The 64,668-nt window shown below is 32.1% G+C and overlaps 8 protein-coding genes across 8 annotated transcripts; 5 read left to right on the top strand and 3 right to left on the bottom strand.

The window, feature by feature from the left end:
• Positions 1 to 6,230: 6,230 nt before the first annotated feature.
• LOC8269500 (clavaminate synthase-like protein At3g21360) lies at positions 6,231 to 7,905 on the bottom strand. The gene is made up of 3 exons (XM_002524345.3): positions 7,472 to 7,905; positions 6,884 to 7,137; positions 6,231 to 6,775 (listed from the first exon to the last, which is right to left on the bottom strand). Exons 1-3 carry the CDS (start codon positions 7,835 to 7,837, stop codon positions 6,430 to 6,432), a joined length of 966 nt encoding a protein of 321 aa, XP_002524391.1. The 5' UTR covers positions 7,838 to 7,905; the 3' UTR covers positions 6,231 to 6,429.
• An 8,722-nt stretch (positions 7,906 to 16,627) lies between these two features.
• LOC107261663 (probable transmembrane ascorbate ferrireductase 4) lies at positions 16,628 to 19,066 on the top strand. The gene is made up of 4 exons (XM_048372527.1): positions 16,628 to 16,983; positions 17,072 to 17,123; positions 17,257 to 17,453; positions 18,599 to 19,066. Exons 1-4 carry the CDS (start codon positions 16,834 to 16,836, stop codon positions 18,926 to 18,928), a joined length of 729 nt encoding a protein of 242 aa, XP_048228484.1. The 5' UTR covers positions 16,628 to 16,833; the 3' UTR covers positions 18,929 to 19,066.
• Positions 19,067 to 19,961: 895 nt separating this feature from the next.
• LOC8269501 (transmembrane ascorbate ferrireductase 2-like) lies at positions 19,962 to 22,728 on the top strand. Its single transcript, XM_015722503.3, has 4 exons — positions 19,962 to 20,230; positions 20,320 to 20,368; positions 20,924 to 21,123; positions 21,939 to 22,728. The coding sequence occupies exons 1-4, from the start codon at positions 20,024 to 20,026 to the stop codon at positions 22,263 to 22,265; spliced, it is 783 nt and encodes a 260-aa protein (XP_015577989.1). The 5' UTR covers positions 19,962 to 20,023; the 3' UTR covers positions 22,266 to 22,728.
• A 444-nt stretch (positions 22,729 to 23,172) lies between these two features.
• On the top strand, positions 23,173 to 28,444 carry LOC8269502. Its single transcript, XM_002524347.4, has 11 exons — positions 23,173 to 23,677; positions 23,787 to 23,870; positions 23,958 to 24,080; positions 24,397 to 24,485; positions 25,007 to 25,095; positions 25,203 to 25,303; positions 25,391 to 25,490; positions 25,613 to 25,688; positions 25,817 to 25,931; positions 26,458 to 26,989; positions 27,915 to 28,444. Exons 1-11 carry the CDS (start codon positions 23,383 to 23,385, stop codon positions 28,006 to 28,008), a joined length of 1,698 nt encoding a protein of 565 aa, XP_002524393.2. The 5' UTR covers positions 23,173 to 23,382; the 3' UTR covers positions 28,009 to 28,444.
• A 2,251-nt stretch (positions 28,445 to 30,695) lies between these two features.
• LOC8269503 (protein CHUP1, chloroplastic) lies at positions 30,696 to 35,796 on the top strand. The gene is made up of 9 exons (XM_002524348.4): positions 30,696 to 31,210; positions 31,374 to 31,465; positions 31,612 to 32,364; positions 32,839 to 34,209; positions 34,336 to 34,467; positions 34,578 to 34,759; positions 34,923 to 35,034; positions 35,239 to 35,382; positions 35,577 to 35,796. The coding sequence occupies exons 1-9, from the start codon at positions 31,102 to 31,104 to the stop codon at positions 35,676 to 35,678; spliced, it is 2,997 nt and encodes a 998-aa protein (XP_002524394.2). The 5' UTR covers positions 30,696 to 31,101; the 3' UTR covers positions 35,679 to 35,796.
• Positions 35,797 to 36,060: 264 nt separating this feature from the next.
• Positions 36,061 to 39,297, bottom strand: LOC8269504 (uncharacterized protein At1g26090, chloroplastic). Its single transcript, XM_048373049.1, has 7 exons — positions 38,849 to 39,297; positions 38,263 to 38,406; positions 38,092 to 38,166; positions 37,793 to 37,986; positions 37,530 to 37,701; positions 37,035 to 37,454; positions 36,061 to 36,493 (listed from the first exon to the last, which is right to left on the bottom strand). The coding sequence occupies exons 1-7, from the start codon at positions 39,107 to 39,109 to the stop codon at positions 36,362 to 36,364; spliced, it is 1,398 nt and encodes a 465-aa protein (XP_048229006.1). The 5' UTR covers positions 39,110 to 39,297; the 3' UTR covers positions 36,061 to 36,361.
• Positions 39,298 to 42,530: 3,233 nt separating this feature from the next.
• On the bottom strand, positions 42,531 to 43,337 carry LOC8269506. Its single transcript, XM_002524351.4, has one exon. It carries the CDS (start codon positions 43,155 to 43,157, stop codon positions 42,711 to 42,713), a length of 447 nt encoding a protein of 148 aa, XP_002524397.2. The 5' UTR covers positions 43,158 to 43,337; the 3' UTR covers positions 42,531 to 42,710.
• Positions 43,338 to 54,988: 11,651 nt separating this feature from the next.
• Positions 54,989 to 58,011, top strand: LOC8269508 (probable splicing factor YJU2B). Its single transcript, XM_002524353.4, has 5 exons — positions 54,989 to 55,147; positions 55,486 to 55,628; positions 56,469 to 56,577; positions 56,987 to 57,146; positions 57,258 to 58,011. The coding sequence occupies exons 1-5, from the start codon at positions 55,145 to 55,147 to the stop codon at positions 57,773 to 57,775; spliced, it is 933 nt and encodes a 310-aa protein (XP_002524399.1). The 5' UTR covers positions 54,989 to 55,144; the 3' UTR covers positions 57,776 to 58,011.
• The last annotated feature ends 6,657 nt before the right edge of the window (positions 58,012 to 64,668 follow it).

The following is a 64,668-nucleotide window of genomic DNA, read 5'->3' as shown; positions in this document are numbered from 1 at the left end:
GAGATACAAAAACAAGTGGATGAGTTGCTAGCTAAGGGGTATGTGAGAGAAAGTCTTAGTCCTTGCTCGGTTCCTGTCATTCTTGTGCCAAAGAAGGATGGAACATGGAGGATGTGTGTGGATTGCAGAGCCATCAATAAGATCATTGTGAAGTATCGTCATCCTATTCCTAGATTAGATGATATGCTTGATGAGTTATATTGTTCTTGTTTATTCACTAAACTTGATTTGAAATCTGGTTATTATCAAATTCGAATGAGTGTGGATGATGAGTGGAAAACAACATTTAGGACTAAATATGGGTTGTATGAGTGGCTTGTTATGCCATTTGGTCTTACTAATACACCAAGCACATTCATGAGATTGATGAACCATGTGTTGCTTGAGTACTTGGGTAAATTTATAGTTGTTTATTTTGATGATATTCTGATTTACTCCAAGTGCTTGGCTGATCATGTTATTCATGTACATGTTGTATTAGACATTCTTAGGCGTGAAGAATTGTATGCTAACCTTAAGAAGTGTAGTTTTTGCATGGATAAGGTTAACTTTCTTGGCTTTGTGGTGTCTAGTCAAGGTATTGAGGTTGATGAGGAAAAAGTGAGAGCTATTAAAGATTGGTTGAGACCTAAGAATGCTAGTGAAGTAAGGAGCTTTCATGGGCTTGCTGGTTTCTATAGGAGGTTCATTAGAGATTTCAGCACCATAGCTGCACCTTTGAATGAGTTAGTTAAGAAAAATGTTGGATTTGTTTGGGGTGATGCACAAGAGCATCCATTTAATGAACTTAAGGATAAATTATGTACTGCACCTCTGCTTGTTTTGCCTAACTTTGATAAAACTTTTGAAATTGAATGTGATGCTAGTGGCATAGGAATTAGAGCTGTTTTGATGCAGGATCAAAGACCACTAACGTATTTTAGTAAAAAGTTAAGTGGAGCAGCCTTGAAGTATTCAACATATGATAAGGAGTTATATGCTTTGGTTCAAGCTTTGCATACATGGTAACATTATTTGTGGCCTAAAGAGTTTGTGATACATACTAACCATGAAAGTTTAAAGCATTTGAAGGGTCAAGATAAGCTGAATCGTAGGCATGCCAAATGGGTGGAATTCATAGAAATATTTCCATATGTGATTAGTTTCAAGCAAGGTAAAGAGAATGTGGTTGCTGATGCATTGTCAAGAAGGTATACTTTAATTAATTCTCTTAGTGCCAAATTGTTGGGTTTTGAGCATATTATGGAGTTATATCTTAATGATGATGATTTTAGTGATATACATATCTTGTGGTAATGGGGCTGTTTCAAATGATTTTTACTTGTTTGATGGTTTCTTATTTAAGAAAAATAGATTATGTATTCCTAAAAGTTCTATGAGAGAATTGTTAATTAAGGAAGCACATGAAGGAGGCTTGATGGGTCATTTTGGGGTAAATAAAACCTATGATATGCTGATAGAACATTTCTTTTGGCTTGGTATGAAACATGATGTGCATAAGGTTTGTGAGCATTGTATAACATGTAGAGAGGCTAAGTTTTGGTTGAAACCGCATGGTTTATATACATCATTACCTGTTCCTATTGAACCTTGGACTGATTTATCTATGGATTTTGTGCTTGGATTGCCTAAAACTAGAAAGGACCATGATAGTATCTTTGTTGTAGTTGATAGATTTAGTAAGATGGCTTATTTTATACCATGTCATAAAACTGATGATGCTAAATTGATTGCTAATTTGTTCTTCAAAGAAGTTGTGCATTTGCATGGCATACCTAATAGCATTGTTAGTGATAGAGATGTTAAATTCTTGAGTCATTTTTTGGCATATTTTATGGGGAAAGTTAGGAACTAAGTTGTTATTCTCAACTACTTGTCATTCACAAACTGATGGCCAAACTGAAGTAGTTAATCGGACTTTGATTACTTTGCTTAGGGCAATTATAGAAAAGAATATTAGGATGTGGGAGGATTGTTTATCTTTTGTGGAGTTTGCTTACAATAAGGATGTTCATAGCACTACTAATTGTTCTCCATTTGAAATTGTTTATGGTTTTAATCCACTTACTCCTATTGATTTATTACCATTGCCACCTAACAAATTTGTGAGTATTGATGGTAATTCAAAGGCAGATTTGGTGAAGATGTTACATGAGCAGGTTAAGGAAAGGATTGAAAAGCAAAATGCTAAAGTAGCTTCACGAGTGAATAAAGGAAGGAAGCCAATGATTTTTCAACCTGGCGATTAGGTTTGGGTACATTTTTGCAAAGAAAGGTTCCACACCAGAGGAAATCTAAGTTGAACCCAAGGGGGATGGTCCTTTTCAAATACTTGAAAGAATTAACGACAACGCATACAAAGTGGATTTGCCAGGTGAGTACAATGTAAGTGCTTCATTTAATGTGGTTGATTTGAGTCCTTTTGATGTAGGTGATGCTTTTGATTCGAGGACGAATCCTTTTGAGGAGAGAAAAAATGTTATGGAACAACCTATACACTAAAAGGATGACCATGACCAAGGAAGCAAGGATAAAATTGAGGAGATTGTCAATCCAATTATTCTGCCTCAAGGACCTATAACAATATCACGAGCCAAGAAGATTCAACAAACATTAATTAGTCATCTGTAATATTTGGTGAATTTGGCTTGTAATGGGCTGTAAGGAATCCAAGGCTTGGAGACAAGATCAAATAAAGTTATTTACAACTTAATTCAAGTTCAACTTCAAAATGGGCCTACTTAAGTTTGTTTTTAGTTTTTAGCCTTCTTAATTGAGTGGAATTAAATGTTTGTATTTTTATCATAATGGGCTATTTAAACATGTCAATTTAGAAGCCCATTAGTTTTATTGCTTTGATAATGGGTTGTCCAAACTTGTTTATGTTAAAGCCCATAAGTTGAGTTTGTTTATTTTAGGGTATGAGTTTTTCAGGTCTTGTAAAGACTATATAAAGGCCAAGAACGAATTTCACTGGGGATTTTGATAAATTACAACCAAAGAGCTGTTTGCTTTTGTCTTTGTGTTCTTGAGTTGAATACATGCTAAAGGAACATTCAAGTAGGCTGATCACCTTCTTGTGGAGTGTTTCAAATATGGAATTTAGAAAGCAAGTTTTCTTTATTCTAGATTTTTGATTATCTTTCTAAGCAATCTGAATTCTAGCCTTCTTAGGAGTTGAGATTGAATTGTTATTGGGGTTTTCAAGTTAATGTTGTGGGAGTCCATAATAATCAAAGGGGTTCTCAAACTTATTCTTGGAGGTTCTGTATTAGAGGTGGAAGTCGAGCGGTTTACGTTGAATTTTGAGGTTTAGTACCAACGGTTACTGTTGAGTTAGCTTAGAGGAGGAAAACAATTTGATTACAATGTCTCTCAATTTTTTAGCTCAAATTAAAGGTAATTAGTTAATTGCTGACTAGAACAAAGTAAAGGAGTCAGCAATATATGTAGCAACAGATCTGTGGTATTTTATAAATCTGGCAGCCACATCGGTAAATAAGTGCCAGATTCCTCATTGGTACTAGCGGAAGAAACAGAAATAATAGGAGTGGTACCAAAAAGAAACAAATTGAAGGTTTAGTAACAATTGAATATAAGTGCAAAAATTTGGTACCAGCGGAGCATTTAACCCTGTCTAAAGTGGCTTATACAATCTAGTTCTACAAAAAGAAGGCATATCACAGATAACATTGTAGTGGTTCAAGAATTAGGGAAGAAGACAGTGAAATCGATTCAGTTGTTATCAAACTAGACTTTGCTAAAGCTTATAACAGGTTACATGGGACTTTATTTTGGAGAATTGTGGATTTGAGGCCGCAGTACTGTTCTGTTTGGCTAGTCAGAATGGGGAGATGTCTGATCTTTTTAACTCCTTGTCGAGGGATTCGTCAAGGCAACCCTATTTCCCCATAGATTTTTGTTTTATGCTTGGAAAGGCTATCTCAGGCAATTGACTTGGAAATTAGGAAAGGAAGTTGGTCTCCTATTAAGCTCGAGGAAATGTCTTCCTATTAGCAAGCTGAAGTATTGATAAAGTTTTGAACCCTCTTTGTAGGGCCTCAGGTTAGATTATGAGTATTGACAAATCCTCCATTTGTTGGTCAAGTATGCTCTGTTCCTGATGCTTTCCTACTGTATTATGCCAATTGTTGCATTGCTGAAACTTTGGAGGAAGTTCTTATTGGGCTCTACTTCAGATTGTCAGAAAGTTAACCTTGTGCCTTGGAGTCAGGTTCGTCAGCCGTAAGTCTTTGGGAGTTGGGGCTTCATGATTGCAGTTCAGTCGTGTGATCTCTGGTGCAAATTACTCGGGCCAAATATGAGTGTGATTGTGCTTTTGGTGACAAGTCAATTTAGATAACTTGCTTTCCTCCATGGCGTGGAATATTTAAAGCGTGCAATGATCTTCATCGAGGTACTAGTTGGTCAATCATTGTATTTTTTGGCATGATATTTGGAACGGCATTCTTACTGATATGGTATTATTCGAGTGAGGCGCTGAATCTAAAGTTTGTGATTATGTTTGCGGTGAATGGTGAGTGGAATTGGTGTGCTTTGAGTAATTGGGTTGGTGATGATGTCATTGCTCATATTAGTGCCATTGAAATTCCAAGTGATGCAAATGGGGAAGACATTCCCTTTTGGATCCACTCTCCCAGTGGTAATCTTTCAGTCAAGTAAGCTTATGAGGACGTTTTTAAAGATTCATGGAAGCTTCAAGAAAATAAGTTTGGATGTTGATTGGCGTTGGAAGGGGCCTGAGAAGATTAAATTCTTTCTTTTCTTTGGGTTTGTTTGCCTGATAGAATTTTTGACTGATACAGAGAGAAAACGTCATCACTTGGTGGAATCTGATGCTTGGCGAGGGATGTATACAACATGTTGAGAGTTTTGTTCATGCTTTTTACTGTTATATTTATATAGTAAACAGTATTCTATATACAATAAAACAATTTGAAAAAAATTCAAATTCTTTTATTAGATTAAGTATTTCAGTGGGAGTTAATTTTTACTCTTGCAACTATTTTTAGATCCGAAAATAAATTAAGACTATTAATTAATGCATGTCATATTTACATTATTTTAAGAAAATAGAACTTTTAAATTTGCAATTATTAAAAAGTTATTTTTTATGATTAAACAACAGTAAATAAATCACCATAGTTTGAAAATAGTTATTATGAGTTACTCTATACTTTTACTCTCTTTTTTTTACAAAAACTTGACTTACTAATGTTATTATTATTTCTATTGTAGAATCAACTTAATAGATATAATTTAATAAGATTTTTAATATTTAATATTAATTAATATAACAGAAAACTAACTATTTTTAAATATATTTTTTAATTTTTTTAAAACTTTAAAATTTTATTAGTATATTAAAATTATTTCAAAAATATTTATTAACTAAGTTTAGTATTATATGAGTTAATATTACCAATATAATTGATAATACTATTTTTTAGGATTAAAAATTTATTATATAATTAAAAAATTAATTTATTATTGAATATAATATTAAAAATATAATTTTAGATGTTATTTTCTAGAATTAATATGCTATTTCTTAAAATAGAATTAGTATTATTATATGATTATGAAACTATTTATTAGTTACTATAATAATATAATATTAAAATATAATTAATATTTTATTCTTAGGATTATAGTTAGTATTTAATTAGGAATATAACTTTTTAATCAATAAATTAATAAAAAATTATAAAATTATATATAAACTTGAATTTCATATCTCAAAAATAAGTACGCATGTCAAAATAAATAAGTGCACATATCAAAACAAAAATTCTATGTGTCAATCCACATGTCAAAAAAATTTTAGGTTTAAGAAATTAATATATATATATATATATATATATTAGTCTCTAGTTTTTTGAGAAAAAAGTTATAGAGTGATTCTATTATTTAGAAAAAATTACAATAAGAGATAATAGATTTAATTTCTTTATTTTTATTTTTAATTTAATATACTTATTTTTAGATTATTCCTATTATATAGGTTTTCATATTAAGTTATATTCTATAACTTGAATGTATATTGTTTCTCACTTTTAGTTTTATTAAAATACTCTGTAATACATATGAGGTATCTATAATTTGAGGTCATCATTTCCTTAGTGACTTGCCCCAGGGAGCCATATTTTGTAATGCCTTTATCACGAACGAACCCAAAACATGCAAAATTCTTGAAAGAATTCGTAGAATTGATACAATGTTGCTATTTTATTAGAAGTATTTGAAGAATACTCTTACCAGCATCACAATAACCATACATGTCTAATTTCCAACGGAAGAGTACAAGTACACAGGAGTGGAAGTTATATATTTCCTCTGCTTCCACAATTTATTCTACGTAAAGGAAGAAATAAGGCAGGATTGGAGTGATATAATATTTGACAGGAATTACTTGCATGTGGCAACAAGCACTTTTCTTGGTGGCAAAGAAGGCCTTCTACCATGAAGCAGAGCCAAGTTATCAAGGAATAGAACATCACCTGTCTCCCACTTGAACTGTATGCTTTCTTCTTCAATGATCTGTTCACATCTCTTTACAACATGTTCTGGTATTTCTGTTCCATCTGCCATCGTGGCTGAGCTCAGCTCCTTCCCATGCATCCCGACTACTGTGTTGAACCACATTCTTCTTCCTTTTCTTCCATCAAACACCCTTGTTAATGGCCGTGGACCTAGTCTTGTCTTCACCCCTCCATCAGCCATCCACTCCATATCCATTCCTAGAGCTTTTGCCCTGTAACAATTTTTCTTTTTAAGTCCTTTTGTTTGTTGGTCTAGAATTTGATTGGTAATTATGCAATGCAAATAATTAATCGAGCTGTATGAAGATGTGCAAATATACCTTCTCTCAGCCTCTGCAGGGTCTGATGTTCCAAAAGCATCCTCCCAGCCTCTGCCCCTCATGGATCCTGTATTATTATTGCTAGGAGCTGAAAATGTGTATTTTAGCCCTTTTGCCTCCATTTCTTCCACTTCTTTTGGGAACTCTTCTAGCATCCTTTCTGTAACTTTGAAGCTTGGAACAAATGGTGTCTGTCCTCCCTCTGGTGGTGGTATCTCACAGAAAAGCACTACTTTCAAGGGACTTTCTTTTATCTGTCAAAACTTGTGCAATCAGAAAAATGCCTCAAGCATAGGCTGACCCCAAGATTAAGAACAACATCATTGAAGCAAGAGTAAATATTTATTTGCCAATGAAAGCTAACCCTTGAATTTGATCAGAATTTGCCATGTGACATTAAGATTAAAACCATTAGGTGGATCGACATGTTTGAATGGGAGCTTGTGAACTTAAAGCTACCAATTTCAAGTCCACAGAATGAATATCAAAAAGAATTTCACAGATTGAATATCAAACAAAAATTCAAAGAAGTTAACTATTATTATCATATAACATTCATAAACCTTTCTTGAAACTTTCATGACTTACCAAAACCATTTCATGGTGGTAGTAAATGAATTCTGACAGGGGACCTTCATTTGCAGTCCACACTCGCTTATATATATGCGTCCTCGGTGCAGGCCCTACATAACGAATATCATCCCAATCAAAAGCTTCAATAATATCATTAAAATCCTCAGCTTTTTTCACGTCAAATCCTCGAAGCAGGACAGCACTATTCTTGATTATCATCTGTTCGAACCAATCCTTGTTAGTCTTTAGAGCCAAAACGAGTGATTCCAAGCCATTTTTGTCAGGTTCTGATGGTTGTAGCACCAGCGGCATGGTCTCACCATCCACCACCTTTTCTCCTTCGCATTTGCCTACCTTGAAGTACTTGCAACTGAATTCCATTTTTTTTTCCTCTCTTGTTCTCTGTTTCTTGTTTCTTTATTTGTTGTTCTTGATTGAGATTTCTTTACTTCAGTTGTGGCTAGTGCTATATATAGTGGCATGATGGGGTTGTATTCATCGCTTCATGACATAAAGAATCACGGCCAGTTGGAAGTTCCTTCGATGTCTTTTAGTTGATACAGTGTACATTTGCCTCAACACTTGTTAATTAATTTATAACATAATCGATTTAATTATCATTTTCATTCCAAACAAACCATTTGAAAACTTGGAGTATCAAGTGGTATCATATGGGTTCTATTCTTTGGCAGGCAATTCTTGTTTCATTTGTTTTTTTTTGGATTCATTAATACCAGAGAGTGCGATGTGGCATTTCCAAGAGAACCAAGCTAACAGGCTCTTGCTTGCTTTGTCTATGACTATCTATCACCTGTTACATTGGAAAGAAAACAAATGAAAATTTCTTGAAATTTGATTTAATACACTGTTCAATGAAAATTAATTTTCTCTAATCCTCAGATTTTTGATAACCAAAATCCAAAATTAAAGACTAGTGTTTGCTTATATACAAATTAGAATATGCTGAATTATATTTTAAAAGAACTAGTTAGTGAAATCTAGGAAAAGCATCAAGAATCAATAAGTTAACAAGGTGAAGAGCATTACTAAAAAGCCAAAAGCATATCTTTACCCAATTTGGAACTGCATGCCGTCCTTCCACATTAATTATATCAAACTCTTACGTAAATCATAATTATTAGTAAGACACAGTATACATAATTATTAGTTCAACTTATGTTCTATCCTAAAGAGGACGAAAACTTAATGGGTACTTTCCATTGTTTGTAGCTTTATTATTTTTTTAATAAACTTTTAGGAGAATCGCACCCCAAAAACTAAACTATCAAAGTAGGAGAGTCCAAGTCTGTACATATATGATGTCACCACCATGCTGCTTGTTTACCACAGACAGGTACAGTGGGTATTTCTAATATTAATTTTTATGAATTTATAGAAGAACGACACCTCAAAAGGTAAATCCATGTAAATATACTTTCAACATGGGATCCAAATTTAACATGTTTGCCAACTAGAATATTTATCAATATTCATTTTTGCTAATATGGTATTTATTTTTTATAATATAACAATTTTAACTGATCTAGCATTGATATGCATAATTATATAATGTTATGGTAGTAGAATGAACAGCATACACCAATTTATTAAGAAAAATAAAAACTTACTCAAATTATACTCCTTGTCAATCGTACTGGATTCTTCTTATTTTTATTTTTCTTGTTTTAGTTATATATTCATGAGATCGAATCAAGCAATGACAATTTTCAGTTTCTTAACCATGCAATGAAATGCTTTCCTGGATGAAGTCCATTAAACCATGGATAGCATAAACATCAAAATTGGGTTGGATTTGAACGGGCATAATAGACAAATTTTGAAACTACTTGCATTTGGCAAGAAGGATTTTCCTACAAGGCAAAGAAGGTCTTCTTCCATTTTACAAGTTATCAAGGAAAATGACATCAACATTTTCTTCCCATTTAAATTGGAGGCCTCTCCTTTTCCAATGATATGTACACATCTCTTCATAAAGTTTTCTTTCGGTATTTCTGTTCCATCCGCCGCTATTGCCGAGCTCATTTGCGGTCCATAAGTTAGTATCGGTGTGAATAACATATTCAGAAGTTTTAATTACTCGAATTAGATTATTAATATATTTCATAATAGTAATTGTTGAAGACAGTAAACAGAAGGATCAAAGAAAAGGAGCCTCAAATACTGCACATGCAAAAAAGCCTGTACATGGCTACTCATTACAAGAAAATGGAGCAACCATCCCTGTGACAGGGAGAGGTCACTTCAACCTTCCCTAAGCAGATAGAGACGTTGGATATAGTTTACAAGGCAACCATTGTATATATTAGGCTACTGTTGCATCTTATGTATATATAAACTCAAACCACAAATTCTAATCTCAGAATTCTAATAAGAAAAACTTCTTTATAGATTACAGAAATTTAACATGGTATCAGAATAGGTTTCAAACCTGCGAAGTATCAATCAAGTAAAACAAAAATCAACCCCACAAATTTTTCAGAATTTCTTTCAGAAATTCATCATTGTCTCAAAATGAGAACAAATTAACCAGTGTAATTTTGAAAAGTAATCAAAATTACTTCGAATAGTCGAAATTTGTTTACATCGGTCTCAGTGGCAGGAGAAAACTAGAATTCATCACAGGGACCAAACCCAGACCTAACCAGAAAGGCCAGAGGCCTCGACATAAGAAAAAGCAGAAAAGATAGAAGAATGGCCAACAAGAGACCATATGGTCATGTTGATGCTAACCAACACAATGGAGCCCCAAATATCCAGGCTATACATGCTGTTAGAATAATCACAGGCCATTTGGACAAAAATGAAAGGGCTATACGGGCATCAATAAAATTTTACACACATATTCAATCTCAAGCAAGAACTTGCACAAATCACACAAAGGACAAAAAATGGCTCAGAATATGCCACAGAAGTCCTAACCCGATGGGAAGAACTCCAAAATTATCTTCCCCCGACAATTGACCCACAAGAAATCTAGAAGAGAGCAGAACAAAATCTAGTATATACTTACCTAGGAGGATTGGACTCAAGCTACGAGAGCTTGAGGTCACAAATCCTCCTATCGACCGAGCTCCCAAAAATTAATGTGATGATAGCGAACATCCAACGAGAAGAGACTCGCAGAAGCCTAATGAATGTCTCTCTCTCTCGACGCTGCCGTAAACCGCGCTTGCTCTACTCGACGTCTCCCTACTCACGATACAGCCCGGCCAAAGGGAGAACCAAGCAGCATCGAACGATGTGACCACTGTAAAAAATAGGGTCACCATCGTGATGCTTGCTGGCATCTTCACCCCCAGCTAAGGCCTAATCGAGGTTGGGAGAGAGGAGGGGTGAAGCGAGGAGACGGGGGATTTAGGTTTGGCGGAGCGGCTGGAAGAGAAGAAAAAGAAAACCCTAATGACAAGGGTGAAAGAGAGGCAATTTATGCGGGGTCCGAAAATCATATATCGACCTGACCCGAATACTAGACCCGACTCGGATCCAAAGTCCACATGGTGACCCGACCCGGACATCCGACCCGACCCGGCTCCAGCTCAACTGACTCGACCCGACCCGGCCGACTCGGATCCAACCTGGCAGTTTTCATCATGCAACTCACTCAATTGCTGTCCCAAATTCAAGCATTGGTTCAGCAACAGTCCAACGGGTCAGGTTCGGTATCACCTTCTTCTTTGAAAATTGCTAACATTTGTCAAAAGCAAAATAACTGGATTATTGATTCTGGAGCCATCGATCACATGTCTTGGAATCCAATGAATTTGCAGAATCTTGCACTCATTGCTGATTCCCAACATGTGATAGTCGCTAATGGAAATAAGGTCACTTTTTACAGCCAAAGCACTGCCACACTACTTAATAAACAATTACATAATGTGTTACTACTACCTGATTTTAAATCCAATTTACTGTCTGTTGGTAAGTTAACTCGTGATTTAAATTGTAATATTATTTTCTCACAATTCACAGTGCAATTTCAGGATTGAGTAACAGGGAAGACGATTGGTGAAGGGCGACTAGAAAAAGGACTGTATTACCTTAATGACCCAACTAGCCAATGCCTCATGGCCTCTCCCACTATCAATCAAGGCATGTTGATGCATTGGAGGTTTGGGCATCTATCTGATTCTGTCTTGAATAAACTATTTTATTATAAATTAAATTCTAGTTGTTGTGATGTGTGTAAATTTTTAAAACATACTCGATTGTCTTTTCCTTTATCTTCCATTGTTTCTACCAAACCTTTTGAATTAATCCACTCTAATGTTTGGGGCCCTGCCCCTGTTGAATCTTATAATCATTACAAATATTTCGTTACATTTATTGATGACTATTCCCGCACTATTTGGGTTTTCTTGCTTAAGGAAAAAAATGAGGTTTTCACTTACTTTCAAGAATTTTTCCATTTTGTTCAAAATTAGAACGATGCAAACATTAAAACCTTCCGGTCAGACAATGGTATTGAGTATATCAACAAACATTTCACTGACTTTTTTAAACAAAAGGGTATTCTACATCAAACTACGTGCATTAACACCCCCGAACGAAACAAGATTTCTGAAAGGAAAAATTGTCATCTTCTTGAAGTCACTAAGACTTTGCTTTTCCAAAATCATGTCCCTAATATCTATTGGTCCGATGCCATTCTTACTGCCACATATCTGATCAATCGATTGCCAAGTGTCACCTTACAGAATCTAAGTACATTAGAAATTCTGAAAAGATGAAAAATAGAATTAGGACTCATCAGAGGTTTTGGATGCATTTGTTACGTTCATATCAAACGTCATCACAAGTTTGACAAAAGTTCAGTTAAAACCGTATTCTTAGAATACTCTTCACAAAAAAAGGAGTATAAATGCTATGATCCCACCACTCACAAAACATATGTCTCACGGGATGTCTCGTTTATTGAAAATAACTCTTATTATCCTCGTCCCTGTCAAACCCCTCAAGCACACACTCATGGGCCACACATTCCACTATTTCTGCATAATTTTATTTTTTCTCACAGTAGTCACCAGGACTAGGATGCTCACTCCGAGGGGGAGCCAACTATTCCCTCAAGCACAATTCCTTCAGGGAAGGAAGTGAAAGCACCGATTTAGAAGACGGATCTGAATCCACTCAAGAAGAAATTGCCTTGAGATGATCCACTCGATAGATACATCTCCCGGCAAAACTTCGAGACTATGTGTCTCACAAGGTATTGTACCCAATCCAACAGTTCATCACATACGATAAAATCTCAAGCACATACCAGACATACCTAAGTAATATTATAGCTCACACTGAACCCACATCCTTCTATGAAGCCAACACCAACCCAAAGTGGTGTAAGGCCATGAAAGAAGAACTCCAAGCCCTAGAAAAAACAACACATGGGACATTATGCCTCTACCACCAACAAAAAAAACTGTAGGGTGCAAATGGGTATACAAGATAAAATAGAACTGTGATGTGACAGTTGAAAGATACAAAGCTAGGTTAGTAGCCAAGGGATTCACCCAAACCTATAGAGTTGATTACCAAGAAACTTTTGCCCCCGTTGCAAAAATGAACACTGTTCAGATTCTATTATCTATTGCTACTAACCTAGAATGGAACCTCTTTTAAATGGACGTAAAGAATGTTTTCCTTCAAGGTAACTTAGAAGAAGAAGTTTACATGACTCTTCCCCCAAGACACAACTCTATATCAGACTTTTCACTGATATGTAAACTAAAAAAGGCAATCTACGGATTGAAACAATCTCCAAGAGTATGGTATGCCAAACTAAGCCTCTTTCTTTTAAATATTAATTTCAGTAAAAGTACCTCTGATTCCTCTTTAAAGCCAATAAAAGTGATTTTAAGTTTCTAATTTCAGGCCTTGGAGGTTGTAGTACTAGTTGCATCATCCTCACCGTACCCTGCTTTCTTGCCTTCACATTTTCCTTTCAGTCTCTTGCATTTTTCTTATGTTTGATGTATAAATATTTATAATTTTTTTTTGTCCAAACGAACTAACATATATATAAAAGTGAGAAAGGCGAGAAGACAAATAAATTTATTGTAATGGTCTTAAATTAATTAGTTAATTTAGTAATTTATAATAGTTTAATTAATATATTTATTACTTTTAGCAAACGGCAGTTGAGTATAACAATTTAAAGTGTTTGTCTAATTTAAATTCTTTAGGATAATTAATATTATAACATTTAAATTTAGCAAGTCATATTTGAGTTGGATTAGGATTTCTTAATAATTCCAAATAGGATTTGTTAATAGTTTTTAAGTTGAATTGTATTTGAAATAAGATTTTGATATATTTTTAAATTTAATTATATTTGGATTAAGATTTTAATATATAATCATTGTTATATAAATATTACTTAACAATAGATATAATATATAAAAAGTTGAGATATATATGAGAAGAAACTAAATTTGTATGTGTAATTTATTTAGTTTAATTTATTCTTTTTGTGTAATGAATTGTATTAATTTATAGTGCCAACTTGTGTTTAAATATAAAATTGATTTTAAGTAGAATTTAAGTGAATTTTAGGATGCTATAGTTACTTTTAATATCTCTACGTATTTATTTAAAAAATTATAAAATTTAAATTAAATATATATAAAATATCTTAATATGTAATTTTTATATAAAATTTCATATTAAAATATTTTTATATAAATTCTCAAAAAAAATTATATAAATTAATTTAATTTAATTTTTATTTGATAGAATATATAAAAATATTAAAAAATCATTATAAACTACGCAAATTAAATATATATAAAATATCTTAATTAGTAATTTTCTTCTTTTTCCTTTTCCAGAATTTTTTTATTTGGTTCTCTTATTATTATTATTTTCTATGTATTCTCAAATTAGCTTTGTTGGAAATTTGTTCGTTATTGTTGCTAAAACTTGCAAAAAGAAAAAAGAAAAACTTGGGGGGTTTTTGGGCCAAGTATTGACAGTCTACCTCAATTATTTTTGCAAAAAATTTGTATTTTTTTCTTTTCTTTTCTTTTGAAATTAATAATAATAGCAGTGTGCTTTGTCACATAAACAATTTAATATCAAAATTATCATACTTCGGACGTGATTAATTAAAATCTCAAAAATCATAAATAAAAAAATTAATTTTAATTGATGTAAAGGTACATTTTTTTTTATAATCTTACTAACATAATTAATATTTTTTTAGGAACTAAAATTAGTGCTATTATATGGGGCAATTCATTTAAAAAATTTAAAAAATTTGTTAAATAGGAAACACTTATGTCATTCAGAATGGTTCTAATAAAAAAGTTCTTTTTTAATTTTTCAATATTCATAAAAAATTTGAATTGGAATTTAATCTAAATACAATCTTATCTTATAATTTTAGTTTTTTTTTAGTGATGTGAGAAAAGGTGCAAAGGAACAAAGTGAAAGAGATGAATGCATCCACAAATTATTTGGTATATTGTACTTTTTCCAAAGTAAAGATTAATTATTTAGTTTAGTATTTAGATTAAACTAGTCGTTTACCCGTGTGTTAGGCGATTATTATTATTATTTCTATTATAAAATTAAATTGATAGATATAATTTAATAAAAATTTAATATTTAATATTAATTTATAATATTTTAAAAAATAACAGCAAACAAACTATTTTTAATATTATATAACTTAATACTATATTTTATATTAGTATTTTTAGAATTAAATTTTTATTATATAATTAAAAGATTAATTTATTATTAAATATAATTTAAGATGTTATTTTCTAGAATTAAAATACTATTTAATTAAATAATTAATTAATTTATTTAAAATTAATAAATATATATTAATTATATATGAGTAGTTTGTGATGTTTATATAAGAATCACAAATGCTTGACATTTTTTTAGGACTGTTTTATAAAGTTCTAAATGCATTTGATTCTCTTTCCTAAAATGTTCCACATGGCATGTTTAATAGGCTGTTGTGTACAGCCCTTTAGCCTCGGTCGATGCTCTCATTTTCCATTAAGTCCCCTCTGTAAATGAATTCATTATAAGACCACCAAAGTCTCTAAGGCATTATCAGTTTCAATTGAAGTTGACCATTATGGCTCTAAAATCATATTTTAATTGCTATATAAAGCCATCTAAACAACTGTGTATTTATGGACAAAACAAATCATCTGCCCATTGACAGAACAAAGAAACACACATTGCTTTGGGAAGCATGAATAGAACAGAACACGAGATTCAACCAGAGGAAAGTCAACAGAGTTTAATGGTAAAGATGGAGGCGGTTCCGTTACTCAATGGGTGCCCATTTACCGGATCTTACCTCAAATGATTTGTACTATGTGCAATGCAAAACCATTTACTTTTTCATATGTATGCTCATCTTCAATTGCATAAATCTGTCTTACAATATTATATTACCGCTCATTATCGAGTTACGTATGTTGCCCAATTATATAGGGTCCATCATTTTTAGTTTTATTCATATTTTCTTAAGTTAATATGTGGAAGTGATCTAATTATTTTTATAAGAATTTGACAGATACGGAGTTTGAGTTTTTTTATTCACGGTCCATAACTATGAGTATAAATTTATTATTTTTTTATATTGAAAAATAAAAAAAATAATAATTATTTTTATTATGTAATTCATGACCTATTGTGATGTACTTTAAAAATTAAATAATATTTCCTAATATCTATTATATTCTAAGTTGGCCGCATATTTGTATATCTGTTTGAAAATTGAATATTTCTTTGATTATGGCAAAATATGATAGATACTAAAGCTTAGGCTTGTGTTTCTTGATTTCTCTTTGTTTATAAGGAAAATAGTAAAATATGAAATGTATTGAGTTTTCGATCTCCACTTATTGAATTAAACGTCTGTTATTTAACATATGAACTATAAGCTATAAATGATATGAAAGCTTCCCTGTGTCGGGTTATTGTTAAAAGAGTTATGTACGTTAAAAACAACTAATTGGAAGCACTCACTATCACTGGTTAAGTTCCACAGTGCCAGCAACCTAAATTTCTAAATGGTAACAACTGATTTACCAACAATGGTATTTTGATTGTTTAAAAATGGCAGAGAAACATGCTAAACTTTCACCACCATCCAAATAAATGTATTAATGACAGCCCATACAACAAACCCACATTCAAAAAACATAAAAAAGAATACATAATAAAAGAATCTAACTCTTATTTCATAAACAATTCCAAAGGCATTCAGTGGGCATTGGCACTATGCTAGATCCATAGCATCAGCGATGTCGGTAGAGAGAGACTTTACTCTCAGCTTAGCAGGAGTTCACAGTTAGTATAGTCTTCCAAGAACCAAAACAGAAGCCAGAACCATGACCAGAGTCTCTACTTCTCTTTTTCCACTCCTCTTCTTTGCAAGAATTTCAGGTCTCATAGTTGCAGCTTTGGTCATTTCTTGGGCTCTTCTTTTCAAGTCCAGCTTTCTGCCTCAATCTTCCTCTCATGAAGACCTCATTTATGCTGTATGTCGTTACTTTCACTTTTCCCTCAGGTCTCAGAACAAAATTTGCACTTCTTGCAACTCAATTGATGATTTTCTTGCCTGTACAGGTTCTCCACCCCTTGCTAATGGTGATTGGTTTTATTCTCCTTAGTGGAGAAGGTAGTCAAGACTTAAACCCATAAAAATATTTGCCTCTTTACATTCAAAGAAACGAAAGCTTTTTCTTTGTGGTAACATTCAAGAGATGGATTTTGATTCTTGTTGACGTTGTATCTTTTTGGTTACTTTTCAGCAATTCTGGTACACAGATGGTTGCCTGGTTCAGGAAATTTAAAGAAATCAGTGCATTTGTGTCTTCAAGGAGTGGCTTTGGCTTCTGGGATATTTGGTATTTGGACAAAATTTCAAGGCAAAGATGGGATTGTGGCTAATTTCTTTAGTCTGCATTCTTGGATGGGTTTAATCTGCATTAGCTTGTTTGGAGCTCAGGTTCTTTTCTTCATTTCTGGACTCCTGTGTTCTTTTTATTTATTTTTCTTTACTGCCATTCTTACACTTCTTTTCCTTCTAAATTTCAGTTATTTACCTTGTGCAAATTCAGAAGCTAGATATACATGAATGAGAAAAATGAACTATTCTGATTATATAATGATAGGGAACCTTAGCCACATATAGGTAACATCATTATGAGGTGTGTGGCCTCTGTGATTTTGACCCTTCCATTAAATTTTCCATTTAACTACAACAATTAAGAAAGAGAGCTTCATTATTCTTTCAATTATTTCAGTAGTGTATATAGAATAATTCAATAGTTCATATCGTTATTCAAAGTGATGACAAAGCGCTGTCCATTTCAACATCATTATTTTACTCTTGGATTGGATGCTTTCTGAAGGAGGAAAAGTGTTAGTGGGTCTGCTGTCTTTTTCCTTCAAGGGCCAAGGATGTGACTCTGCTGTTGATAAAATTATTAAGTTTCTGGGCCAGATTAAGTACTAAATCTTGCCACATTAGGGATTGTTTGTTCAATAATATAATGCAATATACAGTAGGAATTGTTTTCTAAAACTTGAAAATCTTTTAGTCCATATGCTGAAAATGAAAAATGATTTACTTAGTATATGAGCTTAAAAGTATCAAAGGAGTTCACTTATTGGCAATTTTTTAGGTAAACCTCAGACTACCTTATGACTATGTGCGTTGTGATTATATAAAAAATTTAAATAAGAAAATTGATACCATTCTTAATCATGTTTAAATACAAGTAAGATCGTGCTGATATTACAGGCTTTGTTTAACTTGATTAACTTATTACATTGTATATTAAGGTCCTTTCTTCTAAGTCATTTTACACATCGAAATGTTCAAGAACTGCAGAATATAGGCAACTCCTCTAATTGTATGATCCTCCTCCATTCCACCTGTATTCAAATTTAACATCTCTTGATAAATAATCGAGTCGTTTACTGCTCGAGTATGGCCTCAACCTAAAGGATTGTTTATTGAGCTCACTTGACATTAACAACTAGCATCAAAATTTATATACTATAGTCCCGTTCTTACAAATATGATCACAGTTATTGGCAGGAATGTAACTCTCTAATACAACATATCTTCTCTATTTTTCAATGCAGTGGTTGATGGGTTTCTTGAGCTTTTGGCACAGAGGGGAGATGCGAACAGTGCGGTTAAGGGTATTGCCATGGCACATATTTCTTGGTCTTTACACTTATGGCTTAGCAGTGGCGACAGCGGAAACAGGGCTACTAGAAAAATTGACATTCTTGCAAACAAATAGAAATGTGTCTAAACGATCCACAGAATCCATGGTTGTAAATAGTTTAGGATTAGGGTTGGCATTGCTCAGTGGGATGGTAATATTTGCTGCAGTTTCTCCTAAGCGCCAGAGTCTTCATAGTAAAATTATGTACTCTGAATCAGATACTAAGTGCTTGTCTTCGTGAAAGAAAATGATTGCATGGCATTGTCCTTTGATCGGCTTGTGTATGTTCTGTCGGACATGGAGCCTTCTGTTGATTTACTTCGTAAATCAATTTCAAAAGGTTTTGGGCCATGGCTATGCCCTAGCTTTTGATCTGTTAGTTTTGGCTAGTTTAAGTTTTATTTATTAATTATTGGAGTTTTGGCTAACTTAAGTTTAATTTATTTATTCTTCTAAAAAAAAAGTTTTAATTTATTTATTATTGAATGTAACTCAAGCTAATTTTATCAATTTATTTATAAATCATGAATTTGAGCCAAAATTATGACTCATAAACTTAAATAAAATTAGTAAAGTTTAAAGGAGTTTAAGAATTATAGAAATAAATTATTTATAAACGAAAAATTTATATAAATATTATACATTTACTGGTGTTTATAAATTTATTATAGCAAATAAATTTAAATAAATATTGTATATTTATAATAAGTAAAAATATACAAATTATAATTAAATATGAACTTACGACAATATATTAATAAGTCAATTTTGCACGTCTAGCAAATTAAAATTTTATCTGTTTTGAAGTCAATTTATTTATTAAAAGAGTTCAAGTAAATTTTTATTTATTTAAAATTTAAATAGCTAATAAAAAGGCTTGACCAGTTTAGAATCCTATTTATATATACATTTTTGGTTTGCATAACTTTTATTCTAATGCAATAAATTGAAATATATGCTGTGTTGTATAAAATGCATTTTACAGGAAGAACAAAATGTTAAATACTTTCTTTAAATATTAATATAGTGTTTATGTTTTAATTAAGAATATATAACTAAAGTTTCCATTTTCATAATAAAACAATGTTGAGGCATACCCTACTAAAATGATAATACTATTTAATTAAGAGAAATAATACGTATCAAAAATAAAAGTAAGGCTTAAATTTCTTTTTTTCTTTTTATAGTTTTATTACGGGAACAAGAGAGGGCATTGCAAAACGGTGCGTTTTCTTTTCTTTGTTTGTTTGTAATTTTGGTGTTTCAAAAAAGTCAACTCTAGCAGAATATCGGAAAAACGCAGCGTATTGGGTGCGGCAGCTCTCAAAAAGGAAGCATGCACCGATTTCGCTGTCTCTTTGGTTGGCTGAATGAGCGAGAGAAAGCAGAAATGGGAATTCCGGTAGTTAGGTTTTCGATGATGACAACGTTAATCAGAGTAATTGGATTGGCAGTCTTAGTATTGGTTATAACATGGACTTTTCACTTCAGGGGCGGCGTGTCTCTCTCCTCTACTACCAAAGATCTCACTCTCATCTTCAATGTAATAATCTCTCTCTCTTTCATTGTTACATTGTTTTGATCTTTATCTGATGATTTTAATGTTAATCTTTTTGTAAAATTTCCTTATAGGTCCATCCTGTACTGCTGGTGATCAGTCTTATTTTATTAAATGGCGAAGGTAATTGTTTCTATGGTTGATTTTCCATTGACCCGGTCATTACTTGCTTAGAAGTATGTGATATTGGGATCATATTTTTTTTATAGTGTGTTCAGAAACAATTTCTATTTAGTCAAATTCTGATGCTTTGGGAAGCTCGTAGTTTTTAGAATTAATTTCTTTGAACTTGAAGAATAGGGTTTATTCTAGAAGGCAATTTTGGAGGAAATGTAATTGCACAACAAGTGACATGATTTATTTCGAACAAAGCATTATCAGGATTAAATTTACTCGATAACTTTGTATGCAATTCCTTTCTTGACTAGTTGACACATGAATTTTCCAAGAACCTTTGTTCCTTGTTTTTCACTGTCAGTCCTTTTCCATGCTTTGAATTAATGTAGCTTGTTTTTGTTTATATTGCCGAATTGCATCTTGTATCCTTTGAATTGGGAATAGATTAAATACTAGACTTTTAGGTCATACGGAAGTTTGCAGTGGTATGAGTTTCTGCTCTTTGAATGTTAATAAAAGAGTAGTTCAAGAAGTTTAATGGCGTTATTTTATTTGATACAGCCATGCTAGCATACAAGACAGTCTCTGGAACTAAAAGCTTGAGAAAGACAGTGCATTTGACAATACAATCTGTAGTGTTTTTATTGAGTGTGATCGGTGTATGGGCTGCTTATTGGTTCCACAATTTAAAGGGCGTTGATGATTTCTACAGTCTGCATTCATGGCTTGGTCTTGCTTGTTTGTTCTTTTTCAGCATCCAGGTTTGTCCCCTCCCCAACCCCTACATATTTGCCTGCTTTTTGATCCCTTGTTTGATGTAAATCTTGGTGCAATGACTCAATCCCCTTCTAATACAATTCCATTTCTTGAAAGTGCCCCCTTTTTTTCCTTTTTTCTTTTTTTTTATAATTTTAAAAAGTTAAAAGAGTTCAATTCTATAAACTATGAGCTTTCAGGACATGATAAATAGCTAAATAAAGTTCAATTGAATAAAATTCTTGCAATTTTTAGACTTTATAGACATACTCTAAATATGGAATATAATAATTATCATAGTCTCTCCCTGAAATTAATATGCTTCATCTCGGATGACGGCCTGACTATCAACGCCTTTTTTGGAACAGATCTTATGCAAGAAATTATCTTCTTACAAAATCATGTTGTTTTAGCATAATTTCATTTCCTTTGCTATATCTTTTTTTGAAGTTTAAAGAATTGAATTCTAGCAAATATGAAATTTTCAGATTGAGATTAGACCAAATAGAACTGAATTGAATTGAATTCTTGCTTCTTTGGACTTTTCTAAATGAGGTGTAAGTGACATGAATCTTCCTCCTAAGGTTTTTGAGCCTTTTGTACTGCTGTAATTTGTTATGTGAATGTCGCATGTGGTTCTGCACAATTAGGTGCAAGAATAATATGTACTCTAGCTATTGGTCCACATCACACCCAGACTCATTGTTTCAAATTTTCATGATGGCATGTGAATGCTTGACACCCATTCTGATTTTAAAATGTGTATTTCTTGTTTCGAGTATTGGTCATTCTAAAGTGTATCTTGTTTACTGTTGTGTAGTGGGCTGCTGGCTTTTCAACCTTTTGGTATCCTGGTGGTTCCATAAGCAGCAGAGCTTCTTTACTTCCGTGGCATGTGTTTTTTGGGATATACATATATGCACTTGCAATTGTCACTGCTGCTACTGGATTTCTGGAGAAGGCCACATTCTTACAGGTCCATCATATAATCTCACGTTACTCCACTGAGGCACTGTTGGTGAATACTTTAGGTATGCTAATTGTTGCTCTCGGAGGTATAGTGATTCTTGCTCTCGTAACACCCATGAATGGGAAAGGAAATGCCTATAAACCACTAGAGTATGCAATGCAACATCCATCTGTTTAATTGATTGGTGGTGCTACTCTTACAGAGGGATCTATCTTCTTTGAGTTTGACACAATATCATCTGCGGAAAACATGAAACTGAATATTTTTTGTTTTTACCGCCTGAACTGGCTCGGAAATGATCTCTAATCTCATTGGTTAATTCGAGCAGGAATTTTTCATTGTTTACTCATGCTTGGAAGAAAAACTTCCATTACATCAAACACAGGTAGTACACCGCATATGGGTGCACAAGTCAGAAGGTTACACTGAGAAAGTTGGAGGTTCCAGCATTTTTCACTTTCTCATGATGACAGTATAGCTTTTCAAGATGTGAGTGGTGCATCCGTCCATGTTAATGTCCATAAAAAGTTTATGAAACGTTTCATGTTGAAATTCATTTGATTTTGCAGTTGCTTATTGTACAAACATATGAATATAATCTTGATCGAGCCCTTTATTAAGTTGGATAAAAATTGGATGACTGACTGTCCATTTCTATGATTGATAAACTTTTGGATGTTCAGATTAAAGATAAAAAAGAGAAGAAAATTCCTAGAGTAAGGTTGTACTTATGCTTTAACAGAGATCTGAATGTGCTGGGCTGATGCCATGCTAATCAATAACAAAAGTTGATGATCCCAATTGTTCAAACTCAATCTCAAATCATTTAGCTGTGCCTAATTGTTTCAGTCTCAGAGTGGATACAAATAGATAATCCTACTGTTGAGGGCATCTTTTACATCAGCTTTAATTTTTTTTAAGAGTTAATTAATGGTTATTAGGAGAAGTAATTCATAAAATAATTGTTGATATCTCGAGATGTTTATTAATAAAATCTCACCCACAAAAGAATCCAAGAAGGGTCTGTCAATGTGTGAAATGTGAAACACACTAATCTTATTTGAATGTATGTTTATATATTTGATTAAATGGTATATAAATCTGACATCATTTCTTAAATGCTGTCATTAAAATCAACCCACATGAAATTACATAAAAAAAAAAAAGAGGGGGCTGGCAGGTAATAGCTATCGTCAAAACAAAACGAACACAGCACACACACAGACATTCGACACTTACTACTAAGTATCAACTTCAATGCTTTGATCATTTCAAGAAACCCAAAAAGAAAAAAATGTGCTCGTCAGCTACTGCATCTCCACCTTCTCTCTTCCTTGGCGCCACCAGTCCTCGCTCTCTTATACGCCACCGTAATGGGCCATTTGTTTTAATTTCCCCATACTCATTTCTCAGATCCAAAAACCCTAGACTCCTTCGCTTATCCGCTTCTCTCACCGATAATCACCCTGACACCACCACCTCCTCTTGGTTCTCTCCCGCTTACTCCTCCACCTTCGACGTCGACGACGGCTATAATGGTTGGGCTGTCCTTGAACATCCTTCTCCTCCTCGGAGCCATAAGAACGAAGGTTTTTTGTTTTTTTTTTTCCTTCGATTCAGTAACTTAGTTAATTTTTGCTACTATTTTATTTTGGAAAACAAAAAAATTAAATGTTTGATGTTGATTGTGGAGTATAGGATTATCTGCAATTTTGATTGGTGGTGGGAGTTGTGTTGTTGCTATGGTTGCTGCTGCTGCTTATTTCTCGTTCTCTAGAAAGGGTAACTCTGGAATTCGGTTTGATGTATAATGTTAACGGAATAATATAATTGAAGTTCAATTTGCTAAACTTCTAAAATCTTCTGCAGGGTTTAATTTGAAATTTCAGAGTCAGTCGCATGGAATTACAAGTCCAATTGAGAGTACGTCAGATAGAATTGAAGTTGTTTCTGAGTTTATACCGGAAGCCCCTGGAGAAGCTCTAGCTCCAGGTATATTCTTGTGAGACTTTTATTCAAAAATAAATGAACATGTCATTTCTATAAGCTTGGAATTTATATTTTAGGGTATAGAAGCCATGCCTAGATGAGACAGTGACAATATACAACTTTGTTAATATCTACAATTCTAATTCTAACAAATGATATTGACGTGATTATGGAAAGGTAAAGTAAATCATTTGATGAATTTTTTTTTATTTGTATATGGCAATTCTAACAACTTTGTCTGACATCTTCATTCTTTCTTTACATTGCTTTCATTTATCTTTTGATCATATTCACGTTCTTTCTTTTTCTTGGACTTCAGCCTCTTCGCAGAGGCTTGAACGAGATAAAGTGGCAGTTCTTGTGGATTCAAATCAACTGGAAGCTCTATCAGTTCTGAAGAAACTTAAGGTTCTTTTTTGGAACTCTTTTCTGCTTTTAGAAAGCCTTAATCTCTAGTCAACAAGGTAAACTGCGAATCTAATCTATGGGTCAAAAATTTCATGGTTGAGCCTAGGTTAGTGCTCGCTTTGCGTGTTTGTATCATTTTAGTTGCATTATCCAAATGAAACTAAAGAGGCATATGCTAATCTACTAAAGTTCTGACTGGCCTGTAGAAACAATGAAGAGGATTATGTAAATGAAAATTGAATTGCATATGAGCATATGATATGTTGGAGTTAAATATTAGGCTAGAACCCTTAGGCAGATACCTTCACAGCTAAAGAACTCTTATTCTGCTTGTTTTTTATTGCAATACAAATTGTGATTAACTTTTCATTGGTTGTCGTTTATATTCATTCAAATTCTGCAACTTTATTGTTCCTTTTTTTTTGTCCTCTTCACTATCTAGATGTGGAATTGTATATAATATGTGGAGCTTTCAGTCCAGTTCTGAGCATGAATATTTCAACTTCAATTAAGGTATACAGATCATTGAAGATGATGTAAGAGCTGATGAATTGTGCACCAGAAGGGAATATGCTAGATGGTTAGTCCGGCTAAATTCATTGTTGGAAAGGTAATAACTGTTCTATTAACATGAAAATATTGCAAAGCTAAACTGTGTGCACTGTATATGCTTTTGCACTCTCTATCTCAGATATGCATTTTTGGTTTGAATCGTAGGAATCCGAAACATAGAATTGCTTGTCTATCACTTTGTGGTTCTATACTTGCTGCTTTTGATGATGTGAGTGTTGAAGATCCTGATTTTGATTCCATCCAAGGTAAAAATTAATATTTCGTTTTCCGCTTGCTATGTTGAGGTTTTGGATAAGGCTATTTCAGCGTTAATTTCTGACTTTGCAAACTAGCTCTTGCGGAGGCTGGCTTCATTCCCAGCAAGATATCAGGGAGCCATTGCTGTTCTGACACCTCAAAAGGAGATGAAAGCTTCTGCTTTCACCCTGAGAGGTATGGATGGATGCTAATCTGTAGATCTTTCCAGCATTCTAGACTTTTATCTGATTCTTTGTTGTCTTTTGAAGACCCTATGTTTTTCCATTTTCTCATTCAGTAAAAATGTGGCACTGTAGGTTTATTTCTCGGCAGGACATGATCAACTGGAAAGCTCAGTTAGAATATCAATTTTTGCCTAGAATAACTGAACAGGTAAAATAAATTTCAGATATGTAATTCATGAATTTATTGATTGATTAGAGCACGATAATAATAATAAAATAAACAAATTTGTCACTAGCCTTTCGTAGCTTTTAAAACCTGACTTTTATACAGTCCAGATGTCAAGGATAAGAGTAGATTATATGGATATGAAGGATATCAGCTCAGAGGCATCATCTGAATTCCTTATCGACTTATTGGCTGCGGACAAGAGCATAATTAGAAAAGTTTTTGGTATTTTCCCTTCACCTTCCTCTTTTAAATTTATTTCGGGTTGAAGTCAGAGCTAGTTTTTCTTCCTGAAGCATATTGCTGCATATGGCATGAGCGATCAAACTAATTCTGTAAAGTGAAAAACCTAAATCTCGAATACAAATGGAAATACTCTCTTTCTCTGCACAAGTCTATACTCATTACTTGCACTTATTCATGGTTACATGTACATAATTCTTAATGTTCTCAAAGACCAGGAAATATGAGAACCTTTGCTTGCTGCTCAGAGTAAATTGCAAACTTAGATCTATAAATACACACACATATGTTAGGAAGACTTGGTATCTCTTCTGTGCTTAAATCATTGTTAAATTGAAGATAAAATCAATCTGTGAATTGCATCTTTAATAGGCATTTATTTATCATGGCTTAAAACATTTGATTATGGCATTCTTTTAAGAGGGCAAATGGCAAGCAATTTTGGACAAAAATTTTCTTGCCAGTAATTCACACATGAAGATGATAACCTGAGTTTGTATCTGTGCAGGACAGAGTAGGCGGTTTCAACCAAATAAACCTTTGACAAAGGCACAAGCAGCAGTGGCATTAATAAGTGGTCGGATGTCCGAAGCAGTTTATAATGAAATATTAAGAGTGGAAGCTGATAATTCTTCAAGGCAAGCTGCACTAAAAGAAATAAGGTCTGAATTGCTTGAGAAAGGAGACATAGAGAGGTTTTGGCGTGAGAAGAATAGTGAAGAAAGAACTCGTGGCCTTGAGGTTCAAAAACTATATGTTACTGTTTTACATGATTTGGAACAGGAGAAAACTGTCCAGTTGAAAGCATTGGCAGAATATTTGAAGGAGAGGGCAGCCATGGACTGTCAGAGGCAACTGCTTCTTCATTTGAAGGAAGAGGTTGATGAGATGTCAGAAAGGCTTACATCTGAGAGGGCTATGTATGTAGCTGAGCAGGGTAATCTACAGGAACTACTCGGTGAATTACAGGCCAGGCAGGAAGGGATGCTTGACAAAAAATGTGTACTGGAAGCTGAAATAGAAGCTATTCGAATTCTTAGGTAAATATAATATTAGATACATTAAAACCATCATCAATTTTTTCGAGAGTGATATAGTACTTACTGGATTAGACGAATTGGAAATCTGCTTTAATTTTGTTGTTCTTGTATTGCATACTAAGCAGCCGGGGTAAAAGTAACAAAAGAACGTTGAATAGTTTTAAGCCATATCTTGTATATGCTTTCGACATAGATATATATTAACCTTTCACCTTAGTAAATGTAAATGCTCAATTCATCTTGAACCTGATTCTATATCTTGTATATGTTTTCGACATAGTTATATATTATCCTTTCACCTTAGTAAATGCTCAATTCCTCTTGAACCTGATTCTGTATTCAATAAAGTATCTTGTCAATTGGATTGAACAAATGTAGGACACTCACTAGTGCTACATATTTTTTGCTATGCTCCTTCTTTTCCCCTTGAACTGTGAAGTTTGTCAAAGAAAGTTTATATTTGTAATCTCAAAGGGCTGCATAGATTTATAAAAATAAAGATTGGTTGTCTAGCTGTCACTTAGAATATGTGTATTGTTTTCTATATCTACTCTCAAGGGTGAAGAATGGTCTGGGCATACTGACTGATTCATGTAGCTACTTTCATAAATTTACTTGGAGAGATGCACCCACAAGGTTAGTTAGGGATTGGTAATTCCATACCTTGACTTGGCCAAAGCCCCAAGTTCGATTTTTCCCTCCCCCTCCTCTGTAAATCATAAAAAAAAAAACAAAAAGAATAGGAAATTTTATTAGATATAATATGTTGAACATTATTTCAGCTAAATTATAGTCTGCTCTCTAATGTTCTACAATTAGTTATTGTCAAGACTTAAGGAAAAATCTTATTCTGAGTTGAACTTTTAATATTTTTCATATATGTTATTGGTATGTTGTTCTAATTATGTGAAGCCTTGTAATGCAGATCTTGGGTAGAGGATGAAGCTAGGAAAAGCCAAGCCCGTGCTAAAGTTCTCGAGGAGGTAGGAAGAAGGTGGAAATGGGACAACCAAGCCTAAATACTACAGTCCACTGATGGAGATCAATCAAACTTCCCTGATGTAATTTTTTTTTTTACCTTGATAGAGGAATATGTAAGAAATCATGATTGATAATGTTATACGGGATGGGGGATACTGGTTCTTTGTCATTGCTTTTGAATGGATTAAGCAACTAGAGAATTGATGAGATTGGAGGTGATAATTGACAAAGATATCATCGTCAATTCTTAAGAGTATGTTGAGCGGCAATCCTCTTGAGAATTTATTGGTTACACCAGTTAGAGCTGATTCGGTGCATGATTCAGCTTTCTCTCTTGTTGTATTATGCAGCTTGCACTATGTTCTGGGGGTTTCGCACCAATTTGTATTGAGATTGTGCAGTCGCAGTCCCCTATTCTGAATGTATGACTTCCCAATCAATAAGCAAGCTATAAAATTCCTTCATTATTTCGGATTTGATTTGTCAAATGTCCAAGTTTATGAGACGTTCTTTTTGTTGGAGTCTGTCACTCTATTTCCTCAAGTTTTTTTAAGGAGTCCAAAACTTTCTCCTGCTTCTCAATGAAGATTTCATGTCTGAAAAATGTAGTGCAGTGCAGGTTAAAAGAATCAGAGTGAAGGTTTGGTGGGATTTTTTCTTTTTGGCCGGGAATGGATTACGATTGCACGGCTAATACCTCGTTGGATAGACTGAAAGTTAATTGGCTACGAGTGTGACCCGTCGACTCGAGTCACAAAAAGCAATAAGAAACTCTATCAATTTAGTGCCATTAAAAGTGTTAGTGCTGAAAGTAAACCCTTCGAATTCAAGATTAAGCAAATGGTCACTGCCAGAAATTTTTTGGACGGTGAAAGGATAGTAACTCATGAAAGAAAAAGCAAGTCTGTCCTCCAGAACACTAGCATCAAGTAATTATCATACTAAGTCGGGGTAAATCAGTACTTATGACTAAAGTTAACAGTGTTTTTACTTTTTCTTTTGCCTATTTATAAACTCAAAGATTTCAAAAAAATCATGAAATTGTCATTTGGCCGCTCAGTCATTTGGCACTGAAACTGTCGAGAAATTCTGCTTCTGCTTCTGCTTCCTGTCTCAAATGTCTTATAGGTCTAATTAAAGCTTCTCTGATTGCTCAACTCAAGTGAGTCATAGGCAAGTATGCCTTTGTTTTTCCTTGCTCTACATTTTAGTTTTGTTTAGTTGTCTTTCACTTTGTTTAAATGAAAACCAATCTTTTAAGTTCCGTCCCAGTTGCTTACTTGTTACTTTGACTTGGGTTAAGATAGTATTTTCATGATATATAGGAATTTATTTTTATTTTCACCTTAGAATTTTATTTTCTTTTGAGAAAGCCCATAATAATTTGGCTGCTACTGCTGTGTTGGCTGTGGATACCACTCAATTTAAAACCCAGAAAAGGACTTTATATTTGTTCTTGTTCTTGTTTTTCATGTTTATCTTTTCCCTTAGAATTATATTTAGATAAGTTTACACCAAAAAATTCCTAGGCCAAACATTGGATTATTGATTAAAGGAACCTGTCAAAGTTGTCTGCTCCTATCTTAGCCAGGTCACCACCCTCTTGATGAGTTCATATTGGTTCTTTCTATAATTTTTACTTTTTTCGCTTGGATTTTTAATCATTGCTTTTACATTATTGTATATGATGTTTAATGCATAATTTTACTTTTCTATGTCATAACTAGAGATCTAAGATAAACCCTTTAAAAAATAAATATGCTTTTGTATATTTTTTGTCTTGTCTTATAATTGCCCCTAGTTTATGTTAAGAAAGAACCCAGAAGTTAGTTTGAGAGAATAAATTCTTTAGAAAATCCAAAATGGCAAACATGTGATATTTTGCAGTCAATCTATTAAAAAGTTGGCTTTACTTTATATATGTTTGGCTTACATCTTACAAATGCTCCAGTCCAATAAGCAAACATCCTAGAATTAAAGCTCAGCCTTGCCTTACCTTACCTCTTATCTGTCTATCAAACTTGTCATTCACTTTCCCTTCTTCATTGTGTTGAAATGCCAAAAAGAAAAATGACCCACCTAATAATGGGTCCTCAGTCCTTATGCTGGACCATAATCAAAGATTTTAATCAGTGGGTCCTCTTCAAAGTTAATAATTAAATAAAGAAAAAAGAAAAAAAATAAAAAACACACTGTTCAATCAAGGGTAAGTTTAATCCAGTGGCTATGAACGCATGGTATTAACTATATTGGATATGTCTACCTTCAGATTACGTCCATTAGATACTCTTTAATTATTTATTTATTTCTTTTTTTTTTTTACTGTGAATACTTTTCTAACGAAAATGATTTGGCTGAAATGGCAAGGTCAATTAGATGGTTTACGTTAATTTGTAGCATGTTTTTGAGCTGGGGTTAACCTTACATTAATTTATCAGATAGGAAGACACCTAACAGTTAGCTGCCTATTATACAGCCAACAGAGTCATTTATTAGGAGGCATAGGAGACTAGAGAGTTCTACTTTTCCCATTTTACTTTCCTATTTAACAGTTATAAGTGATGCATAGCTTAAGCCTCAAACAAAAGTTACCACTGTCAGTGTCTCCTTCACTATTGTTTTTTGGTTTGCATTATGCACACCGTGGAAACAAAATGGAAGTACATCAGTCAGACCTACCCATTTTTTGCAAATTGTCAACATCTTTTTGAAGAAAAACTGGCCACTAGTTATATTGGTGGTTCCTGTAGCTCTTAGCATGATAGCTGTGTTGGAATTTTGCTTATCAGGAACTATTTGTTGGGAAGTAAGCCCCTCTTTGAAAGGCCTGTATACCTGATAAGAGGATAATGCAGATTTTACTGGAATACTAATAGTTTGATAGAGCCACTGAATCCGAGTACAATAGAGACTTTCGTAATCTGGGTTTTATATTGAACTTCACTAGGATTTCCAATAAAGTTCCCTTCGCTGTCAAAGGTTCTGTGACTATCTCTTGGTGCATTTTCAGGCCCTGATGGCTTGAAGATTCAGTTATGGGGTTGGAAAGAAATGAGTGGAGATGTGTTTTTGAATTTGTTAGTTTCAATAGATGATTGGAAGTTTGGGGTTCTGCTATCAACAATACCTACATGATAGGTAAGTTCAGCTTCCTGGTTGCTGCTTCAATTGCAGCCTATGCAGTTAAGCAGCTTAATATAAAAACTGAAAGGTCGCCAACCAGTCATGTAGGGCCTTCAGGTAATATTTTCCATCAGTGGTCTTCAATTTTGTGATTATTTGTGACTTTCCTAGTGTAATTATTTTTGTTTATTGTATATTCTTACATACATGAACATGGCTTATAGACGTTGTGTACAAATATAATTCTTTAATAATGGCTGCCTGGTGAAATTGAATTCAGAAAATGGCCAAGGAAGCATTGATCAACGTCGAGGCAAGGGAAGAGATGAAGAGCAGTTTATATATTCTGATGATATCCTCAAAGAGAAGGATGTGAGTGCATGTACAGAAACAAATTGCAATCTCTTTTCTAGCACATGCTTAGTCCACTTACCCACATAATCTCATGTATTTATTTATGGATAGATTGGATACTGTTTCATTGTTTTCCTTTATACTAACCCTCAATAACATTGCAGGGGGAGGAAGAAGAAGAGGAAGAGGAGGTCAAACTGATAAGTAGTGTATTTGATCGGGCTCATGGTACTGCAGCTGGCACGGAAGATGATGATATTTACCCTGAATTTGAAGATCTTCTTTCTGGGGAGATTGATTACCCATTACCTGGAGACAGAGTTGACAAGGCCGAGAAAGATAAGGTATATGAAAATGAGATGGCAAACAATGCAAGTGAGCTGGAACGTTTGCGCAACCTAGTAAGGGAACTAGAGGAAAGAGAGGTGAAACTTGAAGGGGAGTTGCTCGAGTACTATGGTTTGAAGGAGCAAGAATCGGATGTTGCAGAAATACACAGACAGCTTAAGATCAAGACAGTTGAGATTGACATGTTGAACATCACTATTAACTCCTTGCAGGCTGAGAGGAAGAAACTTCAAGAGGAGGTTGCACAGGGCGCATCTGCCAAGAAAGAATTGGAGGCAGCACGGACCAAGATAAAGGAACTGCAGAGGCAGATTCAGCTTGATGCTAACCAGACAAAGGGCCAATTATTGCTCCTCAAACAACAAGTATCAGGTCTTCAGGCAAAAGAGGAAGAAGCCATCAAGAAGGACGCAGAGCTTGAGAGGAAGCTGAAGGCTGTGAAAGACTTAGAGGTTGAAGTTGTGGAACTTAGGAGGAAGAACAAAGAGCTTCAGCATGAAAAGAGAGAGTTGACTGTTAAGCTGGACGCTGCTCAAGCTAAAATAGTATCCCTTTCTAATATGACAGAGGTAAGAGCTGCTCGTCATTCATATATGCTTTGTTATATTCCTTTATCTTTTTCCCTTTTGTTTCCAAAATTTCCACCTCCAAATTTTCTAGGGTTCAAGTTGTTTATTTACCCTTATATCATTTGTAATTTTATCTGATGGATAAGTCAAAAGTGTGCACTCCATTAAAGGGTTTTTCAGGGCTGCTTAAACATCTTGATATATTGAACTAGAATTTCTCAGTGACATCTCCAGTTTATACCTATCCTTATAGTGCTGTAGCATTTCTCAAGCTAGTAACTCTTTTACTATGTCTACTTATATTCAGGACGCTAAACTCTTCATGATATCTAGGAAGCATTTAATTCTAGAATGTAACTTAAAAATTGGTGAAAAGTCAGTTAGCTTTTAGCCAGTAAAGTATGGCTCAAATATCTTCCCGGTGTGCATGAATATGCCATTGTTCTTACTATGCCTCATCTCATCGTGCTATAGAGTGAAATGGTTGCCAAGGCAAGAGATGACGTCAATAATCTAAGGCATGCAAATGAAGATTTATTAAAGCAAGTGGAAGGACTTCAAATGAACAGATTTAGTGAAGTTGAGGAACTAGTGTACCTTCGTTGGGTCAATGCATGCTTGAGGTATGAGCTCCGGAACTACCAAGCACCTCCAGGAAGAGTTTCAGCACGTGATCTCAGCAAAAATCTGAGCCCCAAGTCCCAAGAGAAGGCTAAACACCTAATGTTAGAGTATGCAGGATCCGAACGGGGACAAGGAGACACAGATCTCGATAGCAACTTTTCTCATCCATCTTCTCCTGGAAGTGAGGACTTTGACAATACTTCCATTGACAGCTCTACTAGCAGATACAGTAGTCTCAGTAAGAAACCTAGTTTGATCCAAAAGATCAAGAAATGGGGCAAAAGCAAAGATGATTCAAGTGCTCTTTCATCCCCATCCAGATCCTTCTCTGCAGATTCTCCAAGTAGGACAAGCATGAGCCTTCGCTCAAGGGGTCCATTGGAGGCCTTGATGTTGAGGAATGTTGGTGATAGTGTAGCCATCACTACATTTGGGAAGAGTGAGCAAGATGTCCCTGACTCTCCTGAAACTCCTTCAACTCTTCCGCAAATTAGGACACGAGTTGCCTCTGGTGACTCACTAAATTCGGTTGCTTCATCGTTCCAATTAATGTCTAAGTCGGTTGAAGGAGTTCTTGATGAAAAATATCCTGCCTATAAGGACAGACATAAATTGGCCTTAGAAAGGGAGAAGCAGATTAAGGAAAGGGCAGAGAAAGCAAGAGCAGCACGGTTTGGTGAAAATTCAAGTTTTCAGTCTATAGCAAAGGGGGGAAGAGAGAAAGCAGTAAGTTTGCCTTCACAACTTGCTCAAATAAAAGAGAAACCGGTTGATTCTGGTGATTCAAATGATCAATCTAATGAAGGTAAGGCTGTGGATTCTCAAACAATAAGCAAGATGAAACTTACTCAAATCGAAAAGAGGCCTACTAGGGTGCCTCGTCCACCTCCTAAACCATCTGGAGGCGCTCCAGCTGATACAAATAGCACTCCTTCAAGTGGGTTGCCACCTCCACCACCTCCTCCACCAGGTATCCCTGCACCCCCACCACCACCTGGTGGACCACCTCGTCCACCTCCTCCGCCAGGGAGCTTGCCAAGAGGAGCAGGAAGTGGTGATAAAGTTCACCGAGCTCCTGAACTGGTTGAATTTTATCAGAGCCTGATGAAACGTGAGGCAAAGAAGGATACATCATCTTTGATTTCTTCAACATCTAATGCATCTGAAGCTAGGAGCAACATGATTGGGGAGATTGAGAACAGATCATCATTCCTCTTAGCTGTGAGTTAACTTTTCCTTCTTCATTTCTTCTTTCTTTCCATATATATTTTTTTCTTTCATGTCAAAATAGGTCTAGCTACTCATGTAAAATCTTAACTGATGCAAAACCATATGTGCGGCATCCAGGTGAAAGCTGATGTGGAAAGTCAAGGAGAGTTTGTCCAGTCATTGGCTACAGAAGTTCGAGCATCTTCTTTCACTAATATTGAAGATCTGCTGGCCTTTGTAAATTGGCTTGATGAGGAGTTATCCTTCCTGGTATGCCATTAACTTATTCTCTAGAATATGCACGAGTCATGTTCCAAAGAAAATGGATTTTGACTTCCTTATGGTCTGTTCCTTCTTTTCTTAAAATTTTATTTGAATAGGTTGATGAACGGGCAGTTCTCAAGCACTTTGATTGGCCTGAAAGTAAAGCTGATGCATTGAGAGAGGCAGCTTTTGAATACCAGGACCTGATGAAATTAGAGAAACAGGTCTCTTCTTTTGTTGATGATCCCAACCTCCCATGTGAAGCTGCTTTGAAGAAGATGTACAAATTGCTGGAAAAGTAAGTATTTTTCTTCACAAGTTTGCTTGCTACCATCTTTTTATTTAGGACAGTTCAGAATATCTATCATAATCTAAGAAACTTTCTACTTTAAGCAGCCGATCATTTGTCTTGTTGAATTGCTGGACTTGCTAATCCTACTGTATATTTTACCTTTTGGCAGAGTGGAAAATAGTGTATATGCACTTCTACGCACAAGGGACATGGCTATTTCACGGTACAGGGAGTTTGGAATTCCAATTAACTGGTTGTTAGATTCAGGAGTTGTTGGGAAGGTATGGTTGAACTTCAACATGAAAATAATTTTTTCCTTATTAACAATGTGCTATCAATTTTCTTCACTAGTATAATTTTGGTTATCTGGGTAAAGTTTGTTATCCACATGTAGTCATGATGAAGTATTCATGAAAGACCCACCTGAAAGATTCTCATAATTTTGGAGGCTATAATTTTCCCATCCAATTTACTTCCTCTTGCAGATCAAGCTCTCATCTGTGCAACTGGCAAAGAAGTACATGAAACGTGTAGCATCAGAACTTGATGCAATGAGTGGACCTGAGAAGGAACCAAATAGAGAATTTCTGCTTCTACAGGGCGTGCGTTTTGCTTTCCGAGTTCATCAGGTAAATTCTGTCCCTTCATTTGTTCTCATATAATACTAAATAAAGTCAATGCCTTTTATACATATCATTCATTCTGAGGAGCAGTAGATGTTGGACACTTTACGGTATTGGTGTCAATATTGCAATAAGATTACGTAATCCTTATTTTCCTGATTAATATCTAAATTTGCATGTTGGCCTAAAAATATTTCCAGTTTGCCGGAGGCTTTGATGCAGAGAGTATGAAGACTTTTGAAGAACTGAGGAGCCGTGTACATGGACAAATGGTAGAGGAGAATAGGCCAGAAGGATCATAATTTTTTCCCCTTGTGTTTTCTATTGTATATTTCATGAACGTTGTATAGATTTCCATATACTACAATCAGTTCAGTTTCAACCTTAAAGAAAAGAAGTTACCCGAAACATTAGGTACAATCAACAAGATTTTTGATAGTGGTATTTATATGCTTGGTAAGATCACAGCAAGAACCAACAAGAACTAAATGACAAAAGCTGCAGCTGGCGATCCAGGCTTTGTAAATAATGTCATTAAAGATAATGTGCTGATAAAGGTGGAAAACAGACAACAAATCCTGGGGATGAGGCTCGTCTGATTCCATGTAAGTGGAAGTTGTCAAGGAAGATTTTGTATTCATTTTCTAGTTTATAGTTTGTTGCATGTCCAAATTCCAGAGCTACTACTACTGAAGATGATCTCTTTCATTCTGTATTGAGGAAGTAAAAACCTTCACATAATGCCAATTTTTAGAAAACAATTCCACAACTAACGCTCCAAAGTTAAGTTCATCTGATTTGGTGAATCTACCTATTATATTCAAATGCTCCTACTAAACAAAACCAGGATGATGTGTAAGACATGAAGAGCAGAGGGCGAATTCATTCCAAGGGCTAATGAGCTACATGTCTATAATCAATAATCAGCATTCCTTTATTTTTCACCTCTCAGATGAACTATGCAGTATATCATATTGCAGCTACACTATTGCATTGTGATTACAAGGCTTCTATCCATGAACTTTGCACTTCCCACCTTACCTTGAATTTTTGGTGGCAAACAGATTACGCGCCTCTGGTCTCCTGCTTCCACCAACAATTCAGATCCTCCCCTATACTGCATTTGTCAGAGAAAGTGTTAAAAATCAGTTAACTTGCTCAAATTTACATAGAGAAAACCAGCAAAAGAAAAATGATGATTGTATAAGCAACTTAACCAAATCTTTTCAAATTTCATATCAGAACAGAAAATTTGCATATCTAGCTATCCATCAAAACTAGTTAATGCTTAATTCCTGTTCGTGTAGTTTAAGAAGCTCTAAGTAGCCAAAAAAATGCTTCATTCCTATTCATGTAGTTAAAAAAGCTCTAAGTAGACAAAAAAATTAAACATTATTCTCCTATATGAGAAAGGACAGTGAGGAGCCTCTCCTCCTACTTTCAACTCTCAACATCTGCCATTTTAGGTGCATCAATACTCACATAAGCATTGAAGAGGTCGCATTGGGAACACTCCCAGTATTCTCTTACTTGCATTTCCTATAGAGACAAACTCATACAGACTATCCTACTAAAACTTGTCTTAACTGCCATTGCAAATGTTCTGAAGTATGAAAGGGACGAAAGAACCGAGGAAAAACTGAAGCAACTGGACATACTTGATATAGCTTAATCTCTGTCTTGTCGAACCCTGGCATAAAAAGGGTTATTGATTTTTTAGATGCATCAAACTTTACTGGTAACATGATGCTGTCACTTTGACTTGCTGGCGACGAGAAAAGGTCCCTTGCATCATGACCAGCAGTGTTTAGCATTATTGAATTCCAATCTAGTGGATAACCCGTTGAGAAATGTGGAATGAAAGCAAAGGGCAGAGGAGAAAAGTTGTTCTCAATTTCTTCCTTTGTTTTGGCATTTAAATGTGGAAAATTGATTCCAATCGCACCAGAAACTTGTGCACCAGCTTGGATTGTACAGCCCCAGTAACGTAATGCAGAATTAACTGAAGCTGGATTATTTGGGTCCATTACGAGAAAGCAGCCAAACTTATATGGATCACAAAAAACGGAGGATCCTCGCTGCAATATAATGAACACAAAATTTCATCAAATTTGCATAGACGTGGGAAATTTAGAAGTGGGAATTGCTTTTACCTCCAACATCTTCTCCAAAGTGTCCCATATTTCTGCACTCATTTTCTCATTCAAGAGGGATCTCTTGCCATTTAAATCCATTGCTTCATCAATAAGTCTTAGAAGTGAAGGGCCAGCCAATCGCCCAAGATCAGTCTTCTCAGCTAAGTTCCTCAGGTATTTTAAGTACAATCTGTGCACAATCAAGTTGTTGAACAGAGAATTACACTAATGAAAGACACACACACAGATAGAGAAAGAGAGACTGTCCGTAGTTCCTCAACCTTGCTTTACTGGCTGCACCTATCATTCGTAGAGCTTCGTCAGTGCTGATTCCATCATATATTATTATGTCAAATTTATCCTCTTTGTTTTTCCCCTCGGTTCTATTTGTTAAGAATCTGACAAGCCTCTCAAGTACCAATGCTGCAAAAATAGAATCCATTGCAGGAAGTATACCAAGCTCTTGTCCAACCACCTATTTATTGTTTTTAATAAAAGATGGTCATTTTGATGGAAAAGGCGATTTTAACACAAGCAGGAAACAGCAAAAGAATATTTAGGAGAGCCATTACATACCTACCCCTTCGAGAACACCTTGGGTCATCTTAAGATGAGCATCTGCTTGCTTTAGCCTATTAAGAGGCTCAAGAAGCATCTGCAAATGGTGTGGTAAGAGTAACTAACACAGAGCAGAAAGCTTTTACAAGAGAAAAAGAAACGAAAAGGAAAAAGGAAGAGAACAAAAACGCACTTTCGTGGTTTCCAACCTAACAGCTGAAAGGTTGTCATTGCACACAACAGGAGAAGTTCCAATCTTACAGTTGAGAAGATAGTCAGCAGAGGTATCTTGAGTCTGTATTACTAGGCATGTGTTGAGTCCAGCCATTGCATAATGCTGAAAGAGTTTCCAAAAGATCAAAGTTTAGTTAAGCTCCAATGGTAATCTTGGTTGAAATGCTCTCAAATCAATAAATTTAATGTAGTAAATGAAGTATTGCCATTCTATAGTCCAAGCAAATTTTCCACACATAAAAGAAAAGAGAAATCAATATAATTTGTTTGGATTGATAACCTTCAAATGCTTTCTTATATTGATCGGTTTATCATATAGAAAAGAGCTAGGAGATTGGTTCCTAAAATTTGAACTTGCTATCTTAATGCCACAAAATCCTAAATCAATTGACAAAAATTAAGTCAACAAACAAATTCGAGATCAAGAATAATAGAAAAAATGAAAGCATTTCTTAGTAAGTAGCAACAACATAACAGCCAAAATTAACGCGCATTAAGAACTGAACAATTTGATAATACAGCATTAGTATGAAAGAAACAAGCACCTGAGCAGCAAAAATGGCGGAGGTGGTCTTGCCGGAGCCACCTTTGCCTAAAAAAGTTACCAGCTTGGTTGATTTAGAGCAAGAATTATCACTATCACTCAATGAAGTAGAAGAAGAAACTGTAAGGGGTGCAAGTGCAGCTGTTCTTTTATCAAGAATCTTGGTTTTATGTTTCAAGAAAATGCAATCAGAACCTGGGTTTGACAGAAGCAAAGGGGAGGAAGTAGAAGAAGAAGAAGAAGAAGAGAGAATATAAGGCATTGTATTGAATCTGGTCCTGTGATTACACAAAAATGAAAACGAAATCAAGGATGTTAGAGTGGAATTTTATGATTCGTGGGAAGGAGAAGGAAGGTGTTTGTTTGCTGTGGTATGGATGGACAGCTTAATGCTGTAGAGTCGACCAATCACATTTTCTTTCACTTACTGTTTTCTTTGGTAAACTAGTTTTTACAGCCGTGCTTTCCGTAAACAATACTTTTTACTTGTGTTTTATAAAGAATGCCATGGTAAACTTGAGCATCAATCACGAAACAGATCTTATTCGTTGCTTGGGAACAATCTGAACGGTCAGCTTGAGTACAGATGGCAGCTCCTAAAGCAATCCATGAGCATAATTTTTTAATACTTACTATACCGGTGTCTAATGAACAACACTTAATTTAAATATTTTATACCTAAATATTAAATAAATAATATGTACTCAGCATTTGATATAAATGAATTACATATATTAATATATTGTCAGTGTCGGGATTAGGAATTATAATACAAATAGACAAGAGAAAAAAAAAAATATGAAATAGGTCATATACATAAAAGAGAAAGAAAATTCAAATTAATAAAAAATCAGCTAAAAATATATTTAGATACTTGTATTTATCTATACTTTGAGTTTGATATATTAAACACATAAATTTAACAATTATTTAACACATAAATACATAATAGCTTATATAGTAAACTCCATAATATCAAACTCTTTCAAGAGAGATATTTTTTTTATAATGTAAAGTGGCATAAAACAAATCTATTATATTTTTTGAATAAATACCACAAAATTTTTCATTTCATCAACTTTTCTTTCTTTTTAATTTTTTAGGGTTTATTCAAATTTATCAGCTCAATAATGATAGCCTTTTATAAGGCCTCCTTTTCTATCCTCGCTGTAATGCTTAAACTCAAACTCTCTTATGTTTGACCTATTAATAATTTTATCTAATTAATTAATTAATTAATTAAATTAGTTAATAATTAAAGCAAATAGTTAAAGGATTTAACATATTAAAGAAATGATAGAAGAAGTTATGCAGTAGTTATGCCAAAATTATAGTCACTTTTGTACTTTAATTCTCCAAGTAAATGAGATAATAGAGTTCTACATGCACAAAATACGAAAATATATCTTTAAATAAAGTGAAATTTGGAAATCTTTATAAAAAACAAACATCAACCAAAGAACGAGGCAACATCAATAATCAAACACAACAACTACACTACAATATTTAAATACTCAAGCACAAATTATCTGCAAAAATTTTAGTTTCTAGTAAATTATATGTTTTGTTTATATCTTTGCATTTATTTTCAAACACTTAGTTGTTTATATAAATTTCTATTTCTAATAATTTAAATACAAGTTGTTCAATTTAACTTTTTTCCTTTAAAAAATATTTACTTTATAAATATTTATTGCTATTCAACTTTAATTTTTATGGTGTTTCTTGAATATCTAAGCAAACTATTAAGAGAGTTTAAGACTTCACTAAGTTTGATTAAAAAGTCAATTTAAGAAACATTTAATTACAACAGTTCGTGTACCTACACACGTGGCACGTTCAAAATTTTCACCAAACATATTTTTAACATGCCCAGTAAAAATTTTTCTATTAAAACATATTTTTGTTGAAACACCTTGTTTCAGCTCTAATCAATTCTATAACCTCTTTTACTTTGATCTTTTTATCTTGTGGTGCTTCATAGCTGAGTAATCAAATCCTTAAGCTACAATGATGGTTTTATTGATCATCAATTTGTGTATGCTTATGTTCATTTAGGATGCACATACTGTGTTCGATAAATTGCTTGAGAAGGACCCCGACCTCTTAGAATTCCCTAATTTCTGGATTTTCGCATAAAGAGGATTTGGATAATTACTTAAATGTGTATTTCAAGATAAAATATCAAAAGGATTTGAAACGGAGTGAGGTTACATTTATAGCTCTCGTTTCAGCTTGCATTGATGATGGAGCTCTTGGTATGGGCAAATATATTCATGGGTTTGCAGTGAAATTAAGTACGATGTTAAAAGTGAAAATTGTTAATGCTCTTTTTAACTTGTATAGAAAGTCTAGGTGTTTGGATGCAGCTTGTAGAATATATTGCAAGTGCATAATTTTGTGTCATGCTTCAATTATTGCAGTTCTTGTTTAAAGGTGATTCATCAATGATGGACTATGATATTTTCAGTTGGAAGGAAAAGAAAATAGGAAGAAAATTTTACATGTCTATTAAACTCAGTACTTTAAGTTTACATATATGATTAAATTAAATGAGTCAGCTTGTGTATATCAGTTTCTAACTTTCAAACTCCCATGTGTTTATGTATTAGAAATTTGTCAAGTAAAAGTATCTAATAGATCAAATTTGAAATATAAAAAATTATTTGATTACGAATTATAAATAGAAGTATTTGTGTATATATTAAGCAAAAAATCCATTTAGAACTATCTACCATATAACTAACTTTAATTTTGAGTCAAATTAATCATTTCTTAGACCGCTTTATTGTTACGACTGAATATCATAAACATACCTAATTGCACATAAATTATTATAATTAATCAATTATATTTATATTATGAGTTCTCCTTCTGAAAACCATTTTGATTTTCCTTTCTTCTGCTAGCTTTTACTAACAATGTTGTAGCATTTTCTTGTTTCTGATGTTTTCTTTCTAACGATGCTGTAGCATTTGCCAAAATAAATTTCTTGTAAATTATTTATTTTTCTTACTAACCATTGTGAATTATTTCTTTCGGCTTCTTCTCCAAAATCTCAATTCTTCTAAATTGCAAACCCTTAGATATTTTTTGACTATTTCTACAAAAGTTGAATCCTTTCAAAATGGAGAGATTAGGTAGAATCTAAAGTTTTCTTTATCAATACTTTTTATTTAAAAATATTATGAATAGGGTCATCTCAACTAACTAGCACTTTACTAATACTCTTTAATCCATTTTAAATGCTAAAAAGAAAGGAAAAAAAAAAACCCTCTTCGACCGAGTGATTGATAATTCATAACCCAAATTCACTTATCGGTTTTTCCAGTAAAAGATAAATTGATAAGTATGGATTATTAAATATTAGGGGCAAACCACATTAAAGTAATTCCAGATTTTTTAAAAATTATTTAATTTTTTTTTTGTATGTATGTATCTAGAGTTAATTTAGAGCAGATAAAACTATTATAGGTGTTATATATATTTAAAATTCGAATTAAAGACTTTACTAATTAAGCTAAAAGAGATTTTTATCATTTTATCTATACGTAATTAGATTAAGAATTGATTACTTAGTTTCACTACAAGTAGTCTACCTTTTTAACTCAGATTAAAAAAATCAATTTAGTAGATTGCATAAAATTTTCTTTTAGAAGTGAAATAAATGATATACCAAAGCATATTAGTAAGCAGATACTTCTTTTTATTATACATGCTTGTAATATTGAAGCAAACTAATATACCGCAAAAACAAAGGTTACAAAAGGGACAAAATAGAAAGGAAAACAGAGAAAACTATACACCATTACTACTTATAATTGGTATCTATAACCACTGGAAATGAAAAACTTGGCAAGGGACTAGCTCTTTGGTGACCTTGGCATTTCAGGAAGTTGATTCCCATGGCTATCATAATATATCACACCTGAAAACTCAGGGGGACGACATTTCTCACCCATCAAGATTGATTTCTGCCACAAACCACCTTCTCCGAATCCATCTCCTTCCATCTCTTTAGCTCCGATTCCGGCTTCACCGCCTTGATCGTCACTGCTATCTTTTTTCTTGAACGGATCAATTGCTTTGTTGCTAATTCTTGCCGCCAGATTCTTCGGTGACGCTAGCGGAGACTTATTATTAGTAGGCGTCGTCACACGAATCTTGTTGCTTGTTTCAGGGTGTTTTCGTGTGTGCTTGGCACACAATGCTACAAGAACTGAAACTGAGACGAATAGGGCTGTTGCTAATGGCATGGATCCAGCTTCCATGTGATGCTCAGCTCCACGTTCCTGGAGCAGACGTACCATTTCTTAGGAAATGGCTATGGAGATGGAGAAATGGACAGCTAGCCAGAGTTGTCTTTGCTCGAGGGCTTGTGGAACGAAGATGGTTGTTTATATATGGGAGTGAATTAAACTAATGGAAGGTGGAGGAGTGTTAACCTCTAAAAGTCTAAATTGCTATTAATTATTTATTAATATCACATTTAAACACTAAAACCCTAACTCAGATTTAAATGAGAAAAAAAATAAATTTAATTATATACCCCAATAACAAATGTAATGTGTTTGATTATATAGGAGATTGATTCAATAACATTATATATGAATAACAAGTTTTTACAATCGTACATCAACAGTTTTAAAAAAAATATATTAATCCAATAAATTAAAAAATTGTGTAGGTTTGGTAGGTGGTGAGGGCTGGCACCACTAATACATGTGTGAAAGACCATCACTTAAATTATAAAGATGAAGTTGGTGCGTTATTAGCTGAGTTTAGGGTCAAATGGTTCACATATGACATGTCAACATACAATGTTCTTTTGCAATTAAGGTACGGTTTTGGATGGAAAATTAGTGCAAAAAGCAAAATGCTAAAAAATTGTAGTCAATTCATATTCTTTTGTCTGCAATATTTTATATATATATATATATATATATATATATGTAAAAGTAAAAAAAAAAAAAAAAAAGAAGAAGAAGTGGGTGAGTACAGCACTAATTGAATGAGGCCAACATGGAAAGAAGTAATAAAGCCAATATATGGGTTACATTTCACATTTTTTAGCTGCAAATCTGTTTAATTAATTTTTAGCAGCTGAAGTAGTCAGCCTTCAGGGCTTACATGCTGCCACGAAGTAGTTAGCCCTTACATTTTAATTATGCATGTTATATTCTATGTATTGGATCATACCTCCCATACACGTTCCTTTTATCCATTAATAATTCTTATAAAGAAAAATAATTCGTTTATTGAATTACGAGTTTAGCATCATCAGAACAGAAATATAGCTATAAGTTTGAATAAAAAGAATTACCATATAAATGACAGATAATCTATCTTTGTCGTTAATGTGTATAATAAGAAAAAATGAATTACTCCCTTTATCTTCTTGGGGGCTGGCAGGCACTTCTCATATTCAGTGGTTTCTGGTGAACACATTACTGGGAACGAACTTTCAGTCACGACCATGAAAGCCCAAATTCAGAAAGTTTCTGAATTGTGGCCAGAACCCATGCCAAAGCCCATGGACTTCTCTCTTCTTCTTCTTCTTCTTCTTTTTTTTTTTTTTTTGAAGCCATTAAGATTTACAAATTAGAAACGCAGTAGACCCAACTATTTTTTTTTTTTTAAAGTTTGTTTTGTATCCTTATTTTCAAAACCAATCGTCCTTCAGATAAACAGCAAGTTTTGAAATGAATTGATTTATACTAGAAGTTTTAATACCCAAAAGCAAGAATTACATTATTTGGAGGGCAAATTCCTTGTCTGAACCGTTTGTTTTGTTTAAAATAATGAAAGTGCTGTCATATCAATTTGTAAACATCAAGGCTAATTTTTTTTATTTTTTTATAGGGAAACAGTTATGAGCCAAATACATTGATTGAATATATATGTTAATTAATTAGTGGCATGTCTTGCTCCAGATGTTATTGTAGGTGTTTTCTTTTTCTTATGCCATTTATAGACTCAATCTTCTATTCATTAGCTAGGCAGCTCATATCATTCCCTCATTACTATCATAACATGATTGACAATATTCTTCACATCTCCATCAACTTTTTTAGGACCTCAATGATGATCTACAATTCTGCAAAACATGTATATGGCACCATTCATTTTCCATATATATATATATATATATATAAGGAATTTCTGATAGCTACTCGGTCGGTGGACATTAGGGCAACAAAGATTGATGTACCTAATTTTTTCATGTCCAAATCGCATAAAACTTGCAATACTAACTACTAAATATAGTCTAATCTATAATTTAGTGTAATAAATATGTATTTTTCGATTTGAATAATGTTTTATATTTATGTTTTTCTTTTAAATAATAATAACTTGAACGAAATTCTTTAGTTAATTGCAATAATGCTAGGTTAATCAACATAATTAGTCGGCCTATCCATTATTATATATTATCAATTATATGGATGTAGAGACTTGAAGGGGAGTTTGGAGTTGGTGAGAGGTCAAGATTCAGCTAGGAAACCTCATTATCTTACAAATTTGTCATATCTTACTCAATATATATGAACAAAATCCTAATGAGATTATGACAATTTATCTAATGCAATTCTTTTTCCTCTTTTATATCAATGGTTATACTATTGAACAATTTTCACACATTATATTAGTATAAAACAAATCCCTTAAATAAAATTACTTCTCCTAATTGTTCTTTATCATGAATATATATGATGAGCTATACATATACAAACAGTACTCATATTACCCTTAAGGTGGTAACAAAAATTATAACGAAATGAACTTGAAGCAACCTTAGTTTTCTTGAAGGTGTGACCTCAGCTCATGGCTTGCCTTCCAAATAAACAAAACTAGCTAGTCTGCAGATAAATATGGAATACGAAATCTTGGAACAGACAGACAAGTTTAGTTTCTATATGTATATATGTATATGTAATTGCGAAGTGGATGCCGGTAACGAGTCTGAGTCATTGAAATATATCCTTATCAAGTTGTACGAAGTGATTGATGTTTTAAATCCCGATTCAGTTTAACATATCATATTCACAGATATTGGTAAGTGTCTTCATGTCTAGTGGATTCGCAAGTAGGTTTTGGGCTACAAGGCAACCAATTCTTGCATGGTTGATTGATGTTATAGATATCTTCTTTTGTTTTTTTCTTTTACTAATTAAATTTGTATTTATATTGACATTATATGCACTTGAAATCTCACAGCTTTAACAATGATTTTTGGTATTATTGAAAATTATTTTTTCTTTTTACATTCGAGACCTAGCTTAAGCGGTAAGAGTATTTTTTATTGTTCGAGATATCTTCTCTGCATTAAATAAGTTTTTTTTTTATGGCGAATGTAAGAGAATAACTATCTATATTACAGTTCTTGACCTTCAATAAATAACTAAAAAATTATTTTTCTTTAAAAAGAAACACATTAAAATTGATATATCAATGAAAAAATTAACCATATATAGTAATCAATGATGGAATTAGAAATAAATTTAAAAAGGATAAAATTTTATAATAGAACTAAATTTTAAAAAATCATTGCAATATAATATCAGTCTATGGTACTATAATTTAATTTTGATAATTTATTAATATAATTAAATACTAAATTATTCAATTATATATAGTACTTAGTTATTGAAGAACCAAACATATTATTTTTATTTATTAAAATATCTTATCTGCTTTTAGATTTTAATAAGTGGTATACGAAAATTATGAGATTTACTTATATAACTTTGACTTATATAAATAATTAAAAGATATATATAAATTCATTGTCAATCTAAATTAGTAGAAAAACATATAAAATCAATAAATTATTTAAATAATACCAATTAATTGTCTATAATTAAAAAATACTTATAATGATAGAGTGTTACAATGGCACTCCAACAAAATCTTAAGCTATTTAATTTTTTTTTTTAATGAAGAGCTTTTTTTCCGATTTAAAATTTAAAAGAAATATTTTTTTAAAGGTTACCTAATTTTATAATAAATAAACTAAGTTAAAGTTATTAACATATTTGGTCAAATTAAAATAATCTAATTCTAATTTTTAAAAATCGAATTTAATGTATTTAAAATAAATATAATTTTATAAAAAAAAATGGAAAAGAAACTATGTTTTTTTCAATATCTAAGTTAAGTACAAGAAAATTATTGAATTATTCATCTTACAAGAAATAAACATTCAATCAATGTACATGAGAGAAAAAGAGACTTCCTGATTTATTTGTAATTTGTCCGTGCATTTTATTGGTAATATATAATAGTATTTGCTTCCCTTGCTAATGGCAATCAATTTTATTTGAGACAAGCTATGGGCAATTTATAGGATCTCAACTAAGTATTCTATTTGTCTGATTATACTACGAATAATACCAAATATGAATATGTCCACACTCAATATTAGTTGATTTCCTTACCTTACCTGCCTTAAATATATATATATATATATATATATATATATATATATATATATATATATATATACACACGTAATTTACTATTAGATAATTAATATATATTTAATTATTTTAAAAAATAAAAAAAATATATTATTTATTTATTAATTTAGTTTATAGAATGAGAAATATACTTAAATTAAGTAAAGATTTTCAAGTCAAAATTTATTTTTATTACTATCGATAGATTTATATTAATTAATATTTCTCTATTTGGAAAAAAATTGGTAAATTTCAAATTAATATTATCTTTCTCATAAATATTCTTTGTAGATGAAATTATGGTCATCCTTGTTTTTTAAAATTAACTGTCTATTTATACATGTTATTCTCTTTTGAGGTGATTCTCCTTTATGTAATTAATTTTTAGACTTTTAGCCTCCCCTTTTATTTAATATAAGTGAGCTCTAAAAAAATTAAGTCAAAATTTAATATTTGTCAGCTATAATTTCTAATGGGTCTAATATATTTAATTAATATGTCACTGATGCATCGTAAAATTAATTTTTATTTATATAATTAAATAATGATAAAATATATTCATTATTAATATACATAAATATAATTAATAAGTTGCTTTAGTATTAATTATTCCGCTGTATTTGTTTTCTTTGTTGCTGCTGTTATGTGCCTCGTGAATCAGCAGCTCCCTCACCGTTATATGTTTAGTTCACTTTCCCTGTAATATAAGGTACAATTAGTTTACTACACCATTCTGATATAAATTTAATTATATATAATGATACATTAATTAGTAATAATATATATAACTCAAATCAATATAAATGCCCATATGTGATTAAGAAATGCTCAGGTTTCAAGTCTATACCCAGCAATCTATATATAAAATCAGATTATAATTTTTTTGACATCTGTTATTATTTTAATATTTCTTTATATATATATAAAATAATATTTGAATTTCTTTTCTTTTTTTCTGATTACTTTGCCATAAAAAGTAAAGTGTATAAAATGTCAAATATATTTATTAAAATTAAAATAGTCAGGAAATCGAATAATTTTTTATTTTAAATTGAAAAAATAAAAAATTTATTGAAATTTTATATAAAATAAATGCATTATAGATACTCATCCTATTAAATAGTTTTCACGTAAAGTTCAGTTTATGACCTTTTGGTGATTACGATTTCCCTACACTCTCCCTTTTTCTTTTTTCTTTTTTTTTCTTTCCAATAGAAACATATACATATATATTTCAAGAGGTATTTTTCTCTCAATGGCCTTTGTCAAGAAATAAAAAATGCAAAATGTTTCAGAATAAAGGTTAAATTAGATATAAATAATTATATTTCTCTGTTTTCTTTTTATTTTTTTTTGTTTATATATAAAATCTCTTTACACCAACTTATGCGTCACCAGAGACTATATTTCTCCGCTAGCGATGAATTATTCCACGTCGGCTTAAAGTATTAATTCAAAAGTAATTCCTGGTAATACTTGTAAAAGAAAATGTTTATGAGGTTCTTCGGTCAATTTGTTACTTTTGACATTTAAAAAAAAAAAATCATTTCTAATCTTTTCAGTTTTGAGTTTTTAGAACTGTTTCTGAAAAGAAGTAAATAAATTGATTTTTTTTTTATATAGTATATTTGATCAAGTAGTTTATCAAATTAATAAACACAATCAATCAATTAAATTTGAAAAAGAATAAATTAAATCTCTCAAGTGATCACATCTTTTGATTTTCTTTGCCTTATAATCTATATCCGCCCAACATTAGGATGTTAATTCTTAAATTTGATTTGTTTAAATTAATCCTAGATTTTTTTGTACATGCTATGAAATGCATGCTTGATTTTTGTTTCTTAAAAGTTTGAGGCTTTTGTCTTTTTCAGATAGCAAATTATTACTTCTTTCTTTCTATACTAATTGTCACTTTTTAATAGTTCATCTAAATTAAAAAAAAATATTTAATAGGCTTAGTTATAATAAAAAAAAAACTAGCTAAATTAGACTAAATTATCCTTTTATAGATATTATAAAGTTTATTACACCTATTCTAACACAAAAATATAATATAAAAATAATTAATATTACATTGGATATCTATAAAAATAACATATAATTAATTTCTTAAAATTAAAAAAAAAAACAGTTAATATAAAATAAAACTAGTGATATATTTTGATTTCTACGACCGACTCATGATATCTACTTCCATCATATACTTATCCCTTTAGAAAAAGCAATATGCAAATAACTACTTTTGGTTAATATGGATAAGTATGGGATATATAATATTAATGTACAATTATTATTCTCTCAATAGTTAATACTTTACTGACGTTGTCATTGGATTCAATTTAATGTTAATATATTATAATTAGTTTACGAGTTTATAAATATAATAAGATGTGAAAAAATCAAAATATATATCAAGAAAATAAAAGTAGTTGGCAAATATTTTGGTCACGTAGCACCAAATCCTTCACTTGTACTACACACAGCATTTCTTAATCTTGAAAAGGAAAAACTTATTACTAACCAAACCCATTAATTAATTACATTCTTATGCTGTGGCTTCTAAAAATATCTTCTTCAATTTACTGCCTTGCCGTCACAGCTACTCATGTGTTTCCTTTGAGACCTCATAATATAATAAACTACCATCAGAAACAATGATTAGTAGTCACTTTTGATCATGGTAATTAATATCAATAAATAATAAGCAGAAGAATAATCAATTAATCATGCACCAGAAAGCCTACAAATTAGTTATATTTCTGTATTATACCGATCCTTTTTATACTGAAATAATGATAATATGCTTAATTAATACATGTACAAGCTCAAAGCTCACTATAATTATCTTACAATATATATATATATGATTCATCAAATGTGAACTACAGTTTCATGAAAAAGAAAAAAATAATAATAAAAATGATGATAATAATGAAAGATTGAAAAGAACGAGGAAAAATGCTATGGAACATCATACAAGTAATGAAAGCTCTCACTAACCACTTTTCTTTTTTTATCATGATCATGACTTTTGAGTAATCATCAAGGGGTACTAAGCAAGCAACAGAAGTATGTCATCAATGGTGTAATGGGTTTGGACCGGTAGGGACAAGGCGCTTTTCGACACCATAGCGCGGATCAATCTCTTTTCCGTCTCCATTTCTATGCACTTGTTGTTTCTCATGGTGGTGGTCTTGATAATGGGGATGATGATGATTCTGCTGCTGCTTTTTCTGAAATGGGGAGAAGTCAATTTTACTAGCAAGAACTTTTCTATTAAAAGAGGATCGACGAGGGATCGATGGGTACGTTGTACTGACGATTTCTTTGGTGTTGATGATCCCAGACTTGAAATGGAACAACTCATGAAACAGTAATAAGAGGAGAGAAAGCCAGAGAACTACACATAGAGTATGTGAAATTTTCGAGGCCATGGTGGAAGAGTAAGAGAAGAAGGGTTAGAAGAGGAAGCATGGATCGAAAATCTGGGATCAGCAAATGGAAGATGAAGAAGAGGAGGGTTTTAAGTTCTTGAAGTTATGAAAGCTTGAATTAACCTAAAATGCGTCTATATATATAAATTTTGATGTAAGAAACATAGAAGAGGCAAGTTTTAAATGTGTCTGTGGATTTTTCTTTTGCAAAGCTTTTTCCTTTGGGGGGGGTTTTCATGTGAGATTTGCTGCCACCTTTTTATGGTGATTCATTGTTGAAAGGGAAATTAAAGGAGAGAGCGGGAGGGGAGACCCTTTTCCCCCAATGAGAGTTGCTTTGAAATCAAGGAACAAAGAAGGTCATTATAACAATTGTCAAACCTTGAATTATACTACGTTTGATTATGTTTTATTGTTAATTAACCCTTTGAATGTATGCGTTAATTGTTATATATGAGTAATGAAATACCCTCCCATTTATGTGTACTATATCTAGAAGCATATGATGTATGAATTGGAAGGGAAGAGAAATACATGGTTTTGAGTGAGGTACAACTAAAATAAATAGAGTGGGGAATATGCAATCCATATTTTCTGTGACTAAAGCAATGTAACAATTGTCTTGATAAAAAAGAAGAGGCAAAACAATAATTAACAAATTTGCACTTAAAAGATGAGTAGCGATAGCCATAATTTTGTTAAATTCCATACCACCTAATATATACAGCATATATTTGTTTTTGGATTCATTAAAGAATGGTTCTAAAATGAATTTTGCATACTCATAATTATGCTATTATATTTGCTATCGAGTAAGTATTACTTGCATCTTATAAGACTTGAAAGATTTTTAAATAAATTTTATTTACCATAACTTAATGATAGATATTTATTTAAAAAATAATTAAAATCAACTAATTTTAGGAATTTATTATTAAAAATTGACATGATTCTTTTTTTATTAAATATGTAGACATATAGTCTATCTAAGAATCTTTCATATGATAGATTTTTAAAACTGAATATTAATTTAAAATCGGTTGATAAATATATTTATATAAATTTGATAAATTTAAATTCTTTAAACTTATATTTTAAATAAGTGTACTTTCTACATTTAAAGTTTAGATCAAACGCCAAGAGCGTTTGCTATTAAGAATAAGAGGTCTTGAGTTTGAGTTATTTCCTCTACACTAAGTGAATTTTCACTTTCATAGCGAGTATAAAGAGATGTCTTGTTATGCATTTCATGGTCCATTGGTACTGTAAATGGATCTTAACCAAAACTTGGTGCTTAAGGTATTAGTCAAATGGCAAAATCATTTGTCTTGTAATATAAAAGTACATGTGAAAAAAAATATGTGATGCTATTGCAATAATGCAACATGTCATGTGCCTTCCCTTTTTGTTATTTTTGTACAATTTAAGTCATGTATTCTTAAAAACAACAGAAAGTGCTCTAGTTTCTCTAACATATCTCTTGACTTTTATTTATTTATTTATATAGATGAATTTAATTGGAACATTCTATATCTGACAATATAATAGCTTAAATTTATATAAATTTATTATTTAGAAATTATTGTTTAAAATTTTATGGTAAAAATTAGTATTTATTTACTCGGATGATAGACTACCACTAGGACCAACCCTATGCTCAAAATAAATGATAATTCTTTTCTATTTTATAGAGAATTAGTGCTGAAAACCATGTCAAGTGATCATTTACGATGGACCTCAAGTACATGAGAAATTAATGGTGGAATTAGGTCATTAACGAAATCATTAGTGAGAAAGATTTTATTCCAAAACTAATATAATTATTAGGCCGATTTGTTTAGAACTGAAGAGTTGTCTCATTTTCTAAAAAGCACAATATGTATATATTTTTTAAAAAATATGAATTTTTCTTATCATATGTATTTATGTTTTGGCACATACGATTTCTATTTTTATACGTGTACTTATTTTTAATAAATAAAATTTAAATTTATATATAATTTTATAATTTATTCTATTAATCTATTGATTAATAAAGTAAACTCCTAACTAAATAATAATTTTAATTCTAAAATAATAGCATATTAATTATATTTTAATATTATATTAACTAATAAATTAATTTTCTAATTAGATATAATAAATTTTATTCTAAAAAATAACATGTTAATTATATTTTAATATTATATTAACTACTAAATTATTTTTCTAATTAGATAGTGATTTTTATTTCAAAAATAGTATTTTAAATTATATTTTTAATATTATATTAACTAAAATATTAATTTTAATGATTTAATAATTTTTAATCATAAAAATAGTAAAATTAATTATATTGATAGTATTTAATAATACTAATCAATTAATAATATTATTGCACTATTAAAATTTTAAGATATTGAAAAAATTAAGGACGATATTTAAAAATATTTAATTTGCTATTACTTATAAAATAGTATAAATAGATATTAAATATTAAAAATTCTATTAAATTTCATTTATAAATTTAATTCTATAACTAAAATAATAACAATTTATATTTAATTTTATTAATGGAGATAATTTAACTTTGTTTTGTTAATTTTTTAAAATCTATGAATCCACCGGGATGGCATAATCTTTGCATTACTTAAATTACATGTATTTTAAATATATTTTTTTCTATATATAATAATATAAATGGTCACTAAATTTTTTCGTTTTGATCATAAAATTTCATTATGTTTAATTTTAGTTGCGATCTAGTTACCTTATCAATAAAAACATTAACATATCTCATTTCTCTTTCTTAATTAATTATTTTCATTTATTGTTTTTGTCTCGTTCAATATTTTATTTGCAAAATGATTAAATTGAAATAAATTAAAATAAAATGATTAAAATAAAATAAATTAAAATTTTATGACTAAAATAAAACTAAATATAATGTATTATTATCCCGTCTTTCCTAAATTTTAACAACTTTTTGATTGACATTAAGGATGTATTTCACCATTATCTATTCGTATTGATGATTTATTCCTACTATTTTCAAAATTTCTATCTATTGATAATATTTCAAAACATTCTGAATTGATTTTGCTAGAAAAAGAATAAAGTAACCCAATATTCGTGAGAAAATGATATGAAAGACACAAGTTTGGTCCTTAATTCACATCTAAAAAAGTTTGTCAATCATGATCTTGATTCTGAATTTTAGATTAAATCAAATTAGCCATAAAAAGGGTGAGGATCATAGGATAGTAACTTTTAGCTTGTGAAACCGCAAACAAGAAAGCCATTCAAGCAATGTTTGACATATTAACTAACTCTAATTTCTATATATATATATATATATATATATATATATATATATTTAACGAATATAAGACTATAATTACACCTCATTTACCGACACATTATACTTGCATATAAAAGAAAAGAAATTAGCGAAACAAACATCACTTATACCATTATGATAGTACTATAACAAGATAGTTAAATAATTAGGTAGGTTGACCTTATTGAAAGAAGGTATAATCTGTCCATTTGTCAACACAATTTCATTTCTTCTTTTGCTTTTCAAAGGGAAAAGCTTACTAATTTAAATTCCTTTTCATATACCAAAAAAAAAAAAAAATGTACATTCGTCCCCTTTATATATAATATTTAATAGATTAATAATTTAATTAACTTATAGTTTTTGGATAAACTAATTTAGTTTCATACTAGATAATTAATGATTTTATTATTTAAATAACTCTTTTATAATTATTAAATGTTAAATGAGATATTTCAATAACTAGAATATAAGCAAGTAAAATAGTTATATTATTATTGATGTAGAAAGATTTTAAGAAACCTTTTAAAGTATATATATCTAAAGATTATAAATTCATTCTTATATGATAACTAATTAATCTCAAATATACATAATGCTTTATACTTGAATATATAGGCCAATAACTATTGTAAATTTATTATTATTATATACTTAATAAATTAATATTTATTTACTCATAAAAATAAAAGAGATTTTAAATTTAAATTTTCATTTCTATTATCGACCAAATGCTTCGTCTTACGTACCCCATAATTGATCATAATACCTCAGTTTGACACCTACAGATTTAGCCTTATTGGTCTCAAATTCGTTATTTGTGATTAAAAAAATATCATATTGAAAAATTAATATTAATATTTTTAAACTTTTGGGAGAAAAAAGAAAACTAAACCGAGCCCAGTAAGAATATTCCAACCCACCGCCTCGCAGGGCCTAATTGGTTGCGAACTCAAACGCCGTCGTTTTGAAAGCGACTATATATGAACGGCCTAGGCTTCCTGTCGTGTAAAAATTGGTGCGAAACGAGAGATCGAAGCCTTCCCCAAGTTTGATTCAGATTCGGACACGAAGAATCGAAAATGGTACGCTATTTTATTATGTTGTTTGATTAATTGATCGTACTGTTCTATATCGCAATTAGGGACTATTCTATTTTTCTGGTCGAATTATCATGGTTCGTTATATCTTTCTTATAGTTAGGGCTTTTATTTTCTTTGTTTGAAACTGATTAGATATTTTCGTGATCGTATATGATATCATATTTTCGAAAAAAGAAAATTGCAATCGGTTATTTGAGCTCTGTTTTTGTTGCTCGAATCAATGATATAAGCACTGAATACTCTGTAAATTTTCTATGTTTTTCTTTTCCTTGAAAGAGTTTAGTTTTAATTTCATATCTTGTTTTCGTGAAAAACTGCAGTCTTCATTAGCAGCAGCAAGAGCAGATAATTTCTACTACCCACCAGAATGGAGTCCAAAAAAGGGTGGTTTGAACAAATTTCATGGTCAACATGCTCTAAGGGAGAGAGCAAGAAAGATAGACCAAGGCATTTTGATTATTAGGTATCTCATCTTATCACATGATTTAAATTCAGATTTTGATGGTATAAATTCCACCCAGTAGTTGGCGGTCTTGGGGGTTTTAAATTTTTAAATGCTGCAAATGCAATTAGTGGTTTTTGAATCTTTTTATTCTTGGAAGACTAATTTAGAATTGCACCTCCTGGGAGATTTTAGTTTGAAACTTCTGGTTAAGTTTATTTATATTTATTTATTTAACTAAGAAGAAGTGGAAGCTAATAAAATAAATGCATCTTGCTTTTTCTAAAAGAAGTTAATGACAGCCTGAGCAACTCAAATTCAAAAAATTAATGAGTTTCATATATGGTAATATGTTCTATTTTTAATAAGTATAATCAAGCTTATGTTAGGTGACTTGAAAAACTATGAATGGGTGCATCATACGTTTTTTGATTTAATTGATTGTCACGCAATACATTTTCCATCCAGTATTGTGAATTGGCTTTCTGTTGGACAGTTTAGGTTTGAAATGCTGCATTGGCAACTACAATCTCCATTTTCTTCAAAGGTTAATTTAGATTTACATAAATGGGGAAGTGTTCTATCCTTATTAGGGGTGAAGGTTAAGCTAGTGTAAAGGTGAGTGTTTGGTGATGAAGTCAGAAAAAATGAAAATAGAAAGAATGAGAGTATCATGTTTTTTAGCTTTCATAAATCAATTGATCATCTTAGCTACGGAAGCATACAAGGTGTATTTTACAAGTGAACGTTTTGTTTTTTGTTGCAAGCTGCTAATCTTAAAAAACTTCTCGTAAGATTACTATCTTCTCTTTACCTATTTGGATTTTAATACCTGCTTCACATATAATTTCTGGTCTTCAGGTTCGAGATGCCATTCAATATATGGTGTGGCGGTTGCAATTCAATGATTGCAAAGGGTGTACGATTCAATGCGGAGAAAAAGCAAGTGGGAAACTACTATTCTACCAAGGTATGTCTAAATTCTGATTTATAAATGTTTGTAACACTTTAAGATTGAAAACTGTAAATAAATGAAAGTAGCATATCTTATAATGGCATTTGTTTGAAGCACATGCGCATTAACCAATTAAGAGTGGGTCTTATCCTACTTGATTTTAGCTGATGGAAAAGGTCAGAATATGTTTGTGTTGCTTCACATCTGATGTATGGACTTACATGTCTTCACACACACATACAGCAACCTGACCCTTCCATCCCTCTTGTACGTGATTGCAGTCCATGAGAAAGTTCACCTGCTAATAGATTTTCCTTTACCATTTTATGGGAAAGTTCCTGCTATCATGTTTGGCAATTTCTATTCTTACATCTATTTTTTTCCAGATCTTAAGTTTCTTATAGTGTGTTTTTGCGTGCTTCAGATATGGAGTTTCACTATGAAATCTGCATGCTGCAAGCATGAGATTGTTATTCAGACAGATCCTAAGAATTGTGAGTATGTGATTATAAGTGGAGCTCAAAAAAAGACCGAAGATTTTGATGTTGAGGATGCAGAAACATTTGCACTTCCTGCAGATGAAGGTTAGTGTCGTATTTACTCGGATGAAGTTATAATACTCTTTCTGGAATACCAAAATATCCTGTTTGGATTTCTACGAACAGACTTTTTTAATTTGATTCTCCTTTTACCAGAAAGGGGCAAGCTTTCAGATCCATTTTATCGGCTTGAACATCAGGAAGAGGATCTGCAGAAGAAGAAAGAAGCTGAACCCGTAATAGTGCGACTTCAACGGGTATCTGATGCCAGGCATTCAGATGACTATGCCCTTAACAAGGCGCTTCGAGCTCGACTTAGAAGTCAAAAGAAAAGAGTTTCTGAAGAAGAAGCCACTTCGAGGAAAATGGGACTTGGCGTACGGCTGCTTCCAGTTACTAAAGAAGATGCTACTACTGCAGCACATATGAAGTTTTCCTCCAAGTTTGAAAGAAACAGGAGGGACAAGCGAGCTTTGATTAATGCTGCTTCAATCTTTCCTGAATCTTCAAGGGCTTCCTTGCCCAACAAGAAGCTTTTGGATTTGGAAGCCAAAAGAAGGAAAATCAGTGCAGTTGCAGCCTCTAATTTACTGACAGGGGGATTCAGGCCATCTTCACTGTTACAGGGTGCTGTTTCTTCGATCAGGCATAAGCAAAGTTCTAGACGTTTTTAGGTGTGGCTTTTAGATGCTGCTAGCTAGACCAATGCTGCTCTTCAGGAATTTGAGGTATCGTGCATCTTTTTAGCGGGTCTTTGCCTGTTGGCATAAGATGATGTGTATATGATTGTTACTGCTTCCCCTACTTTCTTTTGTCGGCACCTTATATCCACGGTTGATTCAGACGAGGTTATGGCATGTCTATTTGGTGGTTATGAAATGAAATAGAATAATAATTATTGAGAGTGCTAGTGGTGATGTTCTGTCCTTACTTGATTTATTTTTTTAATGTATATCATTTCTTAAAAACTTCTAATATATTTTTGTTATGAACATGCATATTTTGTTGATCAAGACTTTGAAGCTCGCTAATGTCTTTTGTCTTGGCTTCCTAGAATGGTCCACTGGAATTTAAGATGATATCTTGAAATCCAGGATTGACCTGCGCCGGAGCTTGTGTGCTGTTAAATTATTTGTGGGTCTTTAATTATCACCATAACTAATATTCAAGATTTATAAGAAGGCTTGGTATTCAGTTCGAAAAAAGAAAAGAGGCTTGATAATCCGGGGCGCCCTGAACTTGGGACAGTTAGTCATTTTAATCCGTATTTTTTCTATAGAACCTTGCCTAATCTTAACTTATAAACATACATATTTTTGCTTTATTAATAAGATCGGGAAAAAAAGAAATTTTAACTTATCTACGTGGAAAAATATTTAGAATTTTGTAATATCATATCGTATTAATTTAGATAAGAGTAGGTATATCACCCACTTCGTAAATCTGAAAACCCAACAAAAGAATTCTTGAATTATAACAAGATAGAGAAAAAATAGAAGTTCATCAAGAGCTTCAGCTCTCATTCTCTTTTCTGTGTCTCGTTCTTAAATTTTTTATTTCTTTGTTGTCATCAATAGAGTGATGGTCTCTTAAATGATCACCAAGTGAGAAAAGTAGGTTGCTTGTGTTCTTACGGCAGAAAAATGAGAGGATTGGTTCTTGATTTCTCCAATCATGTTCAATATATGAATGCACTTATTGAATTATTCTTCAATATCATTTACTGAGTTTTAGCAAATTTTATTTTATAATAAAGATCGTTAAGATTCCAGTATAACGTTTAGATTTTGATCTTTTTGTTTAGATTAAAAATCAAAATTCTCTCTCTGTGTTTGGGTATTGATGGCACTGGGTGTACTGAACGTGGCGGCGATGGCCGCGACTATCATGGTGGTTGAGTGCGATGGTGGTCATGGAGATAGACGCAACCACGAGTGGTGCTAGGATGAGTAATTTTTTCTTTTCCAAAAAAATTATTACTAAAAAAAAATACAGAATTATAAATGTAAATTCTCTAATATTAAAAAAAGATATTTTTAAATTTTAATTTTTTTAATCAATTTGAATAGAATTTAATTGTAATTTTATTATTTTTAAGTTAGATTTTTCAATTTTATTTCAATTTCATTAAAGATGGAGGAGAGCGACGAGTCACATGTACATTGTACAAATTAAATATGATATATATCTAATAAAATAGAAATATATATTTATAAATTATAATTTAATTAAATCAGCTAAATAGTTACTAAGACAAATATAGTGAAAAATAACCAACCATGTCAAGTCCAAGGAGGGATAAATAGGAATGGCAATTATAAGTAGGGTATTCATCCATTTATTTAAATATTTAAATCATAACTCAGTTATATATTTAAATATATTTTAAATTTATTTAAAAAATTATTTTTATTATTTAAATCCGTTTCAAATCTGATTAAAAATAACTGCATAGTATCCAAATTCAATAAAAGCTGATATAATACATAAATTTATTAAATAAATATCTATAAAATTTATTATTTTAATTAAATTAAACAGTTTAATAAATCAATTTATAATAATATATATTAAAAATTAATAAATAAAAAATTTTAAAATTTAAACTATAGAGTTTTAAATAAAATTTTATAATTTTAATTCTTTTATTATTTTATTTCATACATATAACACATATATATCGAATACCATATTCGAATATTCTGTATTTATATTTATTTGAATAGTCAGATTCGAATGACGGGTCTTAAAAGATTCAAATCCGACCTAAAGTCAACACGAATTTTAAATTTTAATTTCAAACCCGCTTAACTATCATTCTAGGCACATATGTATTATGCCGAAGAAAGAAAAAACAGCTAATATATTTGGCGTTATTAGTATTATTTCATCAGATGGTCATACTTCTCAGCGTGGTGAAAAGGGAAAAAAGAAAATGAGGTCGCATGTATGCTCTGTTCTTATTCTTAAATTCGTATCATAATTAAGGTTATTGCAAAAGAGGAAGAATCCGAAATCAAACGGCAACAAGCCGCTTCTGAGAAATGCCACATAAATCATAATTTAACCAGAGACCAAAGCTCAGGATGAGGATGATTAAACTGATAATAGGGAGTGTGCAAAGGAAGCAAGCCAATCAGCACTACAATTAGTTGCAATGTGTCATTCGTTGCATTTCTCCGAAGTGCACCGATTCTACAAGCAATTTAGGCTGGCACTCCTATATTCTGCTGCAGCCTGCAGTATATAATTTCTCTGGGAAACTCTTGTCATGATGGTCTTCCTCATATAAATTGCAAATAGTTTGAAACCCATATTTATTTAAGATCATAGTAAATTTAAATAGTAAAATCCATATCCATATTCATATGAGACGATCCACCATAGGCATGAGTTTTCTTACCTTTTCCAGTGTACTCTCTGCATCTATCCCAAGCTTAATGATGCAGAATATAAAATGAGAAGTTAAGAATCTTGAGTCTGCAGGCAAGAATCGATAGATCCCACTAGAGCAAAAGAAACATATGTACAGTAATTATTGCAACCTCTGTTTCTTTCACCTGCTCTCTAACACATCTGTCCTCCTGACAGTACAGACCAAACCAAACCCTAAAGCATTCACTCCCAGTCTACTGTATATTCAAGATTTCAAGGACCTAAAAATTTCGGCTCTTCAGACCCAAAAAATAAAAATAAAAATAAAAAAGCCAAGATCGAAGAAACAGATACAAGTTATAATGGCAATGAATATTTAGACGTAACATATAGGGGAAAGACTACGGTAAACTCATAGAGTTTCTATTCAAAATTAAATAATGGTACTTGACATGGGGCCAGCGGAGTATAACTGGCAGTTAAAGGTAAAACGAAAAGGGTAACCGGAAACTCTAAAACATTATTGGGTCCCTTGCATGCTCCCCAAACTCCCTTTTAAGTCCTTACAATCCTGGAAAATATAGTACTTAGTCCCTTCCAAACTATAACGTAACTGATGATGTGCATATAATCCACCAAATTGCGCACCTTTCAATTTAGGAAACAGAAACAGTACAAAATGCTTTATGCTTTACCATTGCATCAGGTAACTGGTTAGAAAAAGAAACAAATAAAAACCGGACTGCATACTCTAAAATCGATGGCCCAGATCATAAGCGTAGAGTGACAGTAATATACAGTTATATAGGACCGTACAGTACATGGTGGCAATAGATGGCTATATAGTGTATATATATGTAGTCTGAAAGGATGCACCTAACACTGCCATAAGATCACGCAACTGAGCCAAAAGAAGCAAATCCATGTAACTAATCTTCTATAAAGAAAACATATACATATATGTTGGTTTTGCAGGATACTAGTGTCCGTGGTTAATTGTTGAACTGCCACGTATTCTTTAACCTAATATAACAGTACCACTGCTGCTGCTTGAGGTTGGTTTCTTCAATTTTCTTTTTAATTTGCTTCTTATTTCAAAACAACACCTACATCTGCAGTTACTTTCTTTTGCTCTTTCTCTCCTAAAAACTGGTGTTTATCGTTGCAGCAGACGCACTTGTCTCTTTTCCGGGTTTCTCGCTTCAGAAATATTTCCTGCTCGATAATATATTATGCTTTTCCTGAACAATCCCTTTCCTTCCTTTTTTTTTCTTTTTTTTTGTGTGTTTCCTTTTGGTATAATTTATTCTTCTTTTAAAAATAAAAAAAATATTTCAAGTCTACATATTGAAAAGTTTGTTATATCAATACGCTTTTGCTTCAATTTTCCTTTTTCGATACACATGGATGTTTTACACTTTTAGTAGCTCTTTTGCTTGTCTGGAATTGGAGGATTGTTCTTGATATTCTTCAAAGAGGCTACTGAAGGATCGAGAGAGAAGCATGTCAGGTTAGTTCTTTAATTCTTTCTCTGGTTTGTGGTCTTCTTCATCATAAATGTTCATAACTAAAATGAACTGTACTTGGTTGCTACTTATCATTCATGCGCAAATTTAATGCTGACACTAATTTTGTGTTGTTGATGGCATGAAACTGGCCCACATCTCCCACATTCTAAGGTCCCACATAGTACGTAGATTAGTAATCTGTAACTTAGTTTCCTACAATTTTCATCTCATGGCTTGAAAATATTAATTATGTGATCCCACTCAAGCACTTAGCTTCAGTTACTAAATTACTGCTTAAATAAAAGATTAAATTTGATGGTACTATTTTCTAATAGTAACTACTGCGCACAAAGAAGAACTTTTTTACTTGTTAATAACATGGAAAGAGACTATTTCAGCACAATTACAGAAGAAACATGTACAATCTTCAATATAAAGCTTACCCTTTTGCGCTGCACGTACAGTTTTCAACTCCCATAATCTAAACTAGTTCACCTTTCTTTATTTTACATGATCTCTTGTAATCAACAATGTCACAGTACTCCCACATGTTTAATCACAGACAATTGAATTTATTGCCTTTAAATAGACTAGCTAGCACAAGACTCTGTTGCCTACCTTCCTATATACCATTATCTGCTACTGTACCCTTATTCTGTTGAGATTCTTATCGAGACTACAGTTACTCCAGTTGCCTTCCTCTATTGCCTTTTTCTTTTTTCCTTCTTCGTCTTCCTCCTTTTCTTAATACTTTTCTTTAAAAACTCTTTCGTATTGTTGTTTGAAACAACATTAAGACAACCCTTCTTCTCTTTTTTCTTCTTTCTTGGACTATTCACCTTCTTGACTCGAATTCTTCTTTTGGTTTATGTGATTAACTTCAAGTTCATCGAGTTTCAGTATTAAGTTATATTTTCATATAACGTGAAGGTAGAACTCCAATGGATTTCTATATGAGAATATAAGGGCATTGTTAAAGTCAAATCTGCGAGTAAAAGTCACAATAGCGACTAAATTATATAAGCATCAAATATTGTAGTTTTTAATAAAAAATAGCCATCTTTTAATTTATAACTAAATGGTTATTAAATTGTAAAAAATAAATTACTTAAATAATCACTAAAATTTTTAATTTGGTAATTTAAATTTATCAGTGTTATTAAAAATTTAATATATTTTTATTACAAATATAAGACCTAGTGAATGTTAATCTGAATAACTATATAATAGCAAAAAGAATAAGAAAATTTTCAGTTGAATATCCTTTGTGAGTCATGTGTTGGTAATAAACTGAATTAAAAAGGTAGACAATGAAAAATGTGTTACTATAGGTTGAGGATTGCATTATTTAGCCAAATAAAAGAAAGAGAAATACAGTACTGGGTGGAGTCATATTATGACCATTGAGTAGAAATTCTTACAAAGGCATGCATCGGCCTCTCTTATTATGTCTATGGAGGTGGGGACTCCAATTAAGCCACCACTCCCCGTGACCTCTTCATGTTCCAATGCCAGTCATTATAACTAAAGAATCTTATCTTTATGTTCCTTATTCACTTTTCTTCTCCTAATTTGAGCTCTAAATTAGCATTTGTAATTTTCCTACTCATTAGTGGTATTATATAACTTTCAGGACGGTATTTAACCCTAATGTTTCATCACTCTATTAACTAAAATAGTTATTCAGAGTGTATTTCTTTTTTTTTTAACTCTAATCTCTTTTTATCTCACTTGAAAAGCTACAAGTGAGACGGAGATTTTTCACAATCTAAACCATAGAAAATAAAACGATAAAAAGTGACACATTGTAGAGACTAGTTTCTATTTTTACATATTTATTCTAGCAATAAAAAATAATATTTATCTATACTTGTTTCATATTTTAATATTAAAAGATTGATATTTGTCATTAAAACTAGGATATATGTCAAGAATTTTCACTCTGTGAGAACGTGGTTTTAGTTGACCAACTGGGCACTAGCCATAGCCGGCAAAGTATTAATTTTTGTTTACTTACTAACCGAACCCTAACTTCACATAGGTTTTTAAGCAACTATGTTCAGAGTCCACCAAAATCAAGACTGGTCATTTCCGTATATAAATCTGTTATTACCAAAAAATTAGATTGGTGGCCTGATATTTCCTGTTCTTTTCGTTATAACCGATTTATGCTCATCCCTAATTATGTAATTATCGATAACTTGGTTGACATTATCACCATTTTTGTCTATTTTCTTAATACAGTTTTAATATAATTTATTTCTTAATTTTTTTCAAACCTTTTGTTCTCCGACATTTCCCTTCCAAAACCCATATTCTTATGACACTGAAATATAATAATTTACTTAATTTGAGTGCTTAACTTGAAAGTAATATAGGAGCTTGGAAGTATAAACCCTGACAGTCTCTCTTCCTTAAGAAAAGTTTCAGATGGAATCAAAACTAGGTGTCGAATTAGGAGAAATCGAAACCTCTCTCATGGCAAGGGGAATCATCATCAACCGCATAGTCTTGATGTACTGAATCAAAACAAGGGTATTCTGCTGCCATATACTTTATGTCCTTATCATATCATTTTTTTTCAAAAGACATCCTCATTGCCTGCTTTTCTTTAATAAATTATATATATATATATATATATATAGAGAGTTCAATGAGACATGAACTAATAAATGAGATGCAAA

The sequence above is a fragment of the Ricinus communis genome, chromosome 4, assembly GCF_019578655.1.
Source record: "Ricinus communis isolate WT05 ecotype wild-type chromosome 4, ASM1957865v1, whole genome shotgun sequence".
NCBI lineage: Eukaryota > Viridiplantae > Streptophyta > Magnoliopsida > Malpighiales > Euphorbiaceae > Ricinus > Ricinus communis.
Note: the sequence above shows the minus strand (reverse complement) of the source record. Positions and strands in the feature narration are given on the sequence as shown.

Coding starts and splice junctions, on each gene's coding strand:
- LOC8269500 (XM_002524345.3), bottom strand. CDS start 7,837: ATGGAATTCAGTTGCAAGTACTTCAAGGTAGGCAAATGCGAAGGAGAA. Junction 7,138..7,471: donor ACCACCATGAAATGGTTTTG/GTAAGTCATGAA, acceptor AAGTTTTGACAG/ATAAAAGAAAGTCCCTTGAA. Junction 6,776..6,883: donor CCTGCAGAGGCTGAGAGAAG/GTATATTTGCAC, acceptor AAATTGTTACAG/GGCAAAAGCTCTAGGAATGG.
- LOC107261663 (XM_048372527.1), top strand. CDS start 16,834: ATGACCAGAGTCTCTACTTCTCTTTTTCCACTCCTCTTCTTTGCAAGA. Junction 16,984..17,071: donor ATGAAGACCTCATTTATGCT/GTATGTCGTTAC, acceptor TTGCCTGTACAG/GTTCTCCACCCCTTGCTAAT. Junction 17,454..18,598: donor TTAGCTTGTTTGGAGCTCAG/GTTCTTTTCTTC, acceptor TTTTCAATGCAG/TGGTTGATGGGTTTCTTGAG.
- LOC8269501 (XM_015722503.3), top strand. CDS start 20,024: ATGCACCGATTTCGCTGTCTCTTTGGTTGGCTGAATGAGCGAGAGAAA. Junction 20,231..20,319: donor ATCTCACTCTCATCTTCAAT/GTAATAATCTCT, acceptor ATTTCCTTATAG/GTCCATCCTGTACTGCTGGT. Junction 21,124..21,938: donor TGTTCTTTTTCAGCATCCAG/GTTTGTCCCCTC, acceptor ACTGTTGTGTAG/TGGGCTGCTGGCTTTTCAAC.
- LOC8269502 (XM_002524347.4), top strand. CDS start 23,383: ATGTGCTCGTCAGCTACTGCATCTCCACCTTCTCTCTTCCTTGGCGCC. Junction 25,096..25,202: donor CTAAATTCATTGTTGGAAAG/GTAATAACTGTT, acceptor TTTGAATCGTAG/GAATCCGAAACATAGAATTG. Junction 25,689..25,816: donor TGCCTAGAATAACTGAACAG/GTAAAATAAATT, acceptor TATACAGTCCAG/ATGTCAAGGATAAGAGTAGA.
- LOC8269503 (XM_002524348.4), top strand. CDS start 31,102: ATGATAGGTAAGTTCAGCTTCCTGGTTGCTGCTTCAATTGCAGCCTAT. Junction 34,468..34,577: donor ATGAGGAGTTATCCTTCCTG/GTATGCCATTAA, acceptor TTATTTGAATAG/GTTGATGAACGGGCAGTTCT. Junction 34,760..34,922: donor ATGTACAAATTGCTGGAAAA/GTAAGTATTTTT, acceptor ACCTTTTGGCAG/AGTGGAAAATAGTGTATATG.
- LOC8269504 (XM_048373049.1), bottom strand. CDS start 39,109: ATGCCTTATATTCTCTCTTCTTCTTCTTCTTCTTCTACTTCCTCCCCT. Junction 38,167..38,262: donor TTAGGTTGGAAACCACGAAA/GTGCGTTTTTGT, acceptor CACCATTTGCAG/ATGCTTCTTGAGCCTCTTAA. Junction 37,455..37,529: donor CTTTGGAGAAGATGTTGGAG/GTAAAAGCAATT, acceptor ATTATATTGCAG/CGAGGATCCTCCGTTTTTTG.
- LOC8269506 (XM_002524351.4), bottom strand. CDS start 43,157: ATGGTACGTCTGCTCCAGGAACGTGGAGCTGAGCATCACATGGAAGCT.
- LOC8269508 (XM_002524353.4), top strand. Junction 55,629..56,468: donor CAAGGCATTTTGATTATTAG/GTATCTCATCTT, acceptor TCTGGTCTTCAG/GTTCGAGATGCCATTCAATA. Junction 57,147..57,257: donor TGCACTTCCTGCAGATGAAG/GTTAGTGTCGTA, acceptor TCCTTTTACCAG/AAAGGGGCAAGCTTTCAGAT.